General features: G+C 41.4%; 2 protein-coding genes across 2 annotated transcripts; both read right to left on the bottom strand.

The window, feature by feature from the left end:
- Window positions 1-11,928: 11,928 nt before the first annotated feature.
- On the bottom strand, window positions 11,929-22,671 carry LOC131087416 (phospholipid scramblase 1-like). Its single transcript, XM_058031061.1, has 9 exons — window positions 22,562-22,671; window positions 21,863-21,891; window positions 20,997-21,065; window positions 19,338-19,495; window positions 18,289-18,331; window positions 17,014-17,234; window positions 16,060-16,221; window positions 14,882-15,043; window positions 11,929-13,676 (listed from the first exon to the last, which is right to left on the bottom strand). The coding sequence occupies exons 2-9, from the start codon at window positions 21,867-21,869 to the stop codon at window positions 13,644-13,646; spliced, it is 855 nt and encodes a 284-aa protein (XP_057887044.1). The 5' UTR covers window positions 21,870-21,891; window positions 22,562-22,671; the 3' UTR covers window positions 11,929-13,643.
- Window positions 22,672-37,538: 14,867 nt separating this feature from the next.
- LOC131087501 (phospholipid scramblase family member 5-like) lies at window positions 37,539-48,487 on the bottom strand. Its single transcript, XM_058031224.1, has 8 exons — window positions 48,401-48,487; window positions 45,727-45,878; window positions 41,719-41,761; window positions 40,644-40,864; window positions 39,547-39,708; window positions 38,744-38,905; window positions 37,776-37,858; window positions 37,539-37,700 (listed from the first exon to the last, which is right to left on the bottom strand). Exons 1-7 carry the CDS (start codon window positions 48,411-48,413, stop codon window positions 37,820-37,822), a joined length of 792 nt encoding a protein of 263 aa, XP_057887207.1. The 5' UTR covers window positions 48,414-48,487; the 3' UTR covers window positions 37,539-37,700; window positions 37,776-37,819.
- Window positions 48,488-72,089: the final 23,602 nt, after the last annotated feature.

Below are 72,089 nucleotides of genomic sequence, written 5' to 3'. Positions count from 1 at the left end.
TTTATAACAAAACTGCCATTAAATTAGTCTTATTCCTACTTCCTGTATGATGCAAATGAGGAATCCCAGATGGCCCAAAAACAACTTCTGGCAGCATTTCTGGAGCACTAGATTCAAGAGAGAAAAGAAAGGAGGTGGTCTGGCCATTATTTGGCTGCTGCAGAGTCCCTTTCCACAGAGCCTTTCAACTCCCACTTTTCAGCAGGCAGTGTGTGAAAGAGCAGCCTCAGGAAAGGTGAGGGAAAGCTAAGAACCACAGAATTTTCTTAATTTAGTGGCTGGTCAAAATATTATATGGCTTTTCAATACCCAACTATTTTGCCTCTTGACAAAAAAAACCTTTTACAGGGAGAAAAGGTGGCAGCCAATAAAAACAAGGAGAGTAAAAATAGCATATTTAAATGACCAGTTAAATACAGTTACCAGGAAAGCTGAGGTTGTGAGGAGCAGTGTCCCTGGCACAAGCAAGGAAGGAAGAAAATCTCATTACTCAATCAGTATGGGAGTGTGCTTTCAGACTTAGAAACATTTAGGAGCTTTACACCTTTGAGGGCTTTTTCTCATCCTCTTCTCCCATCTTGCATTGTGCGCGTACACAGCTTTATTTGACAACAGGGGATAGGAAGGGATGTTGGGCTCAGATCACTCCTAGAAAGCTCTCTGCAGAGCAGGGATCCCAACTTTGGCTCACACTGGTGTGCTCCATCACTCACTCAGTGGCTGAGAGGGCAAGGGTGAGAGCAAAACACATTCAGAGATTTAACACTGAAATGGCCAGGAGGTACTGAAGGGATGAAAATAGTGTTAGGTTACTGGCTGTGTGCTGTGAAAGGGAAATGCATCCAGTCTGAATGGTTCTTTTCTATTGTGTTTTTTAGGCCAGTGAGCAGAAGCACACATCCTTTTTTATAAGGCTGGGAGCTTGACTGTTCTCAGCTTACACAGAAAGGGGCACAGAAGAGGCAAACTTTGAATAGCAGCACAGTTCTGATAAATGTTATCCACTCTGTGTTCAAGACAACTCACCTGTCTACTGTTCACAGAGAGACTGAAATAAATTGAGAACTTCCAACAGAACCTCAAGAGAACTCTTTTCAAAAGATTCTGAAATTTAATTATCTTTTAGCACATCACTCAACAGAATCCAGGAAGATGGCTACATTGAATTCAGAGACTGCAATTTGTGCTTATTTCGTTTGGATGCTCAAGAAGATGAAGTCTCTAACTAAAATAATTCTGATGACTTGTCAAGACTGGCAAAACCTGACATTGGCAGTACATTTGGTTCTGGCTTTAGGAGGGTAGTTTCAGGGGTGATCTGGCTCCTCACATCCAGACAATCCTAAGCCTGTGGTGTTCAAGGCAACATACAGATTGATTCTGCATTAGGGAACACGATGGAAAGACATTCCTTTCTATATAAAGAAAACTAAACAAACTATATGTCTTGGAAGGCAGCAATATCCTCCAGAGTAGGGAGAAAATTGTGATGGATAAACAGCAGAAGTCCCAGGTAGCCCTGCAGTACCCCAGCACTCTGAATGGCTGCTCATAAAGTTCCAGACAGAATTAAGAAAGTGGCCAAAATGGCACATAAACTGAATATCAGGTGCTGACATACCTGGGTCTCTGTCTTCTTCTGCTTTTCCCTCTTCCTCAGTCTTTGTTCACTCCATCAAGAGGATATGTGTAGTTTAAAATGCTGTAGCTAAAATCACTTTTGTAGAGTTTAGAAGATGGAAAATTACAGTACTCAAGCTAGCAGTACCCTCAGACAAATTGTGCAGGCAGCCTCTGTTCCAGGGTACCTCAAGGAGGAGGGACACTTGGTAGGCACAGAGCACTCATCCCCAGGAGGCTCCCACTAAATGTCCAGGAAAAAACCAAATTGTTGTCATGGCAAAGAAAAGGGGTTGACACAAGTTCCTTTTCCTTGTATCCCTGTACCAATGTAAGGCTATATTGGCCTTTGAGACATTTACACATTAAGAATGTTCTGTGATAAAGCCAGAATGAAATAAGGAAAACCCTCTAGCCCCTGTATCTAACTCTGGCAGGCAGCTATCTAGCAAATTATCACCTCTGCAAAACCCTTACATGCAGGAAAGTCTTATTAATGTGGCTCTCCCATTGTGCTTACATTCTGCCTGCTACAATTTAGAATTTAGCTGAAAATATGATTGCAGAACTCACTGTGGCTCAGCTATAATGCTCCCCACATGTAGTGAGAATACAGATTATTACTTGCATTCAGGTTCCTAGAGTGGCATTTGTACATGTGATTCAGGAAATACTGAGGTCAGTAATGCTACTTTTGTTACTCTGCTTGGAAAAGCTACATAAACATTTGTGTTAACCCACTAAATTCTTCCTAACCAGAGATATGTGATACAAATTATAAATTTTAAAAATACTTTTATATCAGCTATTGTCATATTATTTACCTTTCACGTATCCTCATTTCCAAGATGCTTCTAGACAGAAGTCTTTCAGAGATAAAAAGTGTTTAGTAAACATCTTGCCTCTGCAGGAACTTTAAGTAATCTTAGCAGATTATTATGAATTAGATTTTGCTATGGGTATCAATTTGGTAAGTATGGTATTGTTTGACTCCAGAGAGGGGTCAGACACATTGTGCACAGGATTGTAGTGACAGCTTGCAAAAACCTATTGAGCACCACCTGGGCTAGCAGGAGGCTAGCAGTGTGAATGATGATGTTGAGACTCTTACTAAATATTTACTGAGCCATCAGGACTCCTCAAACCACCGTATAAAGCTATTGTGAGGTATTATTATTGCCACAGGCTATTCATATTACCCAATTTAAAGGTTCACCCCCCCAAGAGGTAATAGTGATAACATCCCCAGCTTTCCAGTCTAAAGAATAGGAATCACTTGCTTCCAAAACAAAATATAATCTTTAAATTGGACCCTACTCAAATAGCTACTGAAGCCAGAGAGAGCTCTATGATAGAATTTCCAACACCTCTGAAGACAATGTAAAGGGAGAAAAAAAGTCCCCTCTAAATCACAGACATTCAGGAAAATTTATACACTGCTAAAGTCAAGCTTCTGCAAAATCTCAGTGGCAGCCTCTTTCTGTTCCTGATACCTCATGTGTCTTCTTCCAAATGAGTATCAGAGAGAATGAAGATTCTTCTTGTTTTAGTAAGACCAGGCCGTTTAATCCTGCTCTTTATCTCTTCCTTCTGCTGTTCATGAGCAGCCCACATTGCTGTTTATCAATATACATTTGCTCTGTTGAGTTATTACAAATAATTCTCCAGTTCTCAAACATAATTCTAGCTTTTTATTCCCCCTATGCCCTAGGACTGTAATTGAGACAGCTGATGATGTATGTAGCTGAATATAAACTTCCATAAACAGAGGCTGTGAGCTGGAACTCAGCTGCACGTAGGCCATCCACACACTCTTTCCACTCTGACTCTTTCTCCCTGCATCCACTTGGGGAAGTTGTTTTGGCTGTGACTCCCCTGTGGCTGATTCCACGTCACACCAATGACCAACTGGAGTGAGGAAAAAGCTCCTGGCTCAATGTCCACAGCTCTCAGCCAGCACACCAGGAATCCCAGGTGAGATGCACTGCTTTTCTCTTCTGAAGGGGATCTGCACTGTCCAGGCAACCTTCAAAGCCTTGCAGCTCTGTTTGTGCGGCCTGTTCTCTTCCCCTCTCCAAAGACAAGGAACTTGCTGCAGCAATCAAAGCTTTACGGGCTGTGTTTGTTTTTCATATAGCACAGACAGGGGATATTAGGCAGGAATTTTCTTTACAAGCACCGTTAATATCATTTACTCTTGTTCTTTAAATCCCAGAGAAAGCCCAACCTTTTCCCATGGAATTTCTTTAAAGTGAGTCACAGAAGTCAACTGCTGCCCAGGCACTCACAGGAAAGGAGGATTTACATTTCATGTGTGTTTTTAGGAACACTCTCCTGTCAGACTATTCATCTCCAAGACTAAATTAGGTCATTCTTTTGCTTTTCCCCTCTTTGTATTGTAGAGGAAAACAGACGTGATTTATCTGCCTGTCATTATGGAGGAGGCTTCATCCTGAATTTGTCCATTCACTTCTAACTCCAGGCAAACTTCAGCCTGTGATTCCCATCATTTTGGGGCTCCATAACCAGAGAGCATGACTGGGCAAAGACTTGGATGCTTTGGTGATTGAATATTTATAAAACACCTAATTTAGATGGTGGGTGGATGAGAGCAAGGAAGCAACACTTCTCTGCGATGTGGTCTCCTCACAACCCACTGGAAAATATTTGGCAGTAAGCAAAGATGCAGAAAGCAGGTACCAGCAAATGTGCTTTGTTTCTCCATGTGTGCTGTGCCTGAGGTGCCTGTGCATGGCAGGTCCCTGGGGGACAGCAGGTGACACTGGCAATGGATGAATTCTTGAATCTTGCACCAAAACACCTTTGGGAGCTGCATATGTAAACTTTCAAACCAAAGTAATCTTTTCCACTTGGGATCTGTTCCATTAATAGCATGGAATTGATGGGACTTGGAAGAAACTCAGTTACTGCTCCACAGTCACAGAAATCAACAAACAGGGCACTGTCCAACTAAGTCTAATATAATCATTAATTCAAGGATCATTATTTAGAGAATTCCATCACATACAAAAACTTTAAACACAAAATTGCTATATTAACAGGAGCATCCTCATAGTTCTACCTGACTGCTTTTTTTCTTTATTTTGGGAGAAAAAAATTATAGTACTTATATTTTAGCCTGAGTAAGAGACACTTGATCAGGTGTTCTGACCAGAATGTCACACTCACTGCATTTCTCTTTCATACACTCATATTACAGCCAAACATGGGCATGTGTTGGATTAAAACATTTTGGTCCTCAGCAGAGTAAACTGTTGATGCCATGCTGACAGCCTGCTAACAGCCATCAGCTATTGCTAGAATTGCTGGGGGAGTTTGCAGGAAGGCATTTGCAAATGCTTTATCAATACAGATTTACCTCAGCAGCAGAAGGACAGACAGCAGCACTTGTTGCAGCCTGGGTGGAAAATGCCTTATTCTTCCTCCTAGCCAAAGAAAAAGCACCTGAATCAAAAAGAATTGCAGGGAGACAGCTCAGGAGCTGTCTGGGGTGGATGCTAAAAGTCTCAGGGAAGGAATGAAGCTTCAGAAATTGCAGCAGTTTTCCAATTTTTACCTGTAATCAGGCAGCACACCTCCAAAGAAAGCTTTTCTTTCCAAAGAGGGCTCTCATCATGCTCTTTTATCCAGTCACTCCAGACTGCAGCTTGATTATTCAGCTGAGATTTCAAGCCCTGATATTTTTAGCATCATTTTTTTGCTTTTTGCCTTTGTCAGCAGGTATATTTGCATTTTTAAGTAGTCAAATTCTAATAATAAATGTACATTAGTGAAAAATCCTCCAATTTTTACCTATATATAAATCCTTCTCTGGCTGGATCTGAGCTGGGATGCAGAGATTTATCAGTGGTGTTAGGTGCCCTCTGGACCAGGTAGCTCCTTGCCTTTGCCCATCTTGGCTCAAAGGATTTTGAAGTCAAATGTGTTTTGTAGATGTTTACACCTCAATACCCCTCAATACCTCTTTCTGAAAAGATAAAAACTTCGCTTGTGCACACTTGTCTCTGCAAATTTGGTTTGAGTTCCTCTGATAGTGAGAATTTTTGCTAAATTTCAACACATAATTACTGAAGTGCAAATCCCCATGAAAAACAATTTGCTGAAAAGATTTCATATTTGCAGCTTAAGAGATGCTGATTAGTTGGTATTTTACTCTGGCATCAAATTGTAGTATCTTCCTTAGTGCATCATAACCACTGATTTTTTTAAATTTATTTTCATTCCTTTTCATTAATATGCAATTTTGCACAAATATTTTATTCAGCTAGGCATACTACTTAAAAAGTTGAACACCATAAATGGAGCACAAGCACTGTACAAAAATTTAGTTGATTTATTCAACAGATTTTGCCTTCCTCTGTCTTGCTCTCCTCTCTACCACTACCGCATTAACTAATTCTCTTTTTCTTTTATTTTCTTTTTTTTTCTTTTTTTTTTTTTTTATGTTCTGCAACACATAGGTAAGTTCTTGTTCATTTCAATGGCTGCCTTTATATCTTGGTGCAATCTAATATTAGCTTACCACCTCTAATAGCCCTTCCAAAGTTTGTTCAGTGGAAAGCACGGGGCACAGTGAGCCCTTGTCTGTGCTGAAAAACTTTGCTTGTACTTCTTTTCTGTCTCAATTTGGCACCAAGCAGAATACAGGCATAAACAGTGTCAGCAAGCTCAGCCTGTCTGCTGAAAGACCTATATTTTCCACGAGCCACAAATTCTGCTCTCAGAAAAACTAGATTATAAAACAGTGTGCCTCAGTCCCTGCATACAATCATATGCAGTGGGATTAAAAAAAAAAGTTTTATACCAGTTAAAAAGCAAGACTGGCTGCAGGAGCAAAGGAAGGCAGGATTTAGGTGTTGATGTGCAGGTCTTTGCCAGACATACACACTCTTGCAGTATGAGGATTCATTTTGTTCACATTCCCCAGAGCAAGTGTTGCTCTGTGTGGTTATGTGTGGCTGGAGAGAGCCACCGAAAGAGCAGGAGGCTGAACTTGAGCTGAAATATTGCCTGAGCTTGGGAAAGATCATAAAGAACCAAAGGAGCAATTTGCAGCATGTACAGACGGCTGGAGGGAGCTCCTCAGTGATGTACACGACAGCTCAGTTGTACAGCAGGGTGTAACCAAACAGAAAGCAGCCCAGCACAAAGAAACGCCTGTGCAAGGTCAGATACCCTGGGAGGTTCTGCTGTCAAATTGTGCAAAAAAAATATCCCCACATCCAGGAGAAACTGTACACTTCCACAAGAGCAGGACTACACTTCAGAGCAGGAACGTGCAGCCAGGACCTCAATTAGAAAACACTGCTGTACTGATGAGCTGGTCATACACAACACCAGCAAAATGCTGCTGTAAACCCCAAGGTCAAGGCAGCCCCAAAGTCTTGAGTGTCTTCAGGGCCAAAACATGTGACTGGGTCATTTAAATTAGCAAGTTACCTTTTGTTTATACTTCTCTTTTTATGAATAGCTTTAATTAGAGCCTTCAGCACAAGCCTCAGTTATCCTGGGAGTTTCCATGCGGCATTTGCTGCCCACAGCTCTCTCCTGGGGCTGCTGCCAGCTCAGTGAAGCACCACGGTGCCAGCCCTGCCTCCCAGCCCCACAGGCAGAGCCATGGCAGGGCTGCAGTGGCTGCACACTTACCTTTGAGCTGCCCCTTTGTCCATGCAGTGATGTGCAGTCGCATGGGAATTTTCCTGAGGCTGAACATCTCCATGGCATTCCCTCTCTGCAGCACATGAACCAAGGAACTGGAGGCTCCTGACCACTGGTATCTGCACTAGCCCACTGCCCCATCTCCTTTTTGGCATGCATTTTCCCTTGGGACTAAGGGTGGTTGTGCACCAGGGGCAGTGGGAGCTGCAAGGTCCTGGAGCTCACAGCTCTGTGCTTGTGCTCAGCCTCCCACCAGTGTCTGCCTGCTCCTTGGAAAGGCAAGCAACAAAGCAGAAATATTGACTGCCTCAGATGCTACCACCTGCCCTGCTTCAGTAACTAGGCCAGCTAAAGGTTAAACCAGCCGAGGCATAAGCAGCAAGTTTAAATTTAACAAAATTTAAAAAAACAAAAAAGAGAGAGAAAAACAAAACCAAAGCCAGCAGCCCACGTCACAGCCATTCACACTGAGCCATCTCATGTCTAGGGGGCTAAATGCACCTTAGACATAAATCAGTGACTTTAAACCAGCAATGAAATCAGCCTGTTTCCTTGATGTACCCTGCTGTGATATATTAATAACTTTTTGCTTTCTGTAGTAAATTCTGTCAGAAATCATAGTCCAATTCCAAATTATACCATTTACCAAGCCTAATGCAACTTTAAGGACATTACACAGTATTTTGTCTAAGTATTTTAAATCAATCATGGTTTAACATGCACATTTTTTAATTTTCCTAGTGGTGTGTAATTGCATTTGAAGCTTAGGATTTTGCTGCTTTGGTGGGAAAGACACATCCTGCTTTCCACACTCATGTAGGGAATACATACTTTGGAGATAGTGTAATGTGAAATTCCTCCGCTGAGAAAATCAGAATCACTGTAGACCTCAGAGCCAGGTTTAAGCAGTGGAAAGATAATTTCTGTGCTAACACTGCCACCCATCGAAAAATAAGAGGCACAGTCATGGTACATTCCTGTTTTCCTCTCTTCTTCCTCTTTGGTATGCTGCAGTGTTTTCATGGAAATTTTCTCCTCATTGCTGTCTTTAATAATGTGAAGTTATCAGGTAAAATTTGGAAATAAACTAAATCTAAGTGGTAGCTCAAATATAGCTATAAACCAGAAGATAAATTCTCTCCAGAACAAAACCATTAATGTGCAGAAGTCTCCCTGTGAACGGTGACAAGGAGCTACTGAACCCCAGCACAAAACCATGGCATGTATAACCATATACATCATGAAAGTACATACACACCCCTGACCCAACAGAATCCCACCAGCTGGGCTCTTCCCTCCACCCTGGGAGAGCTGCACTTTCCCTTTGCTAGAGGGAGAATCTCCCTCTGACCTCTTGCTGCTTTCTCTGCAGTTCTTACACGTTTTTTATCTCCTGCCTCACGAATGTTAAGATCAAACCACATGATTGCTTTTTGCTTAACATGGCTCTTTACCTTGGGGCGGAGTGGTGGTTTCCCCTTGATGCAACCCACAGCTGTTTCCTTGCCCTGGTTGTGGGAGGTTTCCTTATCTTCAAGTGTCTCAGGTTCCACAGCTTGTTCCCCAAATCCTGCTTTCACCATTTCCTCTTGCAAATTATTAACATCCATATCATACAGTGGCCATTAGCAGTGAAACACTTGAACCATGCATTTTACAGCAAATTCCCTTGCACAAAGATTTGATTTTCTTTATTATCTCCTGCATTTCCCAAGAGTTACCCCTGCACCTACAGCAGAGGGAGTTAATTTAGCTCAGGAAATCAGCTGCTCTCTCCTTCCCCAACTCACCTTTTGCTGTGCAGTCCTGCTCCCACTCTCAGCTTCTGGTCAAAGTTATTCTTGTTAGTAAAAGCACAAGGTACATGAGGGATCCTTGGGTCAACAAAAACACCCAAGGAGACCTTTTTATGAACTTTGCAAATATGAACTAAAATTATTTTAAAAGGCAAACTCCTATACTTTAATACTTTAAAACAATGCTCCTTCTCTTTTACAATTAACAAGGTTATTAACAAAAACCTGATCTTGCTTATAACTAAAGTAGTAAATCACTTTTTTAAAACACTTATAACTTTGTTTTCTGGAAAGTGGAATTAATATGCTTTTCTACTGAGCAGCATCATATAAATTATGGTTTTGTGTACTATATGAACTGCAGGTTTTTATTGCAACTGCATTTTATTGCTTTTATTAAGCAACTGCATTTCCTGTGCAACTGGAGATGAAAAACTTACCAGGATGGCACAGATGGAAAGGTCATTAACAGAAGTAGAGAAATCCATCTGCAAATCTCACTCTGTAAAGGGTTTTATGTAACAGCTCAATCTCACTGAGATGCTATTGAATAACAGGCAGCATGCTGGAAATCTTCTAATGCTTTACACAGCCTGGATTTATGGACAGGGGGTTAAATCATTGTATTGCTTATTGTCTGAAGGATGAAGAGTGGAGAGGTCTGGACTGGTGATTTATTAAATATGGATCTGTTATGATTCTTTCAAAATGAAAAGAAAAAGCTCAAAGAATGATTTATTCTTCATTTAACAGAGTTTCAGAAACGAGCAAGTCTCCACAAGTTCTTGAAAAATTTAAAGAAAACCATTTTTTCAATTAAATAACAACAGAAAAAAAGGAGATGCTAAAGGCAATAAGATACTGTTTGGGTAACTAGAGAGTTAGGCCTGGACAGCTTTAGTTAGGACTTCCCATGCAATATTTTTACCTTCATGAGAGAGTGTGAACTGTTTCACAAGACACAAGTTTATGAGCTGTGTAACCAGTGTCAGAGTTATCCAGTTCCCCAGCTGATGGAAAGTTCCTCCAAGTCCAATGCTCTCTCTGTTGTTTTATGATCTGAGGTTGCAGAACTTCTTTCCAGTTCTTACCACAATTCTGGCAAATCTAAGATGCTTAGCTGCCACTTCTTACTCCTTTGCTGGATTCACTTATTCTCTCAGGTTATCTAAATTTTCACCTTATTTACTAATTTTGCTAAATACATGGCAAAGGAATAAACTACATCAATCTGACCACTAAACTTGAGCAGCACAAAATCAAAAAAATCTAAATGGGCAACAGCAAAACTTACACAACTTCAGTGTTGGATTTCACTGTATTTGAGAAACCTGTGTGTAAGCACAGATATCTTTGCTTTGATTAGTCTTCACACAATTGTTACTGCTTGCAACTGAAATTTTCCTTAAGATACAAGAATTGCAACATTGTTTTCCTACACATGTTGATGTGAAGTTGATAATTCTTAATGATTTGCATTCTCCCATTCTTCCCTTACTGCCCTACAGAGATGTACATTAATTTTTCTGTGTGATTTTGTATGCAAGGTTATTGGAGCAATGATGCTTCCAGAACTCAGGGTGAATAACTAAGAAAAAAAACTGAATGAAAAAAAATTTAATTACTTGGAGGAATGAAAATAGTCTCCTAGTTATGTCCTATTAGGCCAACCTCCTAATACCTCACTTAAATTTGCATACCCTGCCCAGCTTATTGTCAGCAGATGAATTTATAACACAAGATCCTTTTCACCGAAGGCAAAGGTATCCCTGCTTTGCTACTTGCAAAATATGATTCCATCCATCCCTCAAACAGCCATGGACCTCACTCTAATGCAAATTGTAAATTTAAATCCTATGCAGCACCTGCCATGGAAGTAAATAGGTATTTTCAAATACTCCAAACAATATCGATGAAAAGATTTGAATAACTGCTGAAGTGCAGGGGTCAAATATACTTGAACCCGGGACTTCAGAGCTACAGACAGAAATGAAGCTGTGTGCCACCCCTTGCAGGAAAAGTAATAATGATGGACTTAGCCAAGTGAATCCCTAGAGGACAGGTCTGGTTTCTAATACATGTACCTTCTACTCCCAACTCTAGTAACCAGAAACTTTTAGCAGATTTTAGCAAGATTAGATTTCCTCATTAACAGATGGTCAATAAAGCACAAAATATTTTTTTTCATTTATAACAATTAAGTTATAATATTAATTTAATTCCCTAAGAATAGTACTGATGAATGAAAAATACACCTCCAGCAACTCCATATACAAGGAAATTTAGCAGCAGAAACTAATTTAAGAAGGAATAATGTACAATTTAAAGACTTTCAGAACAGTCTGGACTGTTGTCCCAAATTTGCACAATAATTCCAACACCGAAGAGAATCCAGATACACAGTAAAAATGGCATTTCCCTTTTCTTTTGCTTTTTTACTGTCCAGAAGCAACCAATAAATTGAAAATACTGAACAGAAGGACTCCTCAGCAGGACTAGAATGCAACTGAAAATACTGGCAAGGACTTCTCCCCACAGCTGGATGACCAGAACCCTTCTGAGCATGTGCTTGTGTGCAGGGGTAAGAAATTGCAACTTATCCATTGCTTAGGCATTAAAAAAAAAAAAAAAAAAAAAAAAAAAAAAAAAAAAAAAAGTAAATAATTTAAATAAAGCTAAAAATGCTAAGAAGTTGACCTGCCACTCCATGTGTCTGCTTTTGAAATGAAACTGCTCTGTTTATGCAGAACACTTGTTCTGTTTACTCTCTGCCCCCAAAACAACAGACAGACTCACAATCTGCGAGAACCTTGGACTAAACAAGGAGCAAAGAGGACTGGAGAAACTGAGGAGGAACTAACAGGTTTTTCCTTGCTTCAGGCCACACTCCTGCACAAGGCAATTATTAAAGGATTATGAAACAGAAGCAGGCACAGGCAGTTTTATTTCCTGTCAGCTCTACACTTCTGTTGCAAGGCTTAAGTTTCATAACAGCCCAAATACGAAAACCAAGTCATGCTCAGGAGGAGCCATATTTGAGAACATATCCATCACTCAAGGTGATGGGTAGACCTTGGCTGGGAGCCAGATGTGCACCAGGCCTCTCCATGCCTTCCCAGAGGGACAGGGGAGATAAAATATGACACAAAACAACTTGTAGGCAAAGACAAAGCAGTTTACTAGAAGAAAAGTTTATGTGTGCATAAACAAAGTAGAAAAAAGGAGAAATTTTATTCTGTACTTCCCATTGGAATGCCCAGCCACTTCCTGGGAAGCAGGGCTTCAGCATGGAAGTGATTGCTGGAAAGGCAAACACTGTAAAACTGAATGCAACACCTTCCTCCTCCTTTTCTTATCTTTGATAGCCGAGCTGATGTCACAGGTGTGGAATGTCCCTTTGGCCCATTTGTGCCAGCTGCCCTGGCTGTGTCCCCTGCCAGCACCTTGCCCACCCCCAGCCTACTCCAGGCAGGTGGTGTCACTGACATAGTTAATGAAAAACCCCTTTGCCAGGATCTTTTCTCCTGAGAAGCTGGGAAGCTTCAGCTTCTCCATGTTTTGCTACTTTGGAATGTGATTTGGAGAATTGCTTACACAGCATGTGAATTGTTTTTACTTGATGACCAATCACAGACCCAGCTGTGTTGAGACTCTGGTCAGTCACAGGTTTTTATTATTCATTCCTTTCTAGCTTTCTGATGTCTCCTTTCTTCTCTTCCTTTAGTGTAGTTTTAATATATAATTTTCTTTTAATATAATATATATTGTAAAACAATAAATCAGCCTTCTGAAACATGGAATCAAGATTCTCATCTCTTCCCTCATCCTGGGGACCCTCAAACACCATCACAAGGTGGAATGCTGGAGAGACAGAGCGCTGCTCAGCTGCACCAACACGCTGCTGGGCTCTCAGCAGGGCAAAGCACAGCCCTGTGAGGGCTGCTGGGGAAATGAGCTCCAGCTCACACACACACAGGACACCACAGTAATTACATTTTACACTCACTTCAGATAGTTCTGTTCAAATGCATTACTTTGTTCTGAATGTATATATTTGATAGATAGAAACTACAGAATGTGAACACCAAGGCAAAACTACCAAAGAAGAATGCCCAGGAAAATATCAGTGTCTCCTTATTAGGCTTAGGTTATTATTAATATTGAATATAAAAGTAGTCCTCTCTTTTAGGAATCAAAGTATTATTATAGTAGTTTTAAATAACTACTATAATTAGTTACTTTAAGATTTCAGAGTTCTTGGGGAAAAAAAAAGTTGCTATATATTTCTCTAAATGATATTATTGATCTGTGCAGATAAAGAGCCCTTATTTGAATACTAAAAATTATTTCACCTTATTAAAAAAATAATAGATAAGACCATAAAGCTTTTAGCTTACAGAAATGTAACTGTAACATGTACATTTCTAATATTCTTACGGGAGGTCAGCAATTCATTGGAAAGCTGGGAGATCCATGTTCTTCTTCCTTCCATAGAGAACATCTTCTTCCTTCCATAGAGAACATTACCAAACTCCTGCTTGCTGATGCTTAATTACCACTGCGCTCAAAAAACATGAAGTCCTAAGGGGACAAAAAAAAAAAAGGCAAACAAAACAAATAATTAGAATTCTTAAATGTGGTTCTTAGTTCTGAGATCCCCTGGCTATATTGCACCTGATGTACACCTTCCTCTAAGAAAGCTGAAAGGGTGAGAAGAAGGGGGAGGCACATTTGCCATGCCCTCACCACTTGGGTCTCTCAGAATGGGACATCCACAGAAACAGAAAGATGGTGAGAGACCAACATGGGAACTTTTAATCTATCACTAGCCACAGCTGTGCTTCCTTTACTAGGGATTTCTGCCCTGACTTTGTTCAGCCTGACTTATTCCCTCTCATTTTCCATCAGACTGGAGTCCATCACAATAATGGCTGTCTTTAGCTTACTGGTGGGGGCCCCCTTTCTGTGCCTGAAAGCCCAGGGTGCTCCCACTCCCTAATGCTGCACTTGAAGCACTTGGAAGCACAGGAACACACACAGCTAAACAAAACCCTGCTCATGCTCAGGGCTGTCCCAGGCTGGAGACACCTTTCCAAACTCAAGGTGCCTCACATGCTCCTTTCCTGCCTCTTCACATGCCCCTTTCCCAGCCAGCACAGAAGCAGTGCATGTTCTGAATGGTACCTGGATGCAGAACTGTGCTGTACACTGCAGTGTGTTCCACACTGTTTTCAGAGAGGACAGTGAGCTGCTCTGCACTATTGCTGAGAAGTGCTCTGACAAGTTCAATGAGCTGAGCCTCCACAGTAGTTCCTCCATTTGGAAATTGCTGCTCTGAGAGCATCAATCCTGCTCAGTTCAGTGCTTCACATGCTTCCAAAGAGAGCTGGGAGGCAGTGGGTGCAGCATTCAGCTGTCCACCAGCCCAGTGGGCTGCTTGGGCTTTGGATAGGTCTCTTGGCTATTGCTAATCTGTATTTTTCTGCTTTCACCATCCATAAATTTGCTTTCCTCTGCTAATGAGTCTGGAAGAAGTCTTCCCTTTGCCTTTTTTCAGTCCCACCAAATGTGAAACTCTTCTTAAATACAATTAGCTCTGCATGTAGTTTAGAATAAGCTTATTGTCTAAAATAATTCTGCGCTGCCTTTTGTGGTCAGTTTTACACACAGAAGTTCACAAGCTGTCGCCCACTTGAAAGAGCTCAAATTTAATTCCTTTACCATCATAATTTAAACATGGAGATGAAAAAAGTTAGTTTATGTTCAAGTATTAGTGAATAACTTACGATCAGGAAGCAAGCACCAAGCATGACAGCTTTCATTTTCACATCGAGGTCCATTGGGAATGAGATTCCAAAATTATCTGTGTCTGTAAACATTTCCCGCACAATACCAGTCCACTGCTTAGAAATCCTCCCAACAGGACAAGTCTCATCCAGAGACATCACCTAGAGTTTAATATAAAATTTTAAAAAGCACCATCAAACCTGTCTGTCATAATATTCCCAAACCCATTTTGGAATAGATCTATTTAAAAGCTTCAGATTGTTATTTTAATTAATAGAGTTATTGAGTGCAAGGGTTTGTACCAAAAGGCAATCAGACTATCAGAAAGTTGGTCTAAAGTGTCAGAGGCATTAACTTGATTCTGACTTTGACTGGGAAGTTCAGTTCCTTGATGGTGCTGGGATACACACTCTGCTGGAAGTGGTGTCTTTTAGCCAAGACAGTGAATTAGTTTCTCTTGCCATGCATCAGGAACCGCTCAAATGAAAATTAAACAAACTTCATTCTTCTGCTCAAAAGCAGAGGTTAGCCCTCTGGCAACATTACATTTTCTAAAGTTAGAACCAGTCTTCTGGGTCATGTGAAAGATTAGCTTCCAAAATAAAATTATATAAATTTGCTATAGTTGCAACATCATTTTAAACATTAAATTGTAGCCTTGTATATCTTTTACTTAATGTCTACAAAAACAATGCTGCATTAACCAAAATTATTTTAAAAGGAAAGATGTAACTCTTCACTCATTCAGCTCTGTATTTCAAGTCTAAATTAACTTACTAGCTCATTGCATGATTATTAGATGATTAAATAAGGGGTTGAAGGAAGTCATTTTAATAAATACCTGATACAGATTACTATATTTTCCTTAGAGCCTGACATAACAGATTCAAATGATTTTGCTGCTAAATATATCAATTAAGTGATTTGTGTGCAGCCACAGGGAATTCTCAGTGATCACTGACGAGTGGCTTTAACATATAATTTCTGGAAGTTTTTCTGGTTTATCTAGAGTAAATTAGGCATATAGAGAAGTAATTTGATTATACCAGCATTAAAAGAGGATGTAGAAATTACTTAATATATACAATTCAATTGATAGGTAGTATGTTGAGCAGCAAACTAATACCAAACTACTATCTGAAAACAGACACATGCAAACAATTTTTACATTGCATACCTCAAAATGAACGTCCTCACAACACCGGCACACAACACAGGGGCCATTAATTTTCAGAATATCCTTTCTTTTCTCATCTTGAATGGTAAACTTTGGCAGGCAGATGTGCCAGTTCTGGACAACATAACCAACTGTTGTTCCTGGAGGTGCCTGGACTTCCAGCTTCACAGGGAAGAGAAAACCTCCAAGTGAATGATCATGCTTTCATATGCTAGTGAGACAAAACCCACACCAGCACACAAATGTAAAACAACCTATTTTTCCACAACAATCTGGCCTTACAAAGCATTTTGCTATGAGTGTTTTCAGAAGACCACTCAGATTGCTGACCTCTTAATCAGCTTTTCCTTCAAGAAAAAAATAAGGGACTCCTCAGGCTCTGGAGCGCACAAACTATGCATCCACAATATAAAGACCAAAGTCCAGTGAAAGGAAGGCAGTGAATATCCCAAAAGCATTCAGTGAAGGCATTATAGGGTGCAGCTACTACAAATGCCTCGCAGGAGCTCTGAGTAGGCGTAGATTTAGAGTTTCAGAAGTTGTATAATTCCAAAATTATGTTAATATTTTAAAAACCTCATGATCTCCTATGTTGAATGCCACTAGCGCTTTCAGAACTGCAAAATGAAAACTCTAGCTGTTAGTCTATAAAAGCTGTTGCCTTACTGTTCCATTCCAAGTGCAGATTTCAGCACCAGCCACAAGTCCCCCAACATGCTGCTCAGTCAGATTCTTCATTACCCCAATCAGAACTGCCCGGTGAGCCCAACCAAGTGCTGCAGCTCACTTCCCTCTTCCCAGACCAAGAACGCCGCGCACAAATCCCACACATCTCTCTTCCCACACCTTACTGGCAAAAGCCTGACTCATTTCACCTCACCTCCTGATCCAAGACAAGGTGGTGCCTGTCTGAGGAGGAGGAGGAGGAGGAGGGCAGGGAGAGGCAGGACTCACCTCCTGCAGGCAGCAGGGGCAGCAGCAGGCGTCACAGCGGAGGGGTCTGTGCAGCCTTATCACCTCCCGGCCCAGGTTATCAATAATCTTCATGGTGAAGGGCCTGGCGGGCCCACAGCAGTTCCTGGTCATGCAGTCAGTGTCCTCTGCTGCAAAGTAAATCCTCTGCCCCAGGGCGTTCTTCAGCTCATATTTGTTGTTTTCTTCAAAGCCAGTCACGACTGAAAAATGAAGAAAAACCTGCTGAATTCCTAGGAGGGTCTGGTGAGACAATCCCTGCTCTTTGGGAAGGCAAGACTCTTTCAGAGTCTGTCAGAGGGAAATGATGGAAAGGACCCTCAAGCAGTGAAGCCTGATGAAGAAGTTTAAGGGAAGAAGCCACCACGAGCAAGGACATGTGGAAAAAAACTGAGATTCCCATCTGTCCCCAGTGTCCCCCCTGGCCACAGGCACCCAAATAAGCACCACCATTACCAATAACACAGCAGGGAAGGTTCTCAGGGGAGAATTGCATGGATAAGAGTTAAAGAGAGTTGTGAATTTGGGGGTGAAGCCAGAAAAGGGCACAAATAAGATCAGAATAAGAAAGCCACAAAAAACCCTCCCAGTCAAGAATTACAGCAGCACACATCAAAAACGACAAGAGCCAGGACAGAAATTTTAATTAATTTCTATAACAAATGACAGCACTCTTATAAGTTTTAGAAAGAACCAGAAGAAAAAATGCAGCAGCAACATTAGGGGGTATCTGGGATGTATGGTCTATTTTATTCCTTCTATTTGACAGACATTGATAATACACCTTGGATATTCTTAAAGCACAGAATGAGGGGAGCCGAGGGAAAGTCATTCAGTTTGCTAAAACAGCAGGATTGACTGTAAAAGGGATCAAAGCCACATGCCAGTCCATGGAATTAGATGGGATATGACAAGACAGAATACAAAATCTTTAACTAAGGAAGAGAATAGAAATCATCGTTAACAAGTAACATTGGAAACGTGTGGCTTCATCTATAATTAGCTATATATCAACTATAGCATTTATAACCAAGATTATTCAGTTGCATTGCTGTGTATCTTTTGAGATATGGAACCTGCTGAAAATCTTCTTCCCTCCTATTTTTCCTTCCTCTCTTCCACTCCTCAGGACTTCTGCAGGAATTGAGGCAGGTAATACAAGAAAGACAAAGGTGGTAATCACCTTAAAAATAGTGTCAAAGAAAGCCTAAACTTCACTGTTCTTAGGATTATTACATTTAAATACTTTGTACTTACTCTCAAGAACTTCAAGTTGCTGATGAATTAATATCTGGTCAATCTGGTCATGGTTGAAAAATTAAACAGAAGAAACAGTTAACAAGTTATAACTAAAAAACCTGTAGTTTCAAGAACTGCTGTTTCATTTTAGACTGTAGAGGCAGATTATCTCCCCTTTAAGCTCTGGAATAGCTCACTCCCCTCCTTGGCCTGTCCCCTGCCAGGTCAGCAAAGAGAACTCCAGGGCACTGGAGCTGATGGGGGAAGCTGAACCCAAACTGGTCTGGTGACAGCACACGGGGCTGACACACCTGCGCTCCTGTCAGGACTCAGAGCCTCAGGGAGCTCTCACATCATGTCCCAGAGACTCCACACAGACAAAAGCAGGAAATGGGGGTATTGAGTAGAAGCCCAGCTACTGCTCAGCTCTAAGGAAAATTCAGAGGCTGCTCTCCTCACCAGTGTTTTTTTTTGTTGTTGTTGTTGTTTTGCCTTTTTTTTTTTTTTAGCACTTTGCAGAACTGGCAACAATACATCAGTATTAATCTTTCCAGTGCTGAGATGAACTGTATTTTACACTACACTACAAAGACATATTCAGTAATGTGGAAACAATTCTTATTTTGCTATTAGCGTTCTCTACACTGTGAAGTCTGACTGACAGCTCTACTAACAATATTAAGAGGTGTGAAGAAAGCATCACATAGAAAATTAAGTGCTTCTAATGTGCTAGAGTTTCCCATATAATAGGCATTTATTCTATGCACCTTTCCAAAAGACATTACATCTCCCAAAGAGTAACTTCAGAAATGGGAGGGATGTATGACAGCCCTCTGTCTCTCATCCTGTAGCACCCTACTTTCCAGAAAGATACTCCATGAATAAGTGCTGCATCTCTAACAGGTATCTCTGCATTTAGACAATAGAAAAGGCTCCACTTAGCAGCCCACAAGCAGCAGCCTATTCAGTTCCAACATAGCCAGATGCTTTATTTGCTATTTCATGGATGCAGGCTGCTTCCCAGAGCAGAATGCCTCATCTCTGGGCAAGGGGGAGGGTGCAGGTACCTGTGTGAGGTACTCCAGTCCAGGAGGGCAGTTTGGAATAGAAGGAGGGATTGGCATCCAGATTGTCCCATCCATGGTGGGCTGGCTCTGGACAGGTGGGGGGACAAATCCTCCTGGGAACGCCATGGGCTGTGCCTGGAATCCATAGTTCCCTGCACCTGTGACATTTGGCATGGTAGGAGAGATATGGTCATGAAAGTTCAGTGTTGGAAAATAATTGCCCTGTCCATCTTCAAAGAGTAATTTATTCACTCTTTGGAACTATGGAGATCCTTATACCTTATTTATTTCAGTTATGAATACAATAACTCTCATAAAGGGAGTTACACTGCCATGGGAGGTTCTGATGCCTCACACAAAATCAAACCAAATAAATTAAAAAAAAATGCATAGTTCTTGAATAGAGAGAAATTTTATTCACATAGACACAGTCAATTAAAAAACATAAATAAATAAATGAAGGTTATTTCTAATTAGAGAAGAAAGAATACTTTAAATTACATTAAAAGCATTGGCATTTATGCACTGTCAGTTGAGCAAATGAGGAATTTTAAGACCGAGTTTTCCTGGAATTATACCTTCTAGTTTTGTGAAAGGAAATGTCCTTTTAGCCAAGTTCATCTACAGTTTTCAAACCAGTTGACTTGCAGACTTTCAGCCCACATCTGCTCAGCACCAAATTTCACAATACATTACAACATGTGGACCAGTGCACGTGAAAGTTCAGGCTGTGGCCACAGTGCCTCAGGTGATGTAAGGTGGCCACATCACCCGCCCCAGGGAAGAATCCCTTGGGAATCCAAAATCACTTTTATGACTGAGCACAGGCTTTGCAAACCAACTACCTGCAGCTGTTGTGGGCAAGTGTGTGCACATAGAATTACTCAAAACAACAATGTCCCTGTGACCTCCAGGCACAAGCAGTGAGTGCTTGCTCCCTGCTACAGCCAGCTGTACTTACAGACCTCAGAGTGCCTTGTCCCAGGATGCACAAGCTTTAACTTATGAACAGCACAGTAACTTTGGCCAAACATTTTGCTTTTTACCTCTGACTTATGCTCTGAGCCTGATTGTTAGATATTTATTGTGATTTGGTTCTTCAGAAAGAAATCACTGCCAGAATGAGAGAAGCTGTTCAGGAGAGCTGCATTTTGAAGCGGAGCAGAAAACGAGACAGAAGAGAAGAGAGCGAGTGAGGGAAAGCATATGGTGTAACCACCTGCAAAGTACAGTAACAGAGTAAGAAATAGGAACAGAATACATGCAGAACTCCAAGAGAAAAACAATTCTTCACTTCTGCATTTCTAGAGGAAAATAAAGTGAAATACTGAAGTAACATGGTAATTTAAAAGTCTGATTACCAGTAAGAACCTGCTGCACACGAATTGCAATCAGTAACATCCAGCAAACCTGCCTAGCAAACTCCCCACAGTGACCACTGAGGAATACCTGACATTTTTAACTCCTACCACTGCTCAGCACATACTAAAATGCAGAACCACAAAGGAAAGAAATGACTTTTCAGCAAAACAGAAGTTAAAAGCAACTCTATAGAATTAATTGCAGAAAAGTAAATTGGAGGCGATCACCCTTGTCCAACCCCATATTCCCCATGCTTATTTCCTAATGGTCTCACAGATCTGTAACCAAGCCACCTACCTTGGTAAGGCCCAGGGACCTGCTGAGGGGAGCCATAGGGCACTCCAGGAGCTGTGGCAGGTGGAGGTCCTGGAAGAATGAAAATACACCCTGAGTATGGATCATATCCTCCTGCCCTGGGTGAAAGATCCCCAGCACTGACTCCTTTTCCAGAGTACACATAGAACAAAACCTAGGCAGCTGCTTTCTGTACAGCAAAAATACACATCAAGATCATATTTATGAGCAATGCATGCATAAAAAAATATTAATGGAGTTCTGGTCCTTAAAGCACAGAAAAAAGACAGGTGCTGCACAGGATATCAGGAACATGTCACAGAATCAGAATTGTTCAGCTGGGAAGGGACCTCCTGAGATCATCTAATCCAAGCAGGGTCAGTTCACTCTGCCTGGAGCAAAGATGCTTTTGTTCATTGCTATTTAGAAAGAGGCTTGAATTCAAAGAGCATTGCCAGGAACTGACAGCCTGCTTTCCAGTACAGAAAATGGCAGAGAGCCATTCCCCTCTGTGTAAAACCTTTTCTCCCAACTTCTTCAAGTTCAGATTACAGTAATACCTCACCAGCAGATGAGGAGTGTTATGGACTTAAAAACATTTACCATCTTCAGTTTTTAATAATAAATAACTTGAATTTCAAGATTACTTAATTATTTATTATTTTTGCTTAACTTCAGAAATCAAGATCTGAAAATATAAGCTCTACATTTTGTAAAATATTCCATTTTAAAATGTAAATAATTTCAGGTTAAAACATTCATACATATTTCATATAATTAGAAAGTAAGCTAATAGCTAAGCTAATATTTCTTGAATGTGCTGTCTTTGATGTTAGCAAAAGTTGACATTTTGTTTATATTTTACTCACCTTGCATTGCTGTAGATCTGCTTGTAGCTCTGCAAAAGAACATTTTTGTCTCATGATTTTTAAATATACTTTCACATAAGAGCTATTCAGAGTTCTCTATTATTGATAAAATATATTTTTCTCTCTAAACTGTATGGGAAAATGAAATTACAAATACAAGCAAAAATAAACTTAATCTCAGCTTCCTTCTAGGCTATGTCTCAACTACTACTGAAGTCTGAGTTTTCTATGCCTACAGTCATGCTTTGAGTATCCTGAAATCATCCTCAACTCAGAAGAGCATTGGGATGTGCAAGACTCCACTGGGCAAACATTCAGAAATATCCTGTAATTTCACATGAACAATTTACTGCAGTAATTTAAGGGCAGCTGGCTCAGTGTATTGATGTTGCCCACAAAACGTGCTCAGGCAAACCCTGGAGCAGCCATGCTACCACCTACTCAGTTCTTCAAGCTATGCCCTTTCTCTAGTGGTAATACTAAATAACACATATCCAGTATTTGCCTTCACAGGATCACAAACTTTGGTTACCAAGAGAAATAAATTTAAAAAAAAACAAAAACCAACCAAACAACATAGCTCACAGCAAGAAAAAACAATCAAACAAACAAAAAAAAAAAACAAAAAAACCACTAAACAATCTAACCCAAACCTAACCAAAATAAAACTACACACAAAAACCCCCCACTTACTGATACCTGCTTAAACCTTGAGACTTCTCTCTTTCTCTGGGGTACTAAGTGAAGCAAGTCAACAGCAGCAACTGCTATTACAGACAGATCCAAGACAATCAAGAGATCCAAGCATGGAACTGTAAAAAAGAATGGTACAGGCACTAATTTTTAATAGAATTGAAAGCTTTAAAATAAAAAATAAATCTAGTTGTTCTCTAAAAAATAATCCAGTTCAAGTTAAACCATGAATAAAATGTGTCTGTTAATGATTCTTCATTTCAACGAGGATGGTTGGTCAAAGCCGGGAAGTGAAACTGAAAGCAATTCCTTCCTGTTTTTCATTCCCTGAGTAAAAGCAGCTCTCACGGGGAGATGTCTGATGCTTCTGGAATGTTACGCAGATTCAGTTGCTCTTAAACCATTCCTTTTTAATATACTTTTTCTTCTACTTTACTAACTCTACTAGCAAAACCACTGTCCTGTTATGCATACTTTAATTGGGTTCTACTCATAGAACATTGGATTGTAGTCACTGTATGAATGGAGGAATGTCACAAAGTATAGAAGAATAAAACTAGCAAAAGATCAGTTTATGCAGTGTTGTTCCAGCAACATGAACTTCAATGAAATACTGAGAATTACAACTAAACCCCTTGGTAAAGGGAGAGTAGAGACAGAATCATGTGATTTATTTAAAAGAAAGGCTTTGTCCAGAAGCCAGAATCTTTCATTGTCCTTACAACCACACACACCAGCCACTGTACAATCTAGGATTTAGAAAAGGTTGATATGCTCTGTAGTAGGAAGCAATAAAGATTTTACAAAGCTCAGCGCTCATTTTTTTATCTGATCACTTTCTCATTTTGAGAACTACATAACACAGCTACATGTCCCTAGCCTGAGGCATGTCACTAAATATGCTGCAAGTAATTCAGACGTGTCATAATTATGTTAATTATAGGCCTTCTGCCCTTTATCAGAAAACCAGAATACTAGCACGACAAGTAGATTCATTTCCTTTCCAGCTCACTAAAATGTTGCAAAGAGCACGTTAATGTGATGTAAGGTCCCAAGCACAAACATGCTTAGTTATACAACAAGACAAGCCCTTTCCAAGATTTCCAAGAAGTTGTAATACTAAAAAACCAGGAAGCTGAATAGCAAGGAGGCATGCAATAGTTTTCCTTTTGAGGCTATTTTTTTTTACATTTTGTTCTATTAGACTGTTCAGTCCCTGGATTTCAACCCTGCCGATGGAGTAACAGTATGCTTAAAAAATCATCTCGACGATTTAATTAAATTAGTTGGTTTTAATGTTAAGAAAATATTATTCAGAGAAGGAATTACTCTTTTTTTGTTGTTCTGATGGAGCAGGATACCCTCTCCCTTACAGTGACTTTCCTCCTGGGAGCTGGAAGCGTCAATTCCCGGCAGCACAGCCCGGAACTCGGGCTCGGCGGGACCAGCGATGTGCCCCATTCCCGGCACAGGGACCAGCGATGTGCCCCATTCCCGGGCACAGAGACCAGCGATGAGCCCCGTCCCCGGCACGGGGACCAGCGATGTGCCCCATTCCCGGGCACAGGGACCAGCGATGTGCCCCATTCCCCCATCCCCGGGCACAGGGACCAGCGATGCGCCCCATCCCCGGCACAGGGACCAGCGATGCGCTCCATCCCCGGCACAGGGACCAGCGATGTGCCCCATCCCCGGCACAGGGACCAGCCGGGAGCAGCGATGTGCCCCATCCCCGGGCACAGGGACCAGCCGGGAGCAGCCGCTGCTGCCTCACCCGAGGGGCTCTCCGGGACAGCCCGGGCAGCAGCAGCCCCTCCCCGAACGCATTCCCTGCCAGCCCGACCCTGCTCTGCAGGGATCAATCCTAACCCACCCGCGCTGCCCAGCCGGACACACGCGGGGCTCCCCCTCGGCGGGGCTTTCCTGCCCCAGCCCCGCCGATCTCTGCCCATCCCGTGAGGAAAGCCCCGGGATACCTGACGTGAGCGCCCGCTCGCTAAGGAGGCTCCGCTGTGCCCGTGTCCGTCCCGTGTCCCCGTGTCCGTCCCGTGTCCCCGTGTCCGTCCCGCGCCGCTCGGCAGCTCGCAGCGCTGCGGGGCGGGGAGCGAGGGCAGGGCTGGCCGCAGTTTCCCGTCCGGGGCCCAGCCCTGCCGAGAAACGCCGGTATTTCAACAGCTTCGCTATTCGTGACAGTTACTCTTTCCATGTCTATGGGCAACAACGCTGATTCAGTCCTTTTACAATTAATTAATTAATTAATTAACTCAATTTCTGCCGATCAGTCAGCAACATCACGTTGCATAAACGTGATAACGCCAAGTTCTATATCCACCCAGAAAAGAGAACAAATGCATCTGGCACAATTTTACCGTGCTTATAAGGCAGGACCTCAGGAGGAAAAACATATTTATGTGGACTTCATAGTTACAGGAAGAAGAATGTACAACAATGAATTGTTTGGGAAACAAAGGACTTGGGGAAAGTTGGCTCACGCCCTGATTAACAGCTCTGATGAACAGATCTTCTGCGTCCTCTTTTGTACATTCATGTACATAGATTGGAGCTGCTGGTGTCCACGTATGTCAAAGGAAAGTTTCTTCAAAGAAAACTCTATTTCATGTAAACCACATAAATCTGATCACAGTAATTGGTGCATGCATAAACCCAAGACTGGGGATTCAATGAGTGAAGGTCACCTTGTACATACTCTGTAGTGTTTGTCTTCAAACTCCCATAAACAATATGGGAGTTTGAACAAGTCCCATTGAACTTTCAATAAACAATATTAAACCAAAAAACCCCACCCCAAACTATTCTTCTAGCCCTGCACTGGATTTCACCTAAACACCAGATTTGACAAGGATTTGAGGATTTTATTTTGCTTGTTTCCTCAGGTACAGAAGAATCTAATCTAAAGCTGACTAGCATTTTCCCACACATCTGCACTGAGTCCACTAAGAGGATTAATAGCAGACACCAAGAAATTGGTTTTAAACATCTCTTAAGAAATAGGTATAGAATTATTTTGACATGGTTGGAAAATTATAAATACATGGAAGCTTTTGATATTACCTTCTTTCTTACAGGAACATAGCATAGTTATATTTAGCTTGGTTCAGACTTATACACTGAAATTCAAATTGTATTGCCCAAGCAAACATGAGTTTTTGACACAGAGATGAATAACATTTCTTAGATGAGAATATCATTGTCCTACTAGAGAAAATAAAGATAGCAGCATATCTCTTCCTTTCACAAGTCTATAAGTAGGGAAAAAACTTATTCACCTGTAGTGGCAGAAAAATGATGCCATGATTCACAAAATCCAAAGTAATTTATCAGTCTTTCCCACATCAAATATTGTCTTTTCTTATCTAGCTAGGATCATTGATGTAACTGACAGTCTGTGCTTTTCTCTTAGATCAGGGGTCGGAAATGTTCAGTACCTTTTAATTTTGTCCAGTGTGCCGATTTAATCAGCAGGGAAATGCCTAAAACATTAAGAAAGAAAGTTGGAATTGTTTCAGGAGAAATAAGAAAATGACCATGCTCCTAGTAATTTAGTCTTTTAGGTTTAAGCATGTTCACCTGAAAAGAAACATTCTTTGTAGATTCTTTACCCTGATTTCTAGGATTTCTGTGTTCCTTACGGTCTGGATATCTCTACTGCTTTAAATTCTGATGGTCCTGATGTTGGCTCCTCATCTGGTCCTGTGGTGCCCAGCACCAGAAGTGGGACCAGTTCCTGTACCCATTTCCCATGCAGAGGTCTCCAGCAACCTGGAGTTGGGGTGATGGAAGCAGCTCTCATCTCTCTTGCTAACATCCCCTCACCAGCTTTTCTCTCAGTGCTCAGGCAGGACATCTCTGTGAGGGGACACAGGAGGAAGTTCATTTCACTCAGGGCTGTACATGAGAGCAAGCAGCCTGTGTGCAGCTCAAACGCTGTTTCACCTCATTTAACCTCAGGCATGGCATTGTTTGCACTGCTAAAGGAAATAAAAGTGGTTACCAAGGGGTTTGCCTTCCGTGTCTGCGGACACAACCCCAACAAAAGGCTCCCTTCTCCAGTGTTTATAATCTGGAAGGCAAACCTGGAACAGCAACAGGCATGGGAGATGAAGAGGAAAATAAGCTGAGTAGTTGACTTTATAGAAAAGACATAGGATATGAGGTTTGAGGCACAAACTTGAGGGGGCTACCAGGAAATAAACTAAAAAAGAACAAAAGAAAAAGAAGGAATAGAGGAGAAAGAAAGAAGGAACAAAGGAAAAGAAGATTCCTCTCAGTGGCAGGCCAGGAAAGCTCCTGAGCTGCACTGGCTGGAGCTCCAGCCATGGGGTGCAAATTTCTTTTTTCTGCTGTTTGCCATCCTTCACTTGTGCACATTTTGGGAAAACTTTTAACTGTAACAATGATAATTCCTTTATCTTTAGTTTACAGTGCCTAGGCTGCCCTCGTGTGCAAGTGGTTATCTTACCCTTAGAAACTGGGCCTCAGCAATGCTGCTGGAAGGTGATTTAAACATGCAGAAGAACTGGCAGGAACGTTTAGCATGTCTGTATGAATTTGGGGAGATGAAATGAGTCTGAATCATTTACACAGGTATAAACTCTGCTCTCTAGCTGTGGTGTGGGGGTTAGGCAGAGAGATCCCCCTCATGCCCCATGCTGAAAATAAAAGTGATTCCACTTTCTGATGCTGAAATTACAGCGTTAGTTTTATTCCCAAATTTGATGACAAAGTGATAATGACCTGATACAATTTTCACAATATTTAGAACTTGCTTGGAAAATTTAGATTTTAAAAGACTGCCTCCAAATAACTATTCACATTTAAGGAATCTTCTCCAGAACCAGTAAGTTATTTTCCTTTTTTCCATTTATACTATATTTTACATCCAAAGTAGTAGTGGTTCTGAAAGCAGGTAGGCAAATAATGTAGTGTTCCAATAGGCAAAATCTACATTTTAACACTGCATGATGAAGCTAGCATGAGCACACCACCAGTGTGACAGACAGGGTGTACATGCAGTAAAAGGCAGTTTAAATCCAAGCCTTTAAAAAAAGTACATAAATTGCTATTCCTGGTATTAGTGTCACTATTACTTTTAGTATTTCTTTGATGTGGAACTGGGGAAATGGATTCCACCCTGCTAACACTTGATAGCCATCTGACATCCCCTGAATCTCAGTGTAGCTCTCCTTTTGTCTTGGTAGTTAATAAAATATGCATTCATGAAGCCAGAATAAGCAGCTAACACATCATCTCTGTATTAAAGATTTGCAATTGAGAAATTGCAAACAGGCCTGTTCACTCACTTGACTTCATTTAGCAATGTCAAGTCAGTCATCAAGCCTGCAGTCTAACAAATGAGGGCTAGGTTTTCCTTTGAGAGTGAAACTGGGTGAAAATGGGTTTAGTATTGTAATGTTTTAGCTAATTCAGCATCCAGATAACATCAGTGGACAGTTATGACTTCCGAACCACACAAAGTAGCATCCCTTATATTTTTATGTATCCTGGGGAGCAGCATGTCCCCCTGTGCTGTCACTAACAATTGTAATGATCCCTCACAGAGGAAAAGCAATTCCCACAGAGCTGTCAGCCTCAGCATCAGCCCTTCCTCAAGATACTCCAACAGAAGGGAAAAACAGCAACTGAACAACAATAGAAGCAATACCACACACTTGGTTTTGCTACTGAATGTTTTTGTGCCACAGCAATTTCCTTCTCAGCCTGAGAAGGGAGCTAAATAAAGTTTTACTGCTGCCAGTCATGCAAGGTTTTGAATGTCAGCGCTGTAGATGAACCACCATAAGCTGCTTTGCAGTTGGAAAATGGGATATTGGGAGGAAAAGAGCAACTCAACATAAAGAAATAGGCCATTACAGTTTACAGCATTTAGGATTAACTGTGGTACCAACAGTTTAAAATGCAGCTTGTGTAAATCCTGTTTTCTGCTAAAGGGATATTGCTACTGCAAACAGGTACTTACAGGGAACATTTTCCTAGGCATGAATTTGTTCCTAAAAAGTATAAATAATACCAGCTTAATTAATGAAATACACCAAAAAATCAAGTCAGGACAATCCCATCCTGGGCAGGCATCCAGCTCTGTATGTCAAGGCTGGCACTCTGAACTCCCAGGCTGCTCAGTTATCTTTGTGGTTTTTTGGGCAGAAGGGAAGCCAAGTTCTTTCATTTAAGCACTGATGCAGGCGAAACTGAATCACACAGCAGCAGTGAGATGTCAGTGGTCCTTGAACTCTCCCTCCCTCCCTCCAATGCCTTTTCTCACAAGCACATACCAAGTGTGGGTGGGATTCACTGGCCAAACTGCTCCAGGACCAACATTCCTGCACCACTGTTACTGGAATCATATAAAGCAGCTATGGCAGGACACCACAGCCTTGAGCTGACACTCCCCTTTGAAAATGAACATAAAACAAGGAAGCCTGTAAGCAGCAGCCCCCTGCCATGGTGCCATGGGTACCAGGAGTCCCCCTGCGCCCTTTGCCCATCATGCTCACCAGTCACACCTCTCTGAGCTCAGCAAAGAATGCAATGCAGCACTCAGCCCAAACACTTTTATCAACAAGAGGACAAATAGAGAGAGCAATGCTGATACACAGAACCAGGCTGAGGGGAGGATGTTTTTCAAACCAGTGAAGTCCAAGTTAATGTGTTTCATAACAGACTCATCTGATAGAAACGTACTGGGACCTTGAGGCTTCTGTTAATTAAGAAGATAATTAAAAAGTTGTAAATGTAGGACCACTAGATCTGTAAGAGTTTATGAGGTGAATTTACAGCTCAATTAAGAATGAAAATTGAGGAAGCCCAGCACTAGGCACTGCTTCTTACACAGAGAGCTGGGGGATTTCAGAGAAAGGAGAAAATGTACGAAAAGGAAAATAGAAAATATTTACATCAGATATAAATCCTGTTCAATATTAAGACTTAGTCACCCATGTCAGGTACTGTAAACTCTTTCCTCACACTGATTCCCTGGGATGTGGAATAATCACACATGAAGAAATTGCTCATCAAGGCAGTGGGCCCCATGGTCAGGCCAGAGCCACTTCCCAGAAATCCTGAGCACAACTTTCAGGAGGTTCACATTTAGTCTATTATTTCCTAAATCAAGTTTGCCAGATTTGTTACTCCCAGCCCAGAAGGTCTTTCTCCCTGGTTGCTGTATCATGCAGTATTATAAATTGTATTTGCCATCCAATCTCTGATTCAGTTCTTTAGTGTAATTGAGCTGCTGGTTGTTCCTGATCAGGTTGTTACAGACGCCCTCTCCTCTCTTCTCCTCTCCCTTTAACCATGTCCCTGCTGGCAGGGCAGCAGCAGCAGCACATCCACACTGCCTGTGCTGATGGAGGGAGCTCCTGGCCAGGCTGGTGCCTCCCTTCCAGCTGTGCCAGCTGTGCTGTGTGCTGCCAGAGGGGACACACCTGCAGCCAGCCCTGCCCAGCTGCTCCTGCACTGCTGCAGGACCCAGAGTCCCCCCCATTCTGAGAGGTCCCACACCCTGCACTTGCAGCTCCTGCCAGCTGGATGGGATAAGGGGGCCTACAAAGCCTGTGCAGGCAGCCTCTGAGAGTTTCTGGAGCCAGTATGTTCCTGAAGCAGGTTTTCAAAATTGAAGTAAAAGTCTTTTTCACACTGGTACTTACAATTATTCCACATGGTTCTCTTTCAGTGATCTTTCCCAGAATTTCAGAGCATGTGATTTCTGCCCAATTAGATCTATATTAGCATTAATCAGCGTTCTCTATGGCTTTACAAGAAATGTTTTACAGCATTTCTAGTTATTCTTTCTGAACTATTAATACTTGCTGTTAGAGCTGTCTACAGTTGCATGGGCCTCATCTGACAGAAGGCCTTACGACCTGATCCAAACCCTAACATTTTTTTATCAGGCTTTCATCAAAATCCTGTGGTTTTAATGCTTCACTGAGGTGCTGGAACTCTAAACCCTACTACATCAACCATGACTGCAGTTAAGATGATATATTTGCTTTATAAATTAGACACTGAACAAAGCTATTTTAAAAATTTACTTTCTGGGACATCATGGGAAAAGAGAGGAATGTGAAACTTTTTTTTTTTTTTTTTACTACCTCCACAATGATTTAGCTGCTTCAGGAGTGGCTTCTATTTCAGCTAATTATAATGATTTTACATTAAAAAGTTCACCAAGAAAGCTAATACATATTTGTAGCAATAAATACATATAGTGCTCATCACATCAATGCTCCATGAGGCATTTTGCATCTCTGCAGATTTTCTTAAGCATTTTTTCTCTCTTAATCATCTCTTATCAGTTACATTCCTGAAGTACAAGATAAAAGAACATTATAGCTTGAACAGATCAGCAATGCAGTAAAGAATTATGACTACACCAAGCAGTATCACCAAGCTTACTTTTAGCAAAGATCCATAACTCTTTTCCACTGAGAATGTATTTGTAAAGACCATATCAGACTTCGCTTCTGATTGAAAACATTCATTTACTCTTAGAAATATCTTATTCTCCTTGTGTCCTCCCCCACTCCTTGCTAATTTTTGTTCCTATACTCTTTCCTTAGCTCATGTTACCCTGATTTTGCAGGGATTTGTTTCCATCAGATTTCTCCTCCTCCCAAGCTCCACAACCATTTACCCTTCCCATCTGACAGGGCCGAGGGTCTTACCCAGGGTGGTGACAGCTCAGCTAAAACCCCGTGTTCAATGGAACCACTCAAACACAGTCCTGGCAGGAGAGAACTGCAAAAGACCACAAGAGTCAAGATAAACCACTTGATGGAGCTGTTTCAAATGAGTGTGTTAGTTGGGCCATGCATCTATCATTTTTATGCCCCAGCCATAAAACCACACCTCTTTATGACAACGGCAGGTTGTATGGAAGTCCAAAGCATAAACTTGTTGGAGGAGGGACGTTCATCTGTTGATAAAACACAAATCCTGAACAGAACACCTGGTCCCACTGGCTCCAATCACTGCAGCTGAAAGCAAACAGTTTCACCTTACAGAAGTTTTTGTGGATCACATGCATGTGCTTTATTTAGGTGCCACGCCTGCTGGCACAGTTGATCTTGGCATATCAATTGCTGCTTCTGTGCCCTTACTGAACAAAGTATTTGCCAATGACACACCTGCCTGTTTGCACAAGGGCTTCTCTCCACTGCCCTGCCTAGATTTAATGTCTCTTGTCCTTATTTGATTGCTCTGAAACTTCCACATCATCTCCTCCCTCACTGTTTGCCATTATTGAGCAGAACAGGAGAAAATGCACCCATTAACCTTTTTCCTCAGCAGCAAGGACAGGGCCACCACACACCTCGTGCTTGTAACAGTGCAAGAACTGGCTTGGTATCACAATGATGAATACTGAATGAGCATCCACAGCAGACAAAAGACCAATTTCATGACCAATCTTGCAAATCAGCAAAAGGAAAAAAAATCTCTTTGATCTTCTATTAGGCTCAATTAGGAAAGGGAAGTGATCAAACTGTGGGTCTGCAGACTTTGCAAGAGCAATATCCACCATGTCATGGAGGGTGAAATACACTGTACACTCTAATTCTTGGTGGTATTTCACTCTTCTGTGAGTTTTTATTTCATTTTGTATCAGGCCCTGAAAGCGATAAAACCAGAGATAAAACTCTTCCTAATAGGGAACCATTTAATTAATTTATTTACCAAATTGTTCATTTAAGTAATGACCCACTTGTCCTGGCTTCTGCTAAATTTGTTTTTATCTCAACTGTTGCATTTTCAGAGCATTGAAGTGATGCTACTCTCATATGGTAGGCTTACTTAAGTGAAAACATTTCAGAATCAAAGATATAAAACTGTCTAAGCTCTAAGGAGTTCCTTGGTTTAAATACTAGTATTTTTTAAAGTACTTGGAATTTCAAACCATAACATTTGTAAATTAGTCTTATTTTAAAGGGTTCCAATCACAGTGTTTGGCAATCCAGTCCTGGGCAATGTCAAAGGCTAAAGAATGCACCCCTTGTGGGTCTTTAGCCAGGTGTTCTGAGCCTTAATCTACAATTATTTGGAACTAGAGATAGAAGATTAAATAAACAAATTCTAAAATGATTTGGTTTGCAGTGGACTTAAAGCTCATCTTGTTTCAATCCCCTGCCATGGGCAAGGTCACCTTCCACTACCCCAGGTTGCTCAGAGCTCCATTGAGCCTGGCATTGGACACTTCCACAGATGGGGCAGCCAGAGCTTCTCTGGGCTACCTGTGACAGGGCTTTACCACCTCACAATAAAGAATTTCTTCCTTGTATCTAATGTAAACCTGCTCTTTTTCCATTTAAAACCATCCCCCCTTGTGTTGTCACTACACGCCATTGTCAAAAGTCCCTCTCCAAATTTCATGTAGCAACTTTAGGTACTGAAAGGTGCTATAACAACCCCAGCTCTCTCAGCTTATCACAGAAAGTCCTCTGGATTATTAACTATTAACAAATTAATTTTTTTAATCTTTTCTTACTCCTATCCTAAACACTCAGCACACTATCCTACACATAATAGCCAAAATATCTCCCCTGGATTTGCAAAGTAAATAGGACTTTTTCTCTTTCAAATAAAAGAGTATTTTGACACATTGGGTTCTTCAGGGAGCCCAGAAGAAATATTAAAAAAAAATGCTCAAAACTTTCTCTTGAATTCTAGAAAAGTGTGAAATATACAAGGTATTTATAGTAGTGATCCTTGTTCTGATCCCAGGCTGCATTATTGCGACAGCTACTTAAAAGACACATGGATAGAAAACTAATACAGTCATTATGTTCAAAATTTACCCAAGGTCTGCAAACAATCCAGAGATAACTAAGAAAAGACTTTTGATGCAATACTGGACCTTGACACATGCACTGTGATATTTCCTTTAGGGACTTGGGCAACGTGGTCTAGTGAAAAGTGTCCCTGCCCATGGCAGGGAGGTGAAACTCAGTGACCTTTAAGGTTTCTTCCAATCCAAACCATTCTGTGATTCTATGATCCGGAGGGGGCAGAAAGAGAAAATGCCCATGGTCATTTCTAGACAGAAACAGGTGTTCCTCACAGAGCACTGTCTGTAACAGAAGCCTGCAGGATGTTTCGTGGTTTGGTTTTGCTGTGTATGGGGTTTTTTAATACAAAACACCAGAAGTGTAAATAGAGCACTTACCTAATGTGACTGGAAGAGAGAAAAACAGGTCCTTCAAATGAGTATCTTAAAGTGGAAAAGCACATCAAGTTAGCGAGTCCTGATGAAATGACTTGCAGGTAATTTTTCCTTCAATACTCACCTTGAGTTGAATTAAACTAAGATTCATGATTCTAACACAGAACATACCATTCTAATTTAAAATAAACCAATACAACAACTGAGGGTCAGAAGGAGGAAATTTCTTTTGTTTTTTGGGTTTTTTTTTTTCCCCAAAACACTTTCATTTAGACAACTCTATTAGAAAATGTGCATTTTGGATCATTTCCAAGTTTGTCTAATCCAACAAATAACCAAATTGACACAAAAATATTTTTTTAATACAGGCAGCAAAGTCCATGAAGAGAAGTACTTTTGCATGCACCAAATTAGCAGACAACCAAAGAATCTCAGAACTTACAGCGACTCTGTGTCTTCACTCTCTGACAGGAAGTGCCTGATCTTCCCACGGGCAAACCAACTTCTCCCCACGTGCTGGTGCCACCTGGGTTTGTGGCACTACAGGGATTTCCCCCACTCTGCCCCAGCACACAGGGACAGACCATCATGACATGATCTTTTCCCATAAAAACCTTCCCCTTTTCTAGGTACAGCACCACACAGCACTCTCCTTTACACATGGCACCTTCTGTTTCTGCAGATGGGGAACATGGGCTGGGGCTTCTCCCCTGCCCACCTGCAGAAGCTGGAGAGATGCTCCAGGTGCAAAAAACTAGGCTGAGTACTGACCAAAGGAGCTCACTTTGTGGTAGACTGTATTCTGCCTATGCCCTGATCAGATCTCAAAAAATAACTAACAGTTCAGCTCTAAATGCAGGCAGTAAAGATAATCCAGTATTGTGTGGCAAAGGTTTAATAGCAGACAGAGAAAATAAAATCCTTCAGTTAAGAGCAGAATTTAATTAGAGGTTAAAGGTATGGTGAACTTCCATCAGCATCCTGGGTGAAAAAAGGATGATGTGTGAAAAGCTAAACACTGTCATAATGAGCTGTTGCTGCCATCTACTGAACACAAGGAGCATGAACTACACAGATTTAGAGTTTAGCTACTGATCTGAAATATTTGCTTTGCTGGATGAAGTAAAATTTATGTTTCTTTAGAGCAATCACGTTTCTTTCTAGATGATATCCAGGACATGAGTTTGCTTTAGAAAAACTTTGTGACCCTTTGGGAGATTCTGGATTCTCCTTTGGGACCCACTCCTAGCCTGTGGGGGAACTGTGAAAAGTGAGCATATGTAGCTCCAATAACATGAAACACATTGCTATTAACAAGAAAAAGTTATAATTTAGAGATGCAGGTTGTTAAGATCTTAGAACACATTAGCTGTTCTTCAGCAACATCATGCAGAATCCATGCTGAGGATGGATCCCTGCCCTGTGTGAGAGCTGTGGTTTAGAGGAGTGATCTCCCAGCTGGAAAAGCACTGGCAATGGCACTGAATTTCCACCAGGATGCTGAAGGGTGGCACTGGGGTCAAGCAGCCTGCTGAGGGAGTTCTAAGCACCAAGAGCTGTCCCAGCCCCACTGCTTGTTTTATCCAGGGGATGAGCCTGTTCTTGTATGGCCCAGAAGCTGCCCCTGAGTGTAAACAGAGGCATTCAAACATATTCATACACATACACATTAACAGCAAAAAACCTTTGTATTAGCACAAAAAACAGCAACAAAGTCACTGTGAGAAATCCCATGTTATCATCTGGTTGGAATTAATTGAAAATTATATGCACATATTGCATACCTACAAGGTATATATATGGACACAACCAAATTCAGCCCTGTAGGTAAATCAAACCTTATTTTGTGCTGGCTTCAATGAGGCTGGACACATTTGCTTAGAGACATCATTGGCTTGTTAAAGGCCACAAGAGGACTGGAAATTGCAGGGGAAAAGTGGAAGATGGGTGGGGATCCTGCTCAGCTTAAGGCAGTGAATCGAGGTTCAATCGAGTGCTCAGCCACACGCAGCTCAGTAGCAGTGAATGAGAGCCAGAATTATGGGATACAATAGCAGTGACTTCTGTCTAACATGGCAAAGGGATTTAAAGAGAAAAAAAATAATCTGGTTCTTTTTCTCAATCTACAGTCAGGCATGTGAGAGCTGCATTTGAGAGAACAACACCAGCGTGAGAACAGCAAAAAGCATCCTGTATTCCTCTGCAAATCCTGCATTCCTCCGCAAATCCTGCATTCCTCTGCAAATCCCGGGATTTCCACACGAGGGAGCTTCTGGCCCACGAAGCTCGCAGGGCGCTTCCTCCCGGGAAAGGTGGCAGCAGAGGCTCTCTGTGAGCTCCCAATTCCTGCAGCCTGATTGCACTGCTACGAGCCACAGCGAGAGCCAGCAGTGAAATGGTTAACAGATAATGATGATTGTCGGAGCTTGTTAACCACAATTATTTTCAAGACATATGTAAATCTGTATAAATACCTAAGTGTGGTATATAATCTAAAACATACTGTTTAAATCTATAAGCATTCCTGAGTTAATTTCACTATGGGAACGTTAGCTGCAACTTCCTGACTTCACTGTGTTTGAATTCATATCCATGAACATTAATTTAAAATTAGTCTAAATATTTGTTGAGAAGTAATCACCTGATAAATTTAGCTCTTTTTCATTTTTATGAATTATTCATTATCTCCTTTCTTTCCGTTGATGTGTTGGTTGTTTTCAAGAATTGAATTACTGGTTGACACTAAAAAAAAAAAAATTCCAGCATTTCTAGTGATTTATAAAATGTTCCCCTTAGAAACTTGACTGGTGACTATGAGAGCAATTGGGTTTGCCACCATTATTTTATGGTACTGGTTTGCTTCTTGAAGAGAGTTTTTCAGAGGCATAAGCAAGTTCATACAGCAAATAATTTGCAACAACAGCAAAAAAATCTGTTTATGTCTTGCATATATACCATTCCTACAAAGGAAGCTTGTATTAGCAAAAGTTGGTGGAACTGTTTGGGAAACTGAGGTGTGGCTGCAGAAATGAACAACCATGTGAAACTGCTGAACTGTAAAAAGCTCCTTCTGCCCAGTCATCATAGAAAATACCTGAGCTTGCCAAAGGAAAAGAATAATTCTATGCCAGGATGGCCTCAGGCAAGTCTGAATGAGAAATTACCAGCCACCAGATATTACAAAGAGGAACAAACCTTTTCAGGAAAGCCTTGAGCAGATGGCAGCAAGGATCCTTAACCCTGGCTGGTACAAAGGGAAATGATTTGTGAGCCTCTAGCACACAGAGGACCATCACCCAAACTTCATCTATGGCCTGCCTTCAGTGCAAATAGTGGAAGACCAGATTTTCAGAATAGAGCTTATATTCCCAAGTCTAGGGCTTGAAGTCCAATTTCTGGCTGCCACTCATTAAAACAATCTATGTCACAAAATTAATTTACTAGCAAACAAAACTTTCATTCTTCCAACTCACTGAAACAGATAACATCTTCAACTTCCCATCAGGAATGTCTTTATACTTGTTACTTTCAAATCAGTTTGCTTCTATTAATTAAATAACAAATCAGAAAATTACTTCTAAAATTATAAAAAAGCAAAACCCCCAGAACACACCCTCATGTGGTTAGAAACTGGTACCAGCACTTGCAAAACATCAAAGGCTTCTCTAAACTTAGGCTTTCATCAGTGATGCTGCCAGCCTTCATCTAATCTTTCATGATTCCCCATGCAGGAACATCAAAAGAGAAAGAAGAGAATAGCACTGTTCCAAAGCAACAGTGCTCTGTGTGAAAAGTATGTGTTTAGCTATTACCCATAAAAAATATAAGTGGGAAATTATTATTTACATGAGACATATTTCAATAAACATCATCATTAGCTCCCTGTCTTTTCCTATAAGGAAGAAGGATTTTTGCAGTTCAAAATCATGTCCAAAGCTCAAGTGATTTCTGGAAGAAAATGAAAAAGAATTAGAAATATATAAGCCTTCAAAGCAAAGAAGATCAATTTATGTTCATTTTTACCTACTGAAACAGATTCTGCATATTTCATTGTTTCTGTCATCTTGTTATAATCCATCCAAAGAGTTTTCAAAGAACATTAAGTCCTACAAATAAACAAACTATGCATTAGATATGGAAGGCACAAAAATGCAAAAATTACTATCAAAAGTCTTACTTGCAGGCTTTTGTTACATAAAGTATTTATATTAGTCAATCACTTTTTATCACTGCCACTGAGAAGCAGTTTTGGAGGGGGGAATCTGAAAATCTTAACTGTCATTTCTATCCTACTAAAAGCAAAATTTCTGAATTGTTGTTGGAATTTTAAAGCAAACACTTTTCAGTGAATAATTTTAGTATAATAATTTTGGTTTGTAGTCTCTGATGTAAGTATCAGAGATTATTTTGAAACTATTTCATTTTAATACAAATATGTTGGCAAAAGAGCTACACAGCAAATATCAATTTCTAATTCTAGAAAACATGCATCTTAACTTCATATTTACCCCTAGCACTGAGTATTCTCCTTCTCATATAGTTGTTATGGTTATCTTCACAAAATAATTTTGTAGGAATTTTCCTATGACCTGAAGATCTTACATACAAGACTCAACAGAATTGTTGAATTGCTTTGAAATTACCATTAGAAACAACATAATCTTTTTTGGTTCATACAGTTGTTCAAACACAATAAGGGGTTTGGGAGAGTTTGGTAGGTTTGAAACGTATGCTAAGATTTGATTCTTCTGTACAAAATATTAAACTGCATGTGTAATACTATTTAAACAGTTTAATAAACAAAAATTTAAGAACATTAAAAAAAAAACAGCTGACATAAAAATTAAAATTTTTTAGTTAATTTATCTTTTAGGCACTGGATTTGGTTTTCCAACGCATTTGCATTTTTGTAGTTCTCGGCTGACAGCAAGGGCTCCTCTGGTCCCAGTCTGCACATTTCTATAGGTCTGCCTGTCCACCTGCACACTTACAATGAGGAAACAAGCACCAATCATGACTGCCTTGATCCTCACGTCGAGATCCACAGGGACCTGGATCCCAAAGTTGGCGGTGTTGGTGAAGACGTTGTTGACAAATCCCGACCAATACTTGGAAATTTTGCCGATCGTTGTCATCTCATTGAGAGTTTTTACCTGCACAAAGGAAAAACAGGAACAGACATAAATGTAAACAAATCAAGTGCACACTGATGACATCTCCACAGAATTAATGACTGTGTCCTGACATGCTGAGTATGCTATAGTTGTCAGCTTCTCCTTTTATTGTTATTGCTGCGATGTTCTATTAGTGTCAAATTTCCCTTTATGAGTGGCACGCAAGAAGGGGCCTCAAGTTTGGAAACATCAGCATCTTTAGAGAGGACAAAAAGTGGGAGAAAGCAATCTTCAAAGTTTATGCCAGTTTTGCCTTTCTTTCACAGAGTTGTGGGGTTTTTTCCTCTCTCCTGTTTTTTACATTCTCCTAGGCCCACTGCTGTGGACAACTGTCCTCTCAGGGTCAGGGATGTTCTCAATTATGCAGCCATCTGCATGTTTCATACAGTACACTGAAATTTCAGACAATACCCACTGGAGTCTTCTAATTTGGCTAATGAGTTGATAAGCTGATAAACCCAAAAATTCCTTTAAGATTCTTAACTAAAGCAAAGCACTTTGTTCACATCAGAAAACTCTGTTCAGGGTTTCCATCAAGTATCTCTCATTCTCCCCCTCACCTGAGAAATTTATTCAAAGTAGTAAAACTTTTAAATTGTTAACACTTGTACAAAACATACCTCAAAGTCAACATCTTCAAAACAGCCACAGGTTGCACATGGGCCAATTATTTTTAGCACATCTTCTTTGCTTTCATTCTGTATAGTGAACTTTGGCAGAAAAGGATCCCAGTTCTGTACAACGTACCCAGCTACTGTACCTGGTGGGGACTGAACTTCTAACTAGCAAACAAAAGAAAACAAAAAAATGTTTTAGCTGATTTTATATTAATGTATTTTTCCGTGATAGAGTATTGTTTATATAATGACAAGATACTTATCTACTGAGTATAGTAACATATCATTTTACCAAACATGGAACTGGATATTGCAGATGGTGTTGTTAAATACAGTGGACAATATGAAACTCAAAAATTGCATCAGAAACCAACACCTTACATACAATAAAAGACTTTATAAAAAGCTGTAAACGGGGGAAAAAATTTATTGTATTCAGGCAGTATTCTACAAGCTTATTTGAAGTACCTGTACTACCAAAGGACCTTTTCTTTAAAACTCCTGACAAGGATAAGTGCTAAGAAGGTAAGTGGATGAGCTAACCTGTAAAACATTTTAATAACACAAGCAAGATGTCTGAATAAAGGAGAGTCAAAAAATACAGAGGAAAGACCTGATGCTCTATGGGATCCACATTTTTCACTCCAAGCAGCTCACTTCCACGTTCTGCCATTTCCCAGAAATATATGGCCCTGAAGAAACAGATCTTCAGGGGTTCAGCCTCCTCAGAGATCTGCTTCCAAGTCCCACCCTCGACCCCAGTGGGCTTCCCAGAGTTTCCATCCTCCACCCTCGTGGAGTTCAGTGGGTGATCTCTGCCTGTGTCAGTGCAAGAAGCATCCTGGGGCGTCAGCTCACTGGACAGACATCACCAGACACCAAAGCTTTGTGTGGGGTGTCAGCAAAGCCTGGTCCCACGGAAGGGAGGAGGCACAGCCAGGTCCCACGGAAGGGAGGATGGAGGAAGGGAGGGAACAGAACTCGTTCATCAAGAGTTGTGTACACCCAAAGGGGGCTGTGAATTCCTGACTTGCTTCCTGCCAGCCTGGAGGAGCTGCCCAGCACGATGCTGGCACAGAGGGCGTTGGGGATGCCCTCACCTCCTGCAGGAAGCAGGGGAAGCAGCAGCTGGTGCACCGGAGGGGCCGGATGACGCGGATCACCTCGCGGCCCGCGTTGTCCGAAATGCTGATGGTGAAGGCCCGGAGGGGCGAGCACAGCTTGCGGTCAAAGCAGCCGTTCTCTTCCACTGCAAAGTAAACCCTCTGGCCCAGGGGGTTCTTTATCTCGTATTTGCTGGAGGTCTCTGTGCCAAGTATGGCTAATAAAGCAAAACAAGTAGAAGGTTAACATAATAAAATCTTTGTTATTACTTCAGTATAATGTTAGTGTGTATATATGTGAGCATTTATTCTAGTAGTCTGTGACAAAGATTTTTTTCAAAATTGTTTTGAAGTAGCAACACAAAGGAAATATACAGGGAAGTACTAGTGCCAGGTCTGTATTTTGAAGGAATTAATTCAGACTTTGATTTGCTGTACACTACAGTACGTATTGCAACAGAGAATTCAGATCTTGAGTTTTTGGTCTGGGCTTTTTCTGGCATTATCATCTGTGAAAGGTAACATCCTGAGACTACCCCACCTCAGTGACAAAGCCTTCACCCAGCACATTGTTTGAGAATCAGGCCAAAACCATTCTGAACGGAAGAAATACATTCTACAGTATTTTACTGGTAGCAACATTTTACAGTATTTAATACTTGTTCATTACTTTGAAATTCTGAGAGACTAAATAATTATAAAATCTTTTGCTTAATTTTATGTTTTCTGTTCTTCGTTTCTCTCTTTGCTTTGTTTCTGACATTATGTTACTTAATGTCAGATAAATTGTTCCATGGACTGGAAAGATGGTCACACTTTAATAACACTGAGAGGGAGGTGTCTGAGGGAGTGATTTTAGGACTGTTGTATAGACTACTCACCCCTCAGTGGTTTGCTGCAGAACAGGCAAACAATAAAGGGAGCCTTCCCCACCCTATCAGTGCATAACAGCCTGCCACAGGGCAGCAGGAGGGTTCACAGTGACTTCAGTGAACTGGGGGCAAGACTTGGATGGCTTTTGGGGACACCCGCATACCAGCACTGTTAAAGGGTGACAAGGATTGCACCATACCTTCCAGAAGCTCCACTTGCTGATGAATAATTATCTGGTCCAGCTGCTTAAAAAAAATAAACAAGATGATGGGTCTTGGATAGGTCTGGGGCTGCCAGTGGTCACATGTCTATTTTTATTGTTCACCTCCCTGTAATTAAGATCTCTTTCCTTACAGAGGTGCACAGGTTGGGTGCCTGAAGGATATCTCAAGTCACACTTTGGACTTCTCTCTGAAATAATGTCTGAGGAATGTGACATTAGGTGCTGTGGCCATGTAATTCATCCACACACTTGAAGAAAAATAATCTTCACTGGGGGAATAAGGCAGACAACAGCAACAGAAAGCAGAATCCAATCTTGCTCCTGATGCTCTCCTTGTCAGAGGGGAAGCTCCTCACCCCAAACCCAAGGCTGGTGCTGGGCACCATGGCAGTGCAGGACTGAATGAGCCTGGGCTCAGTGTCAGCATATGCAGTGGCCACATCCCAAAGGACCTTGCTGGAGTAGCAAAGCAGGGCAGGCAGGGGATGCCAATGATGGCACACACCAGTTTAACACTCTGATCTCAGGAACACGAGCCCTGCACCCTGAATCTGGCCAATGGTCATGCCAGAGTACCAGAATGAGCAAAACAACAATGAAACACTCAGCTGGCTAAAAATGTCTTGACAAATGTCTTTTTAACCACGACCTGTTTACAAATGCAGGAGAAAAACTGCTTGCCATCACACCTAGCTTTGCTGTGCTTATCAGCCCTCCAACATTATTTTTTCTTGGAGAACAGTTGCTAGCACTATAAAACCAGCAAGACTTAATTCCAGTCTACCTTTCAGTTTTATGTCTGTTTCATTTTATGCCTGTTTTATGTGACAGTTTTAGGTTTTACCAATCTCTTTTCAGTAATTTTTCTGTAAATTCCTGATGAAGGAACGCTTGGCACAGGGTTTTGCTGTTGCTCACAGCTGCAGACACAAAGCACACAGCGACCTTCTGAGACCAGCATGGCACAGCTCTCCAGAGCCTGCATATTTTAAATTTGGTAAATCTTGCCTGGTACATATTCAAACTGTTGCAGAGATTTGTCACTTCTAGTCAGCTCCCGCAGCTAGTTCAGGCTGCAAAGAGAAGCTGGTAAAAGGAGGAACCTCTTTATCCCTTTCATTAATCTTGGAAATGTGCATGCCAGTAATTGAAATAATAAAAATATTTAGACATAAAAATATTCTCCCAAGAATATTTGCTGTTTGTTGTTTGGGTCTCATGAGAGAGCTCTTGGAGCTCATGGGAAGGGCTCTGCTGGTGGAAAGAGAATAAAAAAGTTAAAGATTGTAGAGCTATTTTAATATTTTAGTATTTATTTTAACATGGATTTCTTTTTCCCATGTAGACTTTCACAGGGGAAAGAAAATTAATGACCCTGAATTGTTAAAAGCTTTGAGTGATTTTGGTCGATTGGTTTACTGTGCACAGTGTATAAACAATGTTGAGACAACACAGCAGTACCACTTGTTATCCTTGTTTTGCCTTCCACTGGTTTATGCAAGGCAGTTATTCTGATGCATTTTTATTGGGGCACTTGTGGATTGAGGGAATTCTGCACTTGCATTTGAAAGCACTCAGAGCCCTTTGGCTTAACAAGGGTCTGGTCCCCTTCAGCTCAGGTATGTTAAAATTCCTTATACACAGCTAATTCTCAGTGATCAATTCTGTGGGCATCAAATTTACATCTGATCAGTCTAATCAAGTCTAAACAAAGAAGCTTTTTACCAAAGTAGTTAAATCTGAGCATTGGCACAACATGCAGCTGAAATACTCAGAAAATTCTTCTCCAAGGTTTCACCTGTCTACTCCTGCTGTGGGAAAAAGTTCATTTGATTTTTGTCATGGTCACTGAACTACTCTCTGAGCTACGGCTGTAATCTGGAAGACAGTAATGAAGTTTAGGTAACTTTTTTTCTGTAGGAAGTTATTAAATAGTGATAGACTTAGAAAGCTGATGTGCCTGCTGAGGCAGAAGCAGTTTTTTGCCTTTCTCTGGTGCACCTCAGGCAGCTGATCAGAATGATTCCTTCACCTGAACTCACTCTGGGTGTGGATCTGCAGAGTGAAATGCTGCTGGCTGGCCTTTACCTACAGGACACACATTTTCCTTTCCTCTCATCCAATCCTTGGGTTGCTATTTAGAACAAACTGTAAGGATCTCTCTGAGACTAACTAAATTTGAATCCTTGTATCAGACATATCATGGTCTTATTGAGAAATACATTCAGCTTTCTCAAATCTATCCAGTTATCCTGCCCAATCCTGCTGGAGAATGTAATTCCTATTTGTTATTCTGTATTTATGCACAACCACACTCTATATAATCTTTCTTCTAGTAACAAAATTCTATAAATTAAATATGTCTCTTTCCCACAGTTTGTTTACTCTCCTAGGCACTCAGTATGGTTCCCTCACCAATACTGTTGTTTTTATTCTACAGATAAAACAGATGGAGTCTTATTTTAAAGGAGGTTCTCTGTTCCCTGTGCACTTCCAGTAGCACCTCTCTGTGCCTGTTTCCAAGAGTTTGGACTCTCTTTTCCCCAGTGCTCACAGCACCAGAATGAAACACAGTCTTCTAGAAATTTTCCCAGTAGCATAAATAATTTCCAAGTTCTGCTAGAAACATCTTCATTCAAGCATTTAATTCTGTGAAAATCTCTTAGTCCATGAGGATAAATCCAAAGGGATTATTACCCCTGCAGCTGTGAATCCCACATGCATTCTGCAGGCAGCCCTCTCCCTGCTGGTGGGACCTCCTTTATGCTCCATCCATCCTGAAGGAGCCCCTTTCACTACCCTCAGGGCCAGGATGGCTCCAGCATCACACACCAAAAGGTTCTGCAGCACATGGAAACTAGAGCTGTGGGAACATGCCAGCCAGCAGCACTGCACACACGCTTCCCACGTTTCAGACTGCAGAGAAAACTGAGACTCCTTAGCAAGGGCTGCAGCACAGGCCAAAAACAGGCAAGAATGAGGTCTTCAGTTCCAGCTGTAGCTCTGAGAGTGACCTGCTCTTTTGTTTTAACGTCAGATGCAAAGCTTCTATAACATGGAGTGATGGTATTTGCTTGCCTGCACTGTCTGGGTAAATCTGAGGTGTAATTCATGTTCATACAGGAGCCTGAATATGTAACCTGCCAAGCATTGACTAGCACAATCACTTTTAGACTAAAAAATGTACCTTCCACGGTCTGTGAGCAAATGCTTGTGTAATTGACAACACACATCATTTTGTGCTCAGGCATCTTGAAATGAAACTCATCACTCCACATGAAAGACTGCTTCTGAAGAGTTTCCCCATTTCATTAGCTATCTAGGTAACTTAGCTCCAAATTTAAAATACATTCAGTTTCTGCTTCTATACAAAACTAGCAGAAATGTGTGCCTAAAATACACATCTTGAGTGAAGTAAACATTCCTCAGCATCACCAAAATGCAAACACAGCAGAGGTGTAACAGAATCATGATCTGACTGTGATGGGGGCCTGATTCTGCCCCTGCCAGGCAGGGCATGTGACACCTTACTCAGCACATAAGAGTGGAGCAGAGCTGCAGACCATCAGTGCTCTGAGCTCCAGGAGCTGAGAGATTTCCCAGAGCAAAAGGGACAGCCACATGTTTAGCAGTAGGAGGGAGAAGACTTAAGCATTCATTTTTCTTCCCCACCTATGATCTACTTCTCTGCCTCTATTTTCAAGCATTTTCCTCTCTCAGGCATTAGCATTATCTTCCTCACACAGAGTTAATGCAAGTTTGTAGCCAGTCAGACTTATGCTCATATAATTTCTACAAAATGAACGGCAAGCTTCTTTCTCCTATGTTCCTTATCTCACAGTAATATCAAACAACAAAAAAGCCTCTCCATCTCAACCTACCCCGCCTCCCAAGAGGAAAAACCCAAACAACCTCAACCTCCAGAGTATCAAAGCAACATAAAAGGAAAATGTAACAATTCTAACAGTCAGAAACATTCAGGACCTGGTTCAGGTACTCCAGACCAGGTGGCAAATTATGAGTGTGTGATGCTTGCTTCCAGAGACTTGCTGGTTCAACAGGCGTATTCTGCTGAGGAGTGTCAGAAGAACCAGGGAGGTAATCCTTAAAGATGAGTTTGGATTGTCCCTGAGATTCTGCAGGGAAAGAAAGAGAAAAAAATGCAGAAATATCAGGACCAAGGAGCAGTTAGGAGCTTCTTGGATCAAAGTTGAACAATAACATCATTCTGCATGTGATTATATCAGTACTTCATGCCAGGACCCAAAAGGAATCTCCTGATTGTCCCACCCATCGAGCACAGATTATAAAGCTGCCTTGGGACATGCAAAGGGGAATCACTGCAAACAGGAATCACTGCAGATGAAGGTAAATCAGGAGATGTGGTTTTGGAGGGCACCTGATCTGCTCTGGCAGCTGGTGAGCACAGAGCCTGTGTGGCAAGGCTGGAGCTGGCCTGGACTCACACTCAGGGTGGCCAGAACCCCTCAGCACAGCCCTGCTCCCTGTGAGCTGCCCTGTGTGCCCTGAGCTGCCAAGGGCTGGCTCCCAGCAAGATGCTTTCCAGCATCCTGAGGGCACCCATAATTTCTCTTAATTAGAGATAACCTTCCCAGGGATCTCAGATTCCCCAAGCTGGATATTACAGCCCTGATATCAAAGTCTACACAGCCCCTTATAGTGTATTACTCATTATTATCTTAATGAATGGATCAGATATCATTATGTTGTGTTTTCTGGTTTGCTACCACAAGAAGTCCTTTAGGGCACAGTGATGGTGACCTTGGCCAGGAATGTGAAGGTAATGAGAGCATTTACTGCCACAGGCACCTGTAACTCCAATCTGCTCCACAGGCACCTTCTCCCACAGCACAGGCACCACCTTAACCACTGGATTACCAAAAAATTCCTGCTAGTTTTTCCAGGTACATTGTTCCTTGGACTTGTTCTGCAGGAACAAGGAGGAGCAAACTGAAGCTCTCCCTATCCAAATGGCAAATCCTTGTATTGAGCTGAGCCCCTGTGATTTGGCAGCAAAGCAGTCCCCAAACTGATAACTTTTATCACATGTGTGACAACACTTAGACACAATGGGGTCTGAGGTCCAGAAGGAATTTTGGCTCTAAGTCTGAATCTCTTTTTTGCTATTGTGGATCTTATAGTATTATTTGAACTCACTGTGAAAGATTCATCATTCAATCATATTTTGATCTTAATTTGTCTTTGCAGCCACTGCTTTCTTTCAAAGTCTGAGACCACAGGAAGAAGTAACCCCTTTGAATTTGTTGCTGGCTTTTAAAAATGTATAACTGGGTAATAAATATTTTATATCCTCTTCTGCATCACTTTACCTCACAGGGTTCTGTTACTGCCGTAACTCTTGTTGTTACATGAAATGCCACGAAGTAGCCCAGTGTTAGTGTTATTCTTGAATAATAAAGAGGGAAAAAAGACAACAAATTGCAGTTCTACCTGTCAAATTTTAAGCTATACAAAAAACAAACAGTAAATACATTAAATATTAATGACAATTTGAGATAGTCTGACACTTTGTCTATTTTTGTGTATGATTCCCATTTCATTACTAGCATGGAGAACCTTAAAAGTTACCATATGATACAGTGAGTATTCTGTACAAACATAATTTGTGGAGTTGTATATTCCTGAAAGAGGTGAATTGTCAGTTTCTTCATACTAAAAACCATATTCCACACCATTACTATTTAACCATTTCTCTTAACTGATATACAGGAAAAATATGCAAAACCCCATTTCTCTTACATGGCTAAAGCTAAACAAAATTTAAAACAAAAAACTCTACATTGCAAGGGTAAAACAATGCTGTAAAACCTGCCTGTGTACTTTTTAGTGTTTTAATGCAGAATGTCTTGAGTGTTTTGAGGGCAAGAAAGGGGGATAAACATGTGGCAAACATAGTGAGACATTGCTGAAACTCCCTGGGCCAACACGTGCCTCTGCACATGCCTACAGAATGATCACCCTGGAGCTGCACTCAAGAGAAAAAAGGATTTGTATCCTTCTGCTCACATGAAGCATTTGCAAACCTGGAGAAAATTAATTGTGAAGGCTGCTTAGATCAAATGCTGCACGTTTGCCCACTGCTCTGAGTAATCAATGGCTACTGCTGAAGTCAGTACATGACAGACACACCCAGAGAGGAGTAATCTGATTAAATTCAGTTATTCTTGAGTTATTATTCTTCATATGGCGGGTTATCAGATCTCTGGCCAGTTCTTAATGTGAAAAGCATTTGCTGATGTGGTATTTTCAAAGTGAAATAGGGAAGAAGTATGCAAAAATAGTGGCACCCTTGGCTCAGTACCCACCTTTGCCAGGCATTGTGTAGTGACAGGTTTAAACACCAAGATACCAACGCTCAATATTCTGACTGAATGCAGAGGCTAACATTTTATAATGTATTTTATTTAAATAACATCCCGCTATAGATTTTAGTCTCCTTAGGAGCCTCTTGAATGCTGGATGCTGAAAAATTAAAGGAAGACAAAACAACTGCACTTTGACTGATGTGGTTTTATCCTGAAACGCTCGTTTCATCAGACTGCTGATTGCTGGAAAGGCACAAGCCTGTAGTTCTGTGTAAACACGATCTAAAAATACAGACTACAGATGCACTTACCTTGAGAGGCCATGAAGCTTCCTGAGTTACTTCTTCAAAGGAAGCCGGGTTAAAAGAAAAGGCTTTTCTTGCAGCAGCAAATAAAGCAGGGCTCACAGCATGCCCAGGACTTCAGAGGGTGTCTGTGTCCCGGCTATCGGCGGCGGGAGCGGCACCGAGCGCTGCGCGGCCGCGGGGGGAGCGCCGGACCCTGCGCCCATCCCAGCTGGGGAGACAGGGAAAGGAGCTCAGCCAGTGCTCAGAGACACGGCTGCACGCAGCCCACTGCCTCAATGAGCACCTTGGAACTAAAATCCTGCTTTATAACGTCCGTGGTTATTCTGGGAATATAATGATGCTGGTTTCAGGTCAGCGTTTGCGTCTCCACTTCTTCGGGCTATCTGGTAAAGACAGAGAAGCCACAATGAAGTTGTGGACAGCTCATCCCTAGAAATGCTTAAAGCCAGTCTGGATGGAGCTCTGAGCCCCCTGGTCCAGGGAAAGCTGTGCCTGTCCAAGTCAGGGCATTTGGAACTAGATCATCTTAAAGGTCCCTTCCAAACCAGGTCACTCTATGACTCCATGATTTCCCTACAACTGACCCTAGTGAACATTTTCCATGCACAGAGCAGGAAAAGCCGTCTTGGATTTCTCACTGGATTCCATCCATGTAACATTAGCCAGAGGATGTCCTCTGAGGGATATCATGCCTACACCCAGACCCAGAAAATCATCCTGCACATTCATTCCGTCACCACTATGCCCCCCCAGCACATCCACACAGGGCTCTGCTGCTCCCTGTGAGGTGTTTGAACTGGATTTGGAGAACTGAAACAGTCTGGCACTGTTTGTCCTGGACAAGCACTGTACAAAACTGTGACACACATAATTACCCTCATTGCATTGGGAGGAAAAGATGAGGAGAAGAAGGGAGGGTAATGTTGACTTACCAGCTCATACTCCTGCCCTGGGCGCCCAAGCTGCTGTGGAAATCATCAGGCAGATGTGATCTGCAGGCAGCTGTGATGCACGGCTGCAGGAATGGCAGAGCCTATGCACAGAGCCCAGCAGAGCACAGGGACGTGCCGGGGACCATTTCCGGTCCTCTCTGCTATTGCAAGTTGCACTGGTTTGAATCTGTCTGAAGTATGGTTGAGCAGATTAAATTCCAGAGTTTTCAGCTCAGGAAGATGCTGATGAGGATTCTCTGAAGGAAGAATACAGAAAACTCATCCCAAGAAAACCCAAATTATACAGAAGCTGATTTTTATAGACTAAAGTAGCAAATGCAAGAGCCTCAGATCTACCTATGGATTTGGCTACATGAAGTTTCCCAGGAGTTTATCATTGCCTGCTTGGGAACTCCCTGGGTGCAGTGGCAAGCACAGCCCAGCCCAGGAGCCAGACCCTGCTGTGCTCAACCTGGAATCAACCAGAGAAGTGACAGAGACAAACGTTTTGGTGATTGAAAAATGGGTTCTGAACAAATCCTTCTCCATTAGGAGGAAGTTTGACATAACTGGAAATAAAAACTAAGAATGGCCAAAAGTTTTTGTTTCCTTTCTCCCTGTCAAGGATGGGCTTTTTTGGAGCAGAGGCTCTAACCCAGAGAGCAGATGCAAAGCCTAAAAAATAAACCAAAAAAAGGTACAGGGAAAGCTCTGGATAAATATAGTAAACCTATCTTTTAAAATTATATAAGAGAATTCAAATGAGATGGCACTCAATTATCTCTAAAAATTAATAAAGACTTATTTTACCTCCCAGAAAATTACAGGGCAAAAAAAGTCCCAGTAATTCTGTCACTGCATAAAACAATCATAATCCATTTTAAAAAAGTTCCTCAAACAGAAAAAACACATTTAAAAAATATATGCTGAAAGAAGAAGTTTAAAAAGCATTTTTTGAGAAGTCCAAGTGATTAATTTGCTGACCCAGGCTCTGCCCAAGAGCTGCCCTGGCAGCACAGGCAGCCTCCCCTCCCTGCAGGAGCCAGGTTTCATTTTCCTGCTGCTCATGAAATAAACATTTCCCTGAAATAGTTCTGCCCCAAAGAACTAATTTTTATGACGTTACTTGCAAAATTGCAATAAATAGGTAACAGAAAGAAATACAAATTGGCTTTAAGTACATTTTGTGGGGTTTTTTCCATTTTTTTCACAAATTTTCACATCTTTTACCCCATTCTTATTGTTTTATTCCAATGAAATAATTTTAGTAGAATATATCAGTAGATTTCTGAAGGATTTGCAATAGTCCTGCACCAGCATAAGTCCTTACAAGTAAAACCACATATTTTAAAGTTTAATCTGAATTTTTGTTGTGCTTTTTTTAAAATAAATACTCATATATTGGTGCAAATATGCTGCTGCCATGATTAAAAGCATTCTCACTAAGACCTCAGGTACATAAGACTTTATCATATTTATTCAAGCACAAAGACAGCCATTCTTTGGTTCCCTTTAGATCGGCACAGGAGAAACACTCAAGAAATGAGGACAAACATTTAAAGAATTGTGTACTACCACTTCTAACCATATTTTAGGGCCTTCAGGAAGCAGAGCAGCAGCACCCAAAGGAGAATTTCACCAAGACAATGAACTGGCTGCCTCTGCCCCTTGAAGAAGGCCCAGGGGAACCAAATCACAGCCTGCATTGACTCTACCAGTCAGAGTCTAAAACAGAGTACACTGCCCTCCTCTGCATCAATGTGCTGGGCATCTGAAACACATGCACAGCTATTAAAAAAAAAATAAAGGAAAAAAGAGAAAAAAGGAAAGAAAAAAAAGGAAGAAGAAATTGAATCATACATTCCAGCTACCTCTAAAACATTCTTGCTCCATCCCATGCTGTAAAGCTGATAAAAATTGATGGGCAAATCCTTAGAAGGCACAAGTTAGCATGGATCCATCAAAATCAGTGAGCCTATCCAGATCAGGGCAAGCAGTGCTTGGCTGGAGGAGTTTATATATATAAGACCTTCCCTTTTTCCTTAAAGAAAAATTGCATCTTTTCTATAACTGAGGCCCAGAGATCCATCCCTGCTGAGCTGACGTACAGGCACCACTGCAGTTAATGGTTATTACATAAATTACTGCAGCCTGCAGGAACCACATCCATGGATTGAGACATCCTTGTCCTCAGCACAGAAACAGAACACAGATTTTTCCTCCAGAAAGGATGCAGTAACAGCCAACCAGCTGGATCAAGAGAGCAAAAATGTCACGTAGTTCAGCACAGGTGCCATTTCTCTGGAGACTAATCACTCTTCCATTTTCTACAGGCACCACAGGAGGAGTATGGCAATGGTTTCACAAAAAACACCTTCACAAGAGAAAAACAGGAGACAGTACCAAATTTCAAAGTATTAGGAAAAGCTGTTTGATTTCTTGTCCTGCTCCCTGCTGTTCAGAAAACTGCTCTGCGAACCTGGTGCGAGGTGTTTGTCCCTGCACTCAGCAGGAGAAGATGGCACTCCCCTTTCCCCACTGTACCACTAAGGACTCCTCCAGGTAAGAAGAAATTTCCTCTCAATCTGCATAAGTTCAGGCAAGAGAGCTCAGCTCCTGCCCACCTGCCCTTCCTGAGCCCCAGGGATGCCCTGTGCCATGTAGAACAGGCTGGGAGCAGCACACACAGCACCAGGACAGGCTGGGAGCATCACACACAGCACCAGGACAGGATGGGAGCAGTACCAGGACAGGCTGAGAGCAGCACACACAGCACCAGGACAGGCTGGGAGCAGCACCAGGACAGGCTGGGAGCAGCACAGAGGCACCAGGACAGGCTGGGAGCAGCACCAGGACAGGCTGGGAGCAGCACACACAGCACCAGGACAGGCTGGGAGCAGCACAGAGGCACCAGGACAGGCTGGGAGCAGCACACACAGCACCAGGACAGGCTGGGAGCAGCACACACAGCACCAGGACAGGCTGGGAGCAGCACAGAGGCACCAGGACAGGATGGGAGCAGCACACACAGCACCAGGACAGGGTGAGAGCAGCACACACAGCACCAGGACAGGCTGGGAGCAGCACACACAGCACCAGGACAGGATGGGAGCAGCACACACAGCACCAGGACAGGGTGAGAGCAGCACCAGGACAGGCTGGGAGCAGCACACAGGCACCAGGACATGCCCTGAGCATCACCAGGCACAGCCTGAGCTCCCCTGCTGCTGAGAGGGGTTATCACCAATCACTGTTTGCATTCTAGATTTCCCTCCCTTGAAATATCAATTGTGACCAGCATTAAAATGCATTGCTATTGTCATTTGTTTAAATAAGAAATATTATAGCCTTCTTTCTTCCCTTTTCTTGCCTTCCCTTTAGTAGAGGGAGAAATGCTGAGAGCAATCATAACCATCAGACTGTGACCCTGTGCAATTACAAGCCCCAAGTTAGACTATTTCACCAAGTATTGCTTTCTGCACTGGAGAGAAAAAAAAAAAACCCAAACAATTTCTTAAATCAGCCAGCACCTAAAAGGGCTCTCACCTTGAACTTTAGTTTGTGAGGTGTCTTGCTTGCGCTGGTGCCTGCAGGAGCTCCTCCCCTGCAAGGACGTCCGCAGAGGCGCTGGGATTCCGCAGGCAGCGCCCGGAGCCGCTGCGGAGCCGCATCCTGAGCAGCACTGCCAGGAGCTGCTACACAAGGTGCCTGTCGTGCACCAACTAACAGCAAAACGCAATCTTTAAAACAACAGCTCTCCAGCAACCTGAGCTTTACTTTGCATTCAACTCCACTGGGAGAAATGGGATCAAAATAGCAATCTCAGAGTGACTGTGGAAGGGAAGAAACCTTCGGAGTGTTCGTGGTTAGAGATGGCACATGGTACTGAATACATATCAGAGGTTTTAGTGCTACCCCAGCAAGTACTGGTGTGGATCGGAAACTAAATACAGATGTCAGCAAAACAGGACAATCCACCAGAAATTCATAAAGCAGCTTCCATACCAAATCTTGACACAGGAAAAAAAGGCGGCTTTGGCATGGGGTTTGTCTGTTTGGGGGTTTCAGGGGAAACAGGTGTGTTTGGGTTTTGGTTTTCTCAAGTGTTTTTTTTTTTTTGGAAGTATAATTCTGTTGCACTGAATGTTAAGGTTTTTTTAAATAATCTCTAAAATCTTGTTCTTATGAAAATACAGCCTTTGAGGGGCTGTGGGCACTGCCACTAAGCTAAACTGTCCTGGTTTCCAGTTCTGAAACAGCTGTACAAAGCAATTAGTCCAAAAAACTGATTTCATCCCCAGACCCAAGTGTTTCAATTTTAGTCACATTAAGCAGGTTTTAGAATAAAAAGCAGAGGAAATATGGTCATCAAGACTTATGTAAGCAGAACATTATTTAATCAAAAAATAAGGCCAGGAAGATGCAGCATAGAAGACCTGAACGCCTTGCACCAAAATCTGTACCAAAACTCACCACTGCTCATGAAATTTCCAAGCTGGTCTTTCACTTCTGAGTGATTTTGTTCTAAATAATGAACACATCTATCCTGAAGGTGAATCTGTTCTGAAGATCTATTCTGCTCCAGATAAATATCCTTTAATATTTATTGGGTTTGAGTGTGAGAAAGAATAACTTTCTCTGTGGCAAGAGCACATTGGAGGTCCACTGTTTACTTGATTTGACTGTAAACTGGAAACAAAGATATTTTAGGATACTTTTCTGCTTACTTTAATATACTGTCATTAATTTATTTTGAGAAGCTGAAATTAATTCCATCTGTTATTATTTTTACTTTTGCCTGAAACCAGCTGCCACATTCAACTGAAATTCACAAAACATCCCAAATTCTGTCTGCTGACTAAACACGAACTGAGCAGTAACAGAACAGCCTCCTGCCCGTCCTTAAGGCAGCCAATGCCTCTGAACACTTTACAGGCTGAAAGCAAACAGCAGACATTCTTCCTGGGAAGTCAGAAGCTTTCACAGGACTAACCAAACTGCAACTGCTCAGCAGTCCCTAACAATTAGATTTTGTGCTTGTCTCAAATTTTACATATTTAGGCCTATGATAAAATGGGATAAAGTGCTCTGCATACACTGGTATATTAGTAAGATTATTTCTGTCATCTAGTACATTGAATGACAGAAGTCTTGGATACAAATTGCAATTAATGCTCTTGGTGATGATGGAGAACCTTTTTGCTGGCCTTGAAAATTCATCAAGCAAAATAAGAAGAATTGTGCTCTGCTGTAGAAGAAAAACTAGTGCTTCTCTCACACTTACTTCTTTTCCCTCTCTCTTCTATGGAACATCTAAATTGGAAGCAAGAGTAGTGAAATGCCAGAGTATCAGAAAACACTGAGGATATGTCAGGTGCTTTTCCTTCTGTAAAAAATGTAAAAAAGTAAAAAGCTTTGAAATTGAGGTTGATATCCACTCTCAGGTCAGCAGTGTGAGCTTCTGCCAAGGCAGGTCCAGGTAAGGTCTGGCTATCCCAAGCTGCACTAAGAGCACAGATTATTCATTGATCTTCTCCACATTTTCAAAAAAACACCATTCAATATTCTGATTCTAAATTCAAACTAAATAAAACCAATTGTTTACTTTTTGAGGGAAGGAAGAAAAGAGAAGTAGATAAGACATCCATAAGATTTAATGGCATAATGGCAACTCTATTAGGACAGCAAAATTAATTTCAGTTTCCCTGAGGTATCTTATTTTAATTAACAAATCCATGATCCTGCTCTATTAATTAGCATACTGAAAGAATAATAAGTTTTAGATGAGCTTAGTTCTGATAAAGCTTTACATCCCCTAAAAAATAACAAAAGGAACTAAGAACCTCAATCCAATTTGTTTTCTACATTTAGTACCAATGCTTTGAAAGTCTACCCAGTATTACAGCATAACTATGAGTGTTTTCTTTTAATCTGAAAATGTTTTGATTTTGCATTTTAGACCTTCTACCTACTGAAGGAATGGTAATGGCCCACTAAGTAATCCTTGCAGGATTCTAGGTAATTTTATTTTTCATATTATTTCCTATTGATAATCAGTAGGGGAAACACATAGAATTTATTACAACCCTTATCTACTGTGGATTTTCCAGAAAAATAATGCAATAACAATTATCCAACTGTTAGCATCCCAGCTGGGTCAAACAAAACCCAAGGAACTTATCTGGGACACCAAGCTACACAGTAAGAGTTTTGTGCCTCAGTTTGCCAGGACCATTCAGTGGGCACCAAGCAGCCATTTTACTACGGGTCCAATCACCCATTTTTATAGACATGTTCATGCATTAGTCTGCTCAAAGCAGATCTGGAAACCTGATTCTTTTTCCCCAGGTTGATTTTATATTCCTCTCTTCTTGTATCACAGGTCAATTACTGTCAAAATTAAAAATAACAAACCAAAACCACAACAAGTTTTTCCATTTGTTCTTGATCCCAAAAACAACAAATCTGTACTTTTGATTCCTGAAAATCACTTTGCAGATTGTCTGTTATAGAAATTAAAAGAGAAGAGGAAAATGTTAGCAAATCACCAGTGTGATTAGGTAAGCAAAAAAAGCTAAGGAGAAAACTTGTGCATACATGAAAATGTAGAGATGCTCAGAACTTCAGAACTGCTTGTCCTGCAAAGACAGACTGCTTCTTTGACCCAGCACCATCTGTAAAACAAATGAGAGCAAACTGAACACTAGGAGGTTGTGTGTGCACAATTTTTCTAATTAGTATGTCTCGACAGCATTTTGCTTTCAAACTCCCAGGTTGAATCTTTTCAATGCTTTACAGAAGTACTGAACCCAAAACAGTTACAGTGTAACAGAAAGACAATTACCAACAATAGAGTTTGTAGAAATAGGTGAATAACTTAAAAGTGTGCTGTAATGGAAAAGCCGTGCGACCTTCCCTAGCACATCTGCCAGCCCATGGCTGCACAGTTCCTCTCTCAGTTCCACCCTCCTCCAGCACTCACAGAGGGGGGAATGGCAGGAGCTGCTCTATTCCCATAACAAGATGCTCTGGCAGAAGTTGGTCCTGCTGCCTCCCCATCTCAGCTCCCTCAGGATTGATCAGTTCTGTTGCACATCCCACGGGATGCCAAAGTGACACCCTGGTGCTACCCTGCCTCTGATGTATGCAGGAAAATGACAGATGCTGTCTCAGATATTGTCTCTAAGGACTTTACAACCATGGACAGTTCATTGTCATAGACAACGACTTCTTGCAAGGCTGTCTAAATACTTCAGCTTTGTTTGCTTTATTTTTATTTTCATCTCCTTTTCATCACCATGTGGTCCATCGAGGAAGCCTAATTAGCATGTCCCTCTCATATCTTTGTTTTTTCTTCAGGCACCTAATAGCAATTATTGTCTGTGCTTATTTCCTACTGTTTATGTCCCAGGCATGTTAAAGAAGGATGATTGTCAGCAGAATTATTAACATGCCTTATCATCACTTTATTATGCATCTTTTTGAAAGGCTTTGTAATGTGTTTGGCAGTTTACTCAGAAAAACACAGAAGTTTAGAGAAACTTTCCCCTCCACCCAAGAAAACAGGGCAGTGCTTACAGAGATTCATTGCTTTAAAATTTTATCTTCTCAGAAGAATCTGAATCGTGGAAGGTTGAGACCACAGAAGCAGGGAACATCCTTATTTCATATTTTATGTTTTTTAATTAGGGTTTCAACATCTCAGGATTGATATTTTTGCTGTAGTGAGGACTGGCACAGATAGAGTTTTTAAAGTAATTTTTCATTAATAGGAGTACTAAATTAATGCTTAATAATAGACTAAATAACATCTTAATTAGCCTGTGCTTCCCAGCTCTTATACTTCTTGAGTATCAGGTAATACAGAACCAGATACAGAACTCCAAATTCCAGATTTGTTCAAAATAATCCCCCTCCTGCTAAACACACACACACCATTTTTATGTAGTAATTATACTATTTTACTCTGATACTTACAGTTTGAATACAGCAGAAAGCCAGGGAGAGACTTGGCATGTCAAAACCAGAAAATGTTTTAATTATAGCACCAAGAAATGAGAATAGTGAAACACTGGAAGAAATTCTACTCTTGCTTATTCCAGCACAATAGTTTGTTCTGGCGACTAGTATATGAGTGTGGTATATATATATATATATATATATACACACATTATATGTATATATATATATATATATATACACACAGAACTATACATTACATTTTATGGACTCCAACATTTGGTTAATGGTTACTAAATCTGGCATTTACAGAGACATTAGGAAAGATGGCATTTATTTGCAATTTTATTTCCCTCAGAGTGAAACATGGAATCTATACAGCTGTACAATGAAGATGATTAGAATTGCCAGAAATGAAGGCCTCCTGGGAAAAAAAAAATATCAGCAGCATAGTTTAACTACATGAACCATAATTGCATTATTAGCTCTGCTGTGCTCTACCACAGGAAAGCTAATGACATGATTCTGAAGAAGCTTTATAGATTATGGAAAACTATATAACCTCTTGCTCTCCCATTGACAACACAACTCATTTGAGATCCCTGTCATTAAGGGAAGGAAAACTGTCTCATTTTTCACAAACCCTCTGAATATGTCTTTTCATGGATTTTAAACTTTAACTGTATATATGCCCATGGATCAGTAGCTGGAATAACAAATAATCACTTGTACAACCTTATCCATGGCAATTTTAGCAGTGAAATGTATTTTCAGTCCCAGTCCAACATGTAAATGACTGTTGCAGAAGGAGTGAGGAAGAGGCATTCCCTGCTCCAGGTATGGACTTGGGGGTACCTGGAAGGTAACAAGAGAATTATTATCATAATAATTACTATATTATACTATTATGTATTATTATTATTATCATCATCATCATATTGTCATAAACTGACAGCAAAAAGAATTGTCTGTGGCTTTTCAGAGTTCTAACTGTACTTACTGTTTAATCAGTCTGCATACAGTTTACAAGCAGGTGTCCATTTTAAAAGCAGAAGACAAAAATAATTTTCATTATGTTCTGAGAACATGCAACAGTTATTGCCAGTGAGTGACTCCCACTTTGTCCTTCCCAGCTCCCAGGTTGCAAACACATAAATATATGATAACCATGACTTTTTCAGTAATTATTGAAATAGAAATGTATAATCAAGGTTATTAAGTATTGAAACACAAAAAGATCCAAGACACAATCGTCAAACACTGGGCCTGGGAGACATCTCCTCCATCACACGACATAAAACCAACTTGCTGGAATGTTTCACTTGGACATATTTGCTCCAGGACTCCTTGGAGACCTGCAAGAACCCTCAGGGATTTTTTCTCACTTTATGTGAGCACTGATAGGCCCCTTGTGGACCCCCCCTGAGCTCCCCACCACACAAGGATCAGCCGTTCCTTTTTTCTCTGGGAAGGCTTAAAAGTGAATTTGTGAGCTCTGTGGGAACTGAAAGAGAACCAGCCTCGGGGATTTTCCCAATCCACAGCTCAAAGGTGGGCATAATTCATTTAGTCCAGTTTAGGTCTTGGATCACTGCACCCTGCAGGGCAGGGCAGCCCAGCTGGGCACTGAGAGCTGGATGGATGTGACAATAACCCTCATGGGGTTGGATGGGCAGGTTTGCTCCTCTGCTGGCTCTGGGGGCTGCCCTGCCCTAATTGGCACCATAAAGGAACCGAGGGCACACAAGGCAAGGCTTGCCATTCAATGGGACATGGGCTTGCAGGTTAAAAACCAAGCACGAATTTATCAGCAAAGCGTCCCGTCATCATTTCCACATCATCTCCTGCATAACACTGCTGGGGTGATCCCCAGGCCGCAAACCTGCTGTGCCCGAGAGGGTGAAGGAAACCCTGCAGCAAGGGAATTCCTGAGGGGACACTCAGTCTGCATCCACAGCCCGCGGCGACCGAGAGCCCTGCGCGGCCTGGCCCGTCCCCGGTGCCCGTGCGTGTCCCCGGGGCCCAGCACTGTCCCCAGAGCCCATGCCTGGTGCCCGGCTCTGTCCCTGGTGCCCGTGCGTGTCCCCGGGGCCCACGCCTGGTGCCCGGCTCTGTCCCTGGTGCCCGTGCGTGTCCCCGGGGCCCAGCACTGCCCCCAGAGCCCATGCCCGGTGCCCGGCTCTGTCCCTGGTGCCCGTGCCCGGTGCCCGGCTCTGTCCCTGGTGCCCGTGCGTGTCCCCGGGGCCCAGCACTGTCCCCAGAGCCCATGCCTGGTGCCCGGCTCTGTCCCTGGTGCCCGTGCGTGTCCCCGGGGCCCAGCACGGTCCCCAGAGCCCATGCCTGGTGCCCGGCTCTGTCCCTGGTGCCCGTCCCCGGTGCCCGTGCGTGTCCCCGGGGCCCAGCACTGTCCCCAGAGCCCATGCCCGGTGCCCGGCTCTGTCCCTGGAGCCCGTGCCCGGTGCCCGTGCGTGTCCCCGGCGCTGTCCCGGTGCCCAGGGCCGTCTGTCCCGCTCCATGCGCGGGACGATGTTGCCATCCAGCGGCCGCTCCCTCCGTTACAGAGCGCCCGCCGCTCCCCGGGGCCATTCCCCACCCAGGGCAGGACTCAGCTGCCTCCACCTCCCTTCTCATCCCAAGTGCTTTCCGTCTCCAAAAAGGAGGAGGAGACTTAAAGCATCTAAATTAACAGTATCTAACCTATTTATTAAGAAAATCCAACCAGGTGTTTTTTCCTCTCTAGCTGAGGAGCATAACATAGAACTCCGATTCTGCTAGGAGAAGGTATGTAGGAAAGCATTGCCCTTAAAGCTTGTACACACTGCCTTACAAACCATAGGGGGCATTATGTTACCATGGTTTGTTCTTCTCATTTATCAATTTTAAATTATGTTCTGCTATTGTCATATTCATCCAGCTCTCAAAATCCCTGTCTCTACACCAATGTAAGAAATAAATGCAGAAAAATATGTTCTATGTAGTCTGCTGTTTCAAAAGTCCTTTTCAGGACATTCAAAGCATGGGATATGTGTGATTTTATCTGCAACTTCATTTAGATCCATTTACATGCTCTGAAACGTGCAGGTTAATCTGTAAAGTGTCATAAATCTGTTACTGAGTGAATGTACAAAGAAAGCAAGGGACTAACCTTCAGGAAGAGATGGAAAAGGTCATTTAACACTCCTGGGCTCTGCACAGCATGGAAGTATTCTCTCATTGTTTACTTGAGAGGAAATGCAACTGCAGGTTGCACAAACTCGCAGGTCTCTGAGCAGTGCCCTCCACAAACCTTTCCCAGCCTGTGCCCAGCTCAGCTCCCACAGCCAGGGCCAGGTGTCCACGGGGGGAGGGTGAAGAGCTCATGGCTTCAGGTGCTCCCAAAGCACAGTTTATACCCTTTGCATGCTTGTAAGAAGGTTTCAGCATCCTGTAAACAGCAGAAATAAAGGTAATTTCAAAACTGGCTCATAATTTTTGCTTACAGGAATTATCTTTCAGGCAGCAAGAAGGAAGCCTTTAAAGCATAGAAGTCACTGTGATTTAGCCCAAATTTAGGTAAAAAAAAAAGCAGGTGTTAACTAGCAGGCTTTGTGTTGAATCTAAACTTATTTCAAACTTTAGTCTGACAGGAAAAGGTTAATTGAATAACAGTTCCTCATCTTGTTTCCTTTACTAAGAAATATAGAAGAAAAAGGCAGATTTTGTAGATTGTTTTAACAATATTTAGACCACTTCAGAATAAATACCAATCTCTCAGGGTGAGATTTGATACCCTCTATGGTACCAAGAAATCTGCCCAGTTCCTTGCTCAAATAAAGGCTTGCCAAAACAAAAACCAGAAGTAGTGGACAAAACTTAAAGTATTAGACTGTAAAATGGCACTGAGGCTTGGGTTTTGCAAAGGAAAAAATGAAATATCAGCCACTATTATTAAGAATCTTTAGGAAATGTCAAGTTTTTACCATTCATTAATTCACTGCTCATTGTAGACTGTGATCCTGAAAAGGAGGATAACGTGATGAGAAAGTCAGGAACATTTTGTGGTAAAATGTATTTTTCTGAACCACTAACAATTTGATACTAAGGTGGTTCTCCAGAACTGCACTCTGTGTTTAATTGTGAAAGAGCTGGCATTGCATCATGCCATCCAGCTTCTCTCCCATTCCTTTCAGCACAGAGATCCCTCAGATGCAGAAAGGATGCACTGATACTTCTTGGTCTCACATCTCAGCCACTCAATGCTGCCAGAAAACTTCTGCTGCAGAGAACAAAGCCAGCTGCACTTGGCTAACAGCAAACAGGGCCTGAAATCTCTAAGAGAAGGAAGGTTGGGTGTGCACTGACAGCCATCACCATGGGTTGGATACTCACAGCACAGAACAGTGATGCAGCACTGGACAGGCAGCAGAAGACAAACTCTAGTGCGGGAAGGTGCCAGCTCCAGGAGCATTGGGAAAGTGCTGCTTGTGCTGCTCAAAGTGATTGAACAGGGGGAGAATTCAGTGCTCCTGACACCTACAGAAACACCAGCCAGAGAGAGAAAGGGAGATGGGGCCATCTGATTTTATAATTTTAGTAGAATACTTGCCTAATTACAGACAGCCTGTGGCAGCTGCAGGTGGAGATTTATCCACAGGTTTCCCATTCCTCTGAATGGAAAGCAGCAGGGGCTGGCTCTGGGCATCCCATATATTGGCAACCACCATGCCCTAGGATCCCATTTTAATTTTGGGGAAAGGATATGGACTCACCTAGTGCCAATTTTAGGGCTGTATTCCTTATTTTCAGAGCTGTCACAGGACAAAGAGGAGATGAGCAAGGAACTCAAAGACCTTAGGACTGTTAGTTATACAGACCTGGTTTCTGGAATTTTCCCTTAAGATGTGTTCCCTATTGAGTGTTTTTTACATGAGATGGTAAAAGAGAGCTCTGCCATTTAAAATTCGGGACTCTAAAATACCAGCAAGCGCAAAGACAACTGTTGGTAGTTTGAAATAATAATACATGTCTACAAAAGCCTTCTTTGTTATTTTATTTATGCCTCAATTATATCACTTCTGAAAACACAGTTTGGAAAGAAGGGCACAGCTCAGTGCATATCCTTTCACCTCCTTCATGCATATGAGTACACAAAATTCACCTCAGGGTCAGAAATCAAATGGTTATTATGGCTTCAGAAGGAACATCACACATGCCGTGCTCTGTGGTATCTCACAATACAGTCTCTTCATCTCCTCAGTTACCATCCACTCTTTATTAATAAGCAGTGAGCTCAAACAGAACAAAGCTTTAATCCTATACTTCTTTTGAGCAGGATGGTGTGCTATCCTCACTTGTTACAGCCTTCTCTTAGTGGTATCCACACACCATACACTTACAGTGATATTTACTTTCTTTTCATTTCCATTTAAGAGTATATTTTTCCACATCTTCCCCAGTGTATTTTAATCACTTGTTGAGCAATGCTATCACAGTCTGACTGCCATGATCTTACCATGCTTGGTGAGCTGCCAGAGCTTCCAGCAACAACAAAAGCCAGTTGCAGCCATTCCCATTATTCTGGCTGCCACTAGGAAAAGCTGGCAGACTCACGTTGTCAATTTTGCAGCTGGGTGGCATTTGTGAGGTGTGTTTCATGTTTTCACAGCACTAGCTTGCATCACAGGCAAGTACAAAACTTCAGTTTTAATTGGAATGATCACAGGTATCATTCTTGCCACTGTATATCAGGTTAAGTTAATGAACTCAGGGAGATCCACTTGAACACCTCACTGCCATCAACCCAATTCATTACAAACCTTATGCCTCATTTACATGGGTGCCTGGGTTATTTTACTGGGGATGGGGAATATGCATCCTCTGTTAGCAGCTCAACTTTCTTTCTCCCACTCACAAATTTTTACTTCTGACAGTCTGAGGTGGCAGGTGAACCAAAGAAGCATAAACAGAATATACAGTACCCCAAATCAGTGCTGTACAGTAAGGATTGGATGCTAAATATGAATGAGGCATACAATAAGGTTTTGCAAAACTGTTCTTTTTTTTTTTTTTTTTTTTTTTTTTTGTGGTGTGGGGTGGGAAGGTTTGCTTGGTTTTGGGATTCTTAATCCTTTTACTTGTATATTTGTCATGGGAGAGTGGGGCAGCTTTTCCTACCTTTCAGCAGGACTCTGCAATTGCGCTTTCCAGCAGACTCCATGCACAGGAGGGAGGGCTCCTACCTTGCAGCTTTTGGTTCTTGTTTCCCTGCCCCCCCTTCTCCTTAAAGCTCATCTTGATTTAAAAAGAAAATAATCACAGCTGGTTTAGAGTTAAAATTAGCTTGAAGGAAAATGGAGCATCTCAAGAAGGAAAAAGGAAAAACCGCAGAAAAGTCACGCTCCCTACAGCTTTGTGTGAGCAGTCCCCTCTGTGAGTTGACTTAGGAACTCTCCCATCTCATTTTACTGTTGTGCCATATATAGGAAGCTACTTCTGAATGAGAACACACCTGTGTATTTTTATTTACTGTAGCTGAGACTGTTACTGCCTTAGAACTTGGTGTAAGGCCATTCCAGGGACAGGAGCAATGCTCCTTCTCTACCTCCTGCTTTTCCTTGGAGTTATCAACCAGTCCACCTAGAAACTCTTTGCTCTTGCATAACTCATTTCTTTACTTCATGCATTTTTCTTTTTTTATGAAGCCAGAAAACAGTAAAGATTTTGTAGCTTTCATAATTTTTACACATGCTTCTTAAAAGTGAGCATTTAAAAATACAACTGTGGAGAAACTCAAGGCTCCAAGGGCAAATTTTTTGAAAGAGCAGTTCCAGGGAAGCATGCACAAAGTATAAAAACCTCAAATTTCAAGGTCTCTTTCATCAGAAAGCCTGACTCAAGCCCATGGTGAGACAGAATTAACAGGTAGCCCATGCAGTACTCCTTAGTAAGTCTGTCTGGGAATGATGAGTGGAACATACAGATCCTGATGACAGCAATCTGGTAAAGAGCTCATGTTAACTAAAGCTGGCAAATCAGCCAAAGAGTATTTTGTCCCCAAACCCAAGGATTTTCCTTCTAGTTTAGTTAACTCAACCACTGTCTTCTGATTTGCACATAATCACATGATATCACTTTCTCCTCACTAGCCATTAATACATTAAAAATGGACAATTGTAATTAAGATCATCAAAATTCCCATTACAGTATGGATCACATCTCTCTGTTCTGAGGATGAACAAACTGCAAAACCCAGAAGCATTAAAAGACCTCAAGCTCTTAGCACAACTCCCAAGCTATATGAAAGCTGAAAAATTTGTCATGGGAGAAAAACATATTCTCTGGTGGAAAGCAGTGCAGCCTGTAACACAGGGCTGAGAGCACAGATCTGTGCCCATGCAGGAGGTGAGTGCTGCACAGAACCCTGAGATACGTGAATGAACACCAGAGACACTGTGCCAACACCCAAATCTCAGCTGCTGTCAAGTGCTCTGTCATCCTGAAGGGGACTCAGGCAATATTGAAGGATAGAGATTTCAGCAGATTTTGACTTCTGCTAATCTTACCAGTGAGGCAACACCAACGTTTAACTCTCAAAAATTTCTTATCTGCCCACTCTTGCCCCCTTTGCAAGTTTTCTACAATGAGATGATGAGAATATTACTTGGCTGTGAGACAGTGGGTGGATAAGAGAAAAAGAAAAATATTAAAATGGATGATGTGAATAATTAAAACCACTTTTCTATCCACCGAAGGAACAGAAAGGAGCAAGATGAAAGTGAAGTCGCTTGTTTTATGAGTGGCCTGGCCAATCAATACCATCCGTCAGCAGCAACTGTATAAACACATCCCCTGAGCAGAGCCTTTGTAGAGCCACCTGCACCCTGATCCACACTGAACCTCAGTGACATTTCAAACATTCTCACGAGAAGTTTTCTGCAGCCAGTGAGCACAACATACTGCGGGGTGAGCAAATTACTGGAACATATGCACTGGGAGTTTAGGATTTTCTAGCAGGGATTGGAGTTGTCGGGAGTTTTTCTAACCAGTGCTGCTTTTGAACATTTGAAACCCCATATTCACTTCCATCCATGTCCCAAGCAGATTTGACAAAACTTCTGCACACTTTGCAGCTTGACTCACAAGTGCCAAAATTCCCCAACCACTGTAAATCAGTTTAGCAGCAGTGAGCTCAATGGAGAGAGGTGAATTCAATCTAGCTGAGGATTTAGCTATTGAATTTTATAGCAAATAAAAAAAAAAAAAAAAAAAAAAAAAAGGCATCTTGAGCAGTTATTTATTATTGTGCTATCAGGTTTATTTGGTTTTTGCAATGTTTGACAGAATCATAGGAGAGAATTGTCACTGCAGTAAGCAGGGGGTTATACATACAATTCTCATTAACAGTAGTATTTTTCTGGGGATTTTGCAATGCCAATGCCACCTAATCATTCCTAGATTTCATGCTTCTGCATGCACAAACCAGAAGGAATAGGACTTAAGGAAGGTGAAGTGAAATTACTATGCCAAAAAAAAAATCCCATCCTGATTTCATTACTGAACTTCACAATCCCCAAGCAATGTGAACCATGATACTTAACATTTTACATTGAATTCAAGGCAGTCATTACCTTAACCAGTCTGCTCTCAGTCTCCAGGTTTGCTCTATGGGATGTTTCCTTAATATTGACTTTAATATAAATGGTCTATTTTGAAATTCTATTTAAAAGTCCACCTTTACATTACACTTATGCCAAAAGAAAATTTCTTAATTAAAGATACTATTTACTCTTCTGTTTAGGCCTGAAATCAGCAGGTGGTTTTTCATTTTGTCAATGATCAAAAACAAAAACACCACAACTGCTTTAGTGCATGTGAATAAAAGGGGAAAATCACATTGATTCAGTCTCCTCTTCATATTTTTTCCAGGGTGCTATTTAATTTTGTTGCTCCACTCTCAAATGGTGTAGTGGTTGTCTAGAACCAGGGTAATTCAGTGTACAAAGGCAGAACAGAAATGACAGCTGTGGCAGGAGTGATGTAAGAAGGATTTCCTGCTAGCATTTTTACTGTTCTCTCTGCCCACTCATACATGGACAGTGGTGCTGTGGATTCACCAACATTTAACTACTCTTCTTACACAATACTGGCAAACTCCTCACCAAAATTCTTCAATCAATTGATTCTCAGGTACTAAATAACACTGCCATTGACAGATCTTCAAAGTAGGGGACATTACAATACCAACAGTGGCACTGTGACATAGAGGGCACAGAAACCCAAGGAGAGAACACAGGCACATCTACCAAGCTTCCATGTGAAACTTCCAGTATTTATCTCAGTCATGAGACAGCATTCATTAGTCTGTACCCTCTCTGCCATCAAGACTGGGAGAAGATAAAAAAACAAGCACAACCAAACTGTGAAAATAGTAATTCAGAATCAATTTTGGCAAAGGGAAAAGGGAAAATTTCTTCACCTGCCCTGAAAATGAAATAAGCAACGAAGCATGGCATCAAAGTTCTGTAAATGAGATCAATTATTATTATAGAAACTGCTGTAGTTTCACAGAGCAGACAAAATATTTGATAACACATCTTCTGCTTCCTGAAATAGTGTAGTTCCACTGGAATTGAAATATTCCAAGCAAAAGCTTGCACAAAGTGATATGCAGCACATCCCATATACTTCCATGGGAAATATTAAAGGAGTAGAGGGGGTTGAAGCACAAAGAGCATGACAGAAAATTTGCTTTTCCAGTAAAAGCCAAAGGAATTCACTGTCAATACAGTGAGATTATGAAGCTCCACACAGACTAGTTAGGCAACCCTATGTGCCTTGCCTACACAAAACTTTCAGTGCATAACCACCTAATAATTCATTGGTAGATGTGTCAAAAAACAAACAAACAAACCCAAAACAAAACAGCCCTATAGGCAGAATATGTTAAGTCTCCTCATAAATCAGTAATTATCTTTCTCAGTGCACTTCCCAGAACAGAACAGCATTACTGGAAGCAGTGGCTAAGCAAAATGCCTCACATTCCAGCCTCCTTCTGACCTTACCAAAAGTCTAATACAGCATAACAGTTTGTTTGCTTTTATTATTTATTTTTTTAGATTTTTTGTTTGCGAAAATATTGTGAAAATGGCTTATTGATATTTAGAACAGCTTGTGTTTTATCTTGGGAGCCTTTGAGCAGTGGCCATCTCTTTATTTGGGACTCGGTGGTCACCTGTGCCAGCACCCAGTGGCACACATGGAGAACCTGGGTTGTTCTGCTGTGGGGCTGCATGGCAGAAAGAGCACTGGCTCCAGAGGAATATTCTCCTGCAAAACCCATTCTTAAGCTTCCACTGCAGAGCTGAGGAGTGCTCAAAATCTTATGTTCTTCTAATGAAATAAAATAAGCATCAGGAAAAATGCACTGAAATGTATTTTTAAACCGGAATGAATTCAAAGGTGCTGCTGTCAAGATCATACACCACACAATACAGAAATGTGTCTTAGCTGATCACATCCCACTGTAGTATAAAATAATTTTGAAAAGGCACCTTTTTCTGTCACCTTGTCTGACAAGCTTTATGTATTTTATTTGTATGCAAGTGAATGGCAGTTTATTGTGTCCCAGGGGATGAAGTATTAATGATCATTTGCTCCCTGCTGTGTGGCCTGTCATAATTTTGAAGAAAGACTGACAGAAGTAACAACCAATCAGTCTGGTAATGCTCACCTGATAGTGGCCACTCAGTCCCTTTTAACCAAGGTCCTTTGCCAAATCCTTAGATAATTTTCATTTTAAAAACACAATTTTTGATAGCATCTGCCGATTGCTAGATAGGAGCAGACTAAACAAACCGAATATTTCTTTTGTGCAGCTGTCAGACTTCTATCTCAGCAGGTGTTTTCTGGAAAAAAAGACTTCCAATCTGAAAGCCCATTTTGGTCAGCAAGAATCAATCTCTAAAACATTTGGCAATTTGTTATATCAATATCTTAACACGGTGAATTCCTTACAGCATATAAGAATTAAATCCAGTTCTGACAAGTAAATAGAAGGCAGAATTTTTTAAAATGATAGTAGAAAGTCAAGTGTCAAAAAATCCCACAGATTTATACAATGTGTTGTCATTCATTTCTCTCTTCTCTGCAATGCTGCCTGCTTCATTTTACCTCGAGGCTTGTGGAAAAACCCAGATAAAGACAGTTGTTACCAACTCTGACATGGAAATAACCCTACATTTTATTAGTCATTTTATATCATACAGCCTCACGGTAGATGCACTCTGAGCTATTAAAAAAAGTTTCAAGGAAATCATTTCTGAGTGTTTGCAGAGAACAGGGTACAGATGATTATGGAGAAGATTAGCAGATGTTGGTATCGACAGGCAGTTGCCATGTCCCCCACAAAAAGAGCTGTGCTCCTTCCCAAGCAACTGCTTTTCATTCCTGCTCACACAGAAACAATATGGAGTCCCAACACCCCTGCAATCTGCCTGAAAGCTAAATACTGAAATAACTGATCTTGGTGAAACACTGATACTGGGGAGGAGAGAAATTAAAAATGCGGATAAATATATATGCATGTGTGTCAGTGACAGGTGCACATCAGCTTGAGGCAAACCCTGCCTCCTGGGTGACAGATAGGTTGTGACAAGGTGTGACACGGCTGATGGACCCTACCTGGAGGAAGCAGCATCACCCACTCCCTTCCCAGGGTGTGCTTCTGAGACCTAATGACAGCCAGTATCACTCAGGTGTTGCAGCAATAACATTTTGATGGAAATTAAATAGATACATTGCATCAAAGGCATTTGTATAAATGGCATAAGAAAGGGAAAGAGACTTGTTTGCTGCCTGCTGTTCTTTATATGCAAATCTTAATATATTACATGGCAACATACTTGCCTTCCATAGCCACATAAATGTTTTACTGTTTTATGAGATGTTTGCAATAAATGTGATTGATGATGATTTTTTTTTTCATAATTGCCTATTAGAAATACACTATTTTGGTGACAAATCCTTAAGGGATATCTCAGTTTCAAAACTGAAGAGAATGAGAAGTACCTGTGCTAGGAATGGGGTGGTGCTGCTAACAAATGTCAAAAGGCACATTCAATCTGCTGGTTAATTTTACTCATACATTTCTTTAAGCTTGTTAGCATCCTTCCCAGGTTTACTGAGTTTTGCATTTCAATCAGATACAAAGATGTATAAAAATACTGCTACCGTACCTTAGGGCAGGCAAATAGCTTTAAGCTACACACACAAATAGTCACAAGGGTGAATAGCTATAATTATATTGGAGTGCATCCAAGAAACCAGCTATTCTGTTTATACTTCTTGCCTCTTTGAATTTATGTGCACTTCAAGCAAACATACTGTAAACTGATTTTAATACTAAAAATGTTGACCTTAGTATTACAGCTTCTTGACTATTTTTAATAAGATTGCTTTGTGCTGGAAAAGATGTAAATGCCTGGATAAAAATTTATAGCAGGAAAACTGGACCATTTGTAAAATAATCTTGGGTATCACTAATAGTCACTTTAAATGCAGCAGTGTTAAAGATCTTTGCCCTACAGATTTAAAGCCAAATCCTGTCCTGAGCAATTCTGAAATTGATCGAGGTGCACAAACAGAAAGAAACCAACTCTATTATGCTGAGGTAGACAGGCATTTTGAAATCCTGGCTATCTGTAGGTTTCTTCCAGCACAAGCCACATCAGAGCATGGAGACAGCTGCACGAATGCTCTAAAGGTCATACATGGATTTGCACTCATTAGTGGCCCTTGTAATTTATTTGTCAGAGGTTTGGCTCCATTGTTTACATTAGACCTCTCACATGTATTGAGGAAGTGGCAGGAAAGCAGGACTAGAGCTGTTGGCATGAAAAATATGAATTACCTTCCCAGAGTATATGCAACTATATCCCTGTTATCCATATCCTGGCCACAGAAAATCAAAGCAGCAGCACAGGCAAGCTTATGTTTGTGTGCTGCTGCTGAGCCCACTCCCAGCCACAGCTTTGCTTTGGCTTCTGTGGGGACTCGGAGCTTTGGTTTTTGCAGCATTGAAACATGAACAATGAGAACTCTTTTTGTACCACTCTGAGTTCTAGCAAAATTGCCAGAGAAACACTACTGCTGATGAAAATGCATCATCCACTCATTAGCAGTGCCCACAAAATATCAGTAACATATCAAGGAAATCAACTGGTACATATAATACTCAATAAGTATGCAAATAATCACTTAGGACAGAAGAATCTTCTGCAACATTAACTGACAAAAAATTAATTTGTTATCATTTATCAAGCTTTTCAAATACATACATGGTACAACAGACTTTTTTGAGTTAAATTATAGGAAACAAAAATAGCAATTGTAAGCTAGTAAATGAATGGAACCAAAACCCAGGACTTTCACATCTGTGAATTATTAGTCCCAGATTTCCATAACAATACATTTTTTTCTTCTGGGTTAATTAAATTAAGAGGAAATTTGTCCAATTTTTTGCCAAATAAATTAGATTTAATATATTAACTTGGGAAGACATCAGAGGAAATTTACTGGGTTCATTAGGCTTAGGAAATTAAGTTACAGAAAATTGTGCTTCCTTGTAATGGACTTAAGCAGTAATATTTAGCAGTCTGCCAAAGATACACATTTCTCATACAAAATAGATATAATCTGAAAGAGCCAATACCTCACAGCACCTGCAGTCATGACTTGTAATGGAAAGATTATTCCTACTTCTGAAACATCTAGAGAACAGAATGGCAAACAATGCTAATTACAACCACAAAAATGAGCCATTTGCCCATTAGGGGTAATGGCAAGGGGAGGTTACTCTGAATAACCAAAACACCTGGGTAACCTGCTGAGGAGGTCCCAGGCAGACACTCAGACTGGGCAGGGGCTGCATTATGCCCTGCTCAGCACCACCCAGGCAGGGCAGGGAGCTCCCAGTTCTTTGCCCAGCCCAGCCTCTGCGTGGCTTCTCCATATTCACAGGAGGATTAATCCACAGTCCAAACAAAATTCCCATAACAACAGCATGTGCTGGGTATACAGAGGTGCAAATTCGTGGCTTGGGAGGCTTAGGATACATTCTGGTGGAATGCACGTTGCTCAGGAAATGTAGGATAACGCACACAACACTCCATGGAAGTGCTCCTACCACACTGCCTTTGAAGCATTGTGCAGGGACAAGTTAAGCAAAGTGTTCACTCCATAATTCCACACAGAGAGAAGCAGCCCAGGCAGAACTATTTTGTAGAAACTCCTTTGTGAATACTTTATCTCCTATTAAAAAATAACCAGGTCAAAGAACAAGAACAGGTAGGAAATAATCTTTGTGCCCTGTAAGGAGGGAAGGACCAAACCCTTTTCCAAATGAGCCAAAGGAGGAACCCTTCCCCTCCTGTGGTTGTATCCAATAGCCCAGAGCTATTCCTAACCTGAATCAGGCCAAGGATCTCAGCATCCAATGTGGTCACAGCCATTTCTGACAGCTCAGAGGGTACAACAGGAGGGACATTAAAACCTCTCAATCTAATCCTCAACCTGAATGGGAAGAGAAGAATTCAAGATGCTGAGTTCTCCTCCTGAGCAGGATGACACAACCACCTGGGTTGTGACCTTTTAGGAGAGCACTGTCAAGTCTCATTAAATTCCATCCTAGAGGTACAAAGATTTTCCAAAAAGTATTGGCACAACTGCACCACATTCCTACAAATGCTTGATGTTTGAAAAGATACCTATGGCACGAAATTTTAAAAAGGATTTAAAAATTCTGAAATAGAACTGCCTTCCACATG

Source organism: Melospiza georgiana, chromosome 10 (genome assembly GCF_028018845.1).
Source record: "Melospiza georgiana isolate bMelGeo1 chromosome 10, bMelGeo1.pri, whole genome shotgun sequence".
Taxonomy (NCBI): Eukaryota; Metazoa; Chordata; class Aves; order Passeriformes; family Passerellidae; genus Melospiza; species Melospiza georgiana.
Note: the sequence above shows the minus strand (reverse complement) of the source record. Positions and strands in the feature narration are given on the sequence as shown.

Excerpts from the sequence above, each read along its gene's own strand:
- LOC131087416 (XM_058031061.1), bottom strand. Across the intron at positions 19,496-20,996 it reads GGTCCCTGGGCCTTACCAAG|GTGCAGGGAACTATGGATTC; the intron begins GTAGGTGGCTTG and ends CAAATGTCACAG. Across the intron at positions 13,677-14,881 it reads TTGGTGCTTGCTTCCTGATC|GACTTCATGTTTTTTGAGCG; the intron begins GTAAGTTATTCA and ends TTGTCCCCTTAG.
- LOC131087501 (XM_058031224.1), bottom strand. Across the intron at positions 41,762-45,726 it reads GTCTGGAGTACCTGAACCAG|CTGGACCAGATAATTATTCA; the intron begins GTCCTGAATGTT and ends TTTTTTAAGCAG. Across the intron at positions 39,709-40,643 it reads TCCCCTGCTTCCTGCAGGAG|TTAGAAGTTCAGTCCCCACC; the intron begins GTGAGGGCATCC and ends TTTGTTTGCTAG.